At 47.9% G+C, this 71,303-nt stretch overlaps 1 protein-coding gene across 2 annotated transcripts; it reads left to right on the forward strand.

The window, feature by feature from the left end:
* Positions 1–35,178: 35,178 nt before the first annotated feature.
* Positions 35,179–57,693, forward strand: BAG3 (BAG cochaperone 3). 2 transcript variants are annotated; one of them, XM_021699498.1, is made up of 4 exons: positions 35,179–35,668; positions 50,973–51,302; positions 52,714–53,118; positions 56,325–57,693. In XM_021699498.1, exons 1-4 carry the CDS (start codon positions 35,489–35,491, stop codon positions 57,144–57,146), a joined length of 1,737 nt encoding a protein of 578 aa, XP_021555173.1. In that variant the 5' UTR covers positions 35,179–35,488; the 3' UTR covers positions 57,147–57,693. The 2 variants fall into 2 exon arrangements, with proteins under 2 accessions (XP_021555173.1, XP_021555174.1); XM_021699499.1 differs by having other exon boundaries at positions 56,328–57,693.
* The last annotated feature ends 13,610 nt before the right edge of the window (positions 57,694–71,303 follow it).

The raw sequence follows: 71,303 nt of genomic DNA on the forward strand, positions 1-71,303 counted from the left end.
TCAAGGATTGCCAGAGAAAAAGTGGATAACCTTGCGAATGGACGCCATTACAAATTTAATGTTTCTGATCTCCCCTGGGCCCTTAAATCCGCTCAGTGTTCCTTTGGTACCTCCATTTCTCCTCTGTCAAATATGTATAAAATAGCACCACAGGATTGCTGTAAAATGTCAATGGAATAATGCATGTAAAACATTTGGCCCAGGGTCTGAGACAGGGCGCTGAATAAAAAATAATTTTTATATACAAATTATTCCCAAGTCTTTCTCTCTCCATTTCCTGAGCTCTCTACTTGAATTCTGAATAATCTCTTCACCCCCCTCAAAATTCCGCTCTTGCATCTATCTTGATGAATGACATCATTCCTGCAAGCCAGAAACATCAACCATGTACTTTACCATCTCTCTTACTCCCTATATTCCTTTGATCCCAGAGTCCCTGTCCATTCCATTTCCCCTCTAACTTATCATTTAAATCTACCCCCCCACCTTTGGTCTATAATTTCCACTGATTATAGGAATACCTTGCCTTCCTGGTCCTTCATGCCATTACTCTCTCCCACTTCTAATACACTACCCATTTTGCCACTAGTCTTTCTTTTCCTTTTTTTTTTTTTTTAATGAGACTTCAAGTGTACAGAATTGGATTTATCACAATCCTTGGTTTTCTTTTTTTTTTTAATTTTTTTATTGTTATGTTAATCCCCATACATTACATCATTAGTTTTAGATGTAGTGTTCCATGATTCATTGTTTGTGCATAACACCCAGTGCTCCATGCAGAACATATCCTCCTCAGTACCCACCACCAGGCTAACCCATCCTCCCACCCCCCTCCCCTCTAGAACTCTCGGTTTGTTTTTCAGAGTCCATTGTCTCTCATGGTTCGTCTACCCCTCCGATTTCCCCCCTTCATTCTTCCCCTCCTGCTATCTTCTTCTTTTTTTTTTTCCTTAACATATATTGCATTATTTGTTTCAGAGGTACAGATCTGAGATTCAGCAGTCTTGCACAATTCACAGCGCTTACCAGAGCACATACCCTCCCCAGTGTGTATCACCCAGTCACCCCATCCCTCCCACCCCACCCCCCACTCCAGCAACCCTCAGTTTGTTTCCTGAGATTAAGAATTCCTCATGTCAGTGAGGTCATATGATACATGTCTTTCTCTGTTTGACTTATTTCGCTCAGCATAATACCCTCCAATTCCATCCACGTCGTTGCAAATGGCAAGATCTCATTCCTTTTGATGGCTGCATAATATTCCATTGTATATATATATATATACCACATCTTCTTTATCCATTCATCTGTCGATGGACATCTTGGCTCTTTCCACAGTTTGGCTATTGTGGAGATTGCTGCTATAAACATCGGGGTGCACGTACCCTTTCGGATCCCTACTTTTGTATCTTTGGGGTAAATACCCAGTAGTGCAATTGCTGGATCATATGGTAGCTCTATTTTCAACTTTTTGAGGAATCTCCATACTGTTTTCCAGAGTGGCTGCACCAGCTTGCATTCCCACCAACAGTATAGGAGGGTTCCCCTTTCTCCACATCCCCGCCAACATCTGTCATTTCCTGACTTGTTAATTTTAGCCATTCTGACTGGTGTGAGGTGGTATCTCATTGAGGTTTTGATTTGGATTTCCCTGATGCCGAGTGATATTGAGCACTTTTTCATGTGTCTGTTGGCCATTTGGATGTCTTCTTTGGAAAAATGTCTGTTCATGTCTTCTGCCCATTTCTTGATTGGATTCTTTGTTCTTTGGGGGTTGAGTTTGATAAGTTCTTTATAGATTTTGGATACTAGCCCTTTATCTGATATGTCATTTGCAAATATCTTCTCCCATTCCGTTGATTGTCTTTTGGTTTTGTTGACTGTTTCCTTTGCTTTGCAGAAGCTTTTTATCTTGATGAAGTCCCAATAGTTCATTTTTGCCCTTGCTTCCCTTGCCTTTGGCGATGTTTCTAGGAAGAAGTTGCTGCGGCTGAGGTCGAAGAGGTTGCTGCCTGTATTCTCCTTTAGGATTTTGATGGACTCTTGTCTCACATTGAGGTCTTTCAACCATTTGGAGTCTATTTTTGTGTGTGGTGTAAGGAAATGGTCCAGTTTCATTCTTCTGCATGTGGCTATCCAATTTTCCCAACACCATTTGTTGAAGAGATTGTCTTTTTTCCGTTGGACATTCTTTCCTGCTTTGTCGAAGATTAGTTGACCATAGAGTTGAGGGTCCATTTCTGGGCTCTCTATTCTGTTCCATTGATCTATGTGTCTGTTTTTGTGCCAGTACCATACTGTCTTGATGATGACAGCTTTGTAATAGAGCTGGGAGTCCGTAATTGTGATGCCACCAGCTTTGCTTTTCTTTTTCAACATTCTTCTGGCTATTCGGGGTCTTTTCTGGTTCCATACAAATTTTAGGATTATTTGTTCCATTTCTTTGAAAAAAGTGGATGGTATTTTGATGGGGATTGCATTGAATGTGTAGATTGCTCTAGGTAGCATTGACATCTTCACCATATTTGTTCTTCCAATCCATGAGCATGGAACGTTTTTCCATTTCTTTGTGTCTTCCTCAATTTCTTTCATGAGTATTTTATAGTTTTCTGAGTACAGATCCTTTGCCTCTTTGGTTAGATTTATGCCTAGGTATCTTATGGTTTTGGGTGCAATTGTAAATGGGATCGACTCCTTAATTTCTCTTTCTTCTGTCTTGTTGTTGGTGTATAGGAATGCCACTGACTTCTGTGCATTGATTTTATATCCTGCCACTTTACTGAATTCCTGTATGAGTTCTAGCAGTTTTGGGGTGGAGTCTTTGGGGTTTTCCACATAAAGTATCATATCATCTGCAAAGAGTGAGAGTTTGACTTCTTCTTTGCCGATTTGGATGCCTTTTATTTCCTTTTGTTGTCTGATTGCTGTGGCTAGGACTTCTAATACTATGTTGAATAGCAGTGGTGATAGTGGACATCCCTGCCACGTTCCTGACCTTAGGGGGAAAGCTCTCAGTTTTTCCCCATTGAGAATGATACTCGCTGTAGGTTTTTCATAGATGGCTTTTATGATATTGAGGTATGTACCCTCTATGCCTATACTCTGAAGAGTTTTGATCAAGAAAGGATGCTGTACTTTGTCAAATGCTTTTTCTGCATCTATTGAGAGGATCATATGATTCTTGTTCTTTCTTTTGTTAATGTATTGTATCACGTTGATTGATTTGCAGATGTTGAACCAACCTTGCAGCCCAGGTATAAATCCCATTTGGTCGTGGTGAATAATCCTTTTAATGTACTGTTGGATCCTATTGGCTAGTATTTTGGTGAGAATTTTTGCATCCATGTTCATCAGGGATATTGGTCTGTAGTTCTCCTTTTTAATGGGGTCTTTATCTGGTTTTGGGATCAAGGTAATGGTGGCCTCATAAAATGAGTTTGGAAGTTTTCCTTCCATTTCTATTTTTTGGAACAGTTTCAGAAGAATAGGTATTAATTCTTCTTGAAATGTTTGGTAGAATTCCCCTGGGAAGCCATCTGGCCCTGGGCTTTTGTTTTTTGGGAGATTTTTGATGACTGCTTCAATTTCCTTAGTGGTTATAGGTCTGTTCAGGTTTCCTATTTCTTCCTGGTTCAGTTTTGGTAGTTGATACATCTCTAGCAATGCATCCATTTCTTCCAGTTTATCTAATTTGCTGGCATAGAGTTGCTCATAATATGTTCTTATAATTGTTTGTATTTCTTTGGTGTTGGTTGTGATCTCTCCTCTTTCATTCATGATTTTGTCGATTTGGGTCATTTCTCTTTTCTTTTTGATAAGTCTGGCCAGGGGTTTATCAATCTTGTTAATACAATCCTTGGTTTTCAACACACTGTCATCATTGGTCCATGTGTGGCCCTTTTTAAATTTATTCATGTTTTAATGAAATAATGAACAACTGGGGCGCCTAGGTGGCTCAGTCAGCGAAGCGTCTGACTCTTGATTTCGACTCAGGTCGTGATCTCAGGGTCATGAGATCCACGTGGCATGGATCCTGCTTCAGATTCTCTCTCTCCCTCTCCCTCTGCCCCTCCCTCCACCCCTGCTTGCGTGCAGGCGTGCTCTCACTCTCTCTCTCTCTCTCTGTCTCTGAATAAAGAAATAATGAACAACCATGATCTCATCAGCTGGGAACCATTACACTGATAATAACATAAGCACTTATAGGGTTCTTTTATTTCTCATTCCTCTACCTTCTCCCCACAGACGTTAAGTCCTATCCTTAAGTTGGAGTTTACCATTATTTTACTTTCTAAATTAGAATTGTAATGCATGTGTATGTGTGTTTATATATCATTTGGTTTTCCTTCTTATAACTATGGACAAGTATGTAAGGCTATATGCACTCTTGCTTTTTTCACTCCTTCATAACTTTTTACCTTGGCTAAAATTTTAAAAAAGATCTGACAATTCCAAGTGGGCAGCTAGCTCGTATGTTGCTGGTGGAAATGCAAAATGGTATAACCACTTTGGAAAACAGTTTGGTAGTTACTTATACAATTAAACATATACTTACTCTATGATCTATCTATCCTACTCCAAGTTAGTTACCCAATTGAAAAGAAAACTTATCCACACAAAACCCGTACAGGAGTGTTTACAGCAGCTTTATTCACGTTCACCAAAAACGAGAAATATCTTGTAATAGTTAATTTTACGTGTCAATTTGACTAGACTATGGTAACCAGCTGTCTGGTCAAACATTAGCCCAGGTGTTGCTGTGGGGGTATTTGGCAGTTGTGATTAACATCTACGGTCAGTTGGCTTTAAGTAATGGTTACCCTCAGTAACATGGGTGAGCCTTATCAAATTAGTTGAAGGTCTTAAGAGCAAAAACTGGGGGCGCCTGGGTGGCTCAGTCGTTAAGCGTCTGCCTTCGGCTCAGGTCATGATCCTGGGGTCCTGGGATCGAGTCCCACATCGGGCTCCCTGCTCGGCAGGAAGCCTGCCTCTTCCTCTCCCACTCCCCCTGCTTGTGTTCCTGCTCTAGCTATCTCTCTCTCTGTCAAATAAATAAATAAAATCTTTAAAAAAAAAAAAAAAAAAAAAAAAAAAAAAAAAAGAGCAAAAACTGAGGTTTCCTAAAGAAGCGCTTCTGCCTTGAAGCTGTAACCTAGAACTCCTGCCTGAGTCCCCAGCCTGCTGGTCAACTCTACAGATTTTGGACTTCCCAGCATTCCTCCCCCTCTAATCACATGAGCTAATTCCTTAAAATGAATTCTTTCTCTTGATAGATAGATAAAGGTATTGATACAGGTGTTAGAGATATAGAAAGATATAGATGTATGTATGCTTGTATATGTGTATATGTGTATATATATATCCCACAGAACTTATTGCTCTGGAAAGCCCTGACAGATACGCATCCCAAATGTCCTTAAACTTCTGAATGGATACACAAAACTGGTACATCATCCATGCAAAGGAATAATGCTTAGCAAGGAAGAAGAATTAGCTAGGCAGGCAACAACAGGAACGAACCTCATGCATCACGCTAAACGAAATACACCGAGTTCAAAAGGCTACATCCTGTACGACTCCATTTGTATGAAATTCTGAAAAAGGCAAAGCTGTAGGAATGGAAAGTGGTTGCCAGAGGCCAAGAAGAGCTGGTGGAGGAGTTGACTACAAAAGGATGTAGGGAGATTTGGGGTGTGATTCATTTGTTCTATAGCTGGAGTTTGTGCCAATTACATGACTAAATTACACCTTCATAAAAATGTGCTAAAAATGAAACTTCTATGACCTTTCATGTAAAGAAAATTATTCTACTGAAAAGAAACTATATGGCAACACAAAATTGCCAACTTAAATATATTAAAGATCCATAGAGAGTGAGAATAATTCTGTAATAATCCTGCAATAATTCTGCTATCTTTTATTTACTAAGTTTTAAATTTTAATTCTAGTATAGTTAGCATACCGTGTTATATTAGCTGTGGGTGTACAAAAGTAGTCATCTTAAAAAATACTGTCATAAAAAAATGATATGTCCGCTAAACTTAAGATATGTACCCTACATAAAGTAAATATGCTTTGATTTTTAATTTAAATATTGTTATTTAAGAAATTTATACAAAAAAAACACCAATAAACTGAGACTGATAAAAACAATAAAAAACCCATGTCGTGTGGCTGCAGTTGATTTTTCACTGCTGTATAATATTCCCATGTGCGCTCATTGCAATTTATTCACTCTTCTTGTAATGTGCATTTTATGCTCTCATGTACGGTGTTGCTATGGATATTAAATAAAGAATGATTTAATAGAATATTTGTCCTTTTCCTGAAAATCTTTAGTTACTTCCATTGCCTACAGGATAAAACCTACGGGGATCTTTGGTGCTATATCAGTAGGATGTCCTGGGCTCTGGCTTCTGTCTGGGTTTAGCCAAAGGGGAGTACTGGCTAGGCTTGCCAGATAAAATACAGGACACCCCATTAAATTTGAATTTCAGATAAGCAACAATAATTTTTTTAGCAGAAGTATTTCTCATGTAATCTGGCAACCCTTGTACTGGCAGGAAAGGGAAAAGAGAAAAGATTGCAGCTATTCCCCAAACTTCCCACCTGCTGGGCCGCTGCAATGGGCTGGCTATGCCCCCAAATCGTAATTTGTCTGGCAGCCCTCAACACACAGCTCATCAGGTTCTAGGAATTGGTCCTTCCTCTTGTTCCATCAGGCCTAAAAGTGGTAGTTACTAGCTCCCAGCTATTATTAGTACCAGGATCCTGTACCAACTTCTTGTTGCTGTTACTAAGTCCTGCCCACACTTTTGTAAATAGATCCTGATTCAATTCTTTTCAACTCTCTACTTTGAGTGTGTGTCTGTGCCCTCTTGGATATAGATAAGCCTGTGCCTTGCTCTTTGAGACAAAATACACAGATCTTTCCCCTCTTTTTTGGCACTCCCACAGCAATTTAAGTATACCTTTATAAGTCCTGGAAGGAACCAAAGTATGGGACTCTCTCTCAGGCCCAACACGCCAGATCCAGTTAAGCCCCTCAGGTTTTTTCTGCTAGTTGGTCGCTATTCTCTCCTTTGGGGTGGGATCTCCTACCTTGCTTTCCTCTCTGCACCTTTGGTATGAGTTCTGTACTCTGAGCTCTCTGGGCCCCAGGTCTCTGAGACCTCAAGAAACCTTTTCTCTCTGAACAATCTTGCTATGGAAAGGTGTGGCTTTCAACGCCGCTGTCTTAGTTAAATGTTTGAAAAATCTGCTCAGAGGCCCTGTGAACTTCTATGACCTTCTAGGCCTTCTGTGCCAGACCCTGACACATTCTCCCCATGAGATGAGAAATGTTACTGTCTTAATGGATGAGGGCCACGGGGCAGTAAGACAATGTCGGGATGGAATAAAGCCTCAGTTACCTCCAAATGTTTTGCCATGGCGAGGTACCTAATAAGTGAGAGTTCAGTGCCATCGTGCTTGAGAAGGATTTAAAAAGAGTTAATAACAGGGCTGTCTGGTTGGCTCAGTCAGTGGAACGTGTGACTCTTGATCTCGGGGTTGTGGGTTTGAGCCCCATGTTGGGTGTAAAGATTACTTAAAATCTTAAAAAAAAAAGTCAATCATACAAATAGTTATCCTTTATTGAGCGTTTCACCTGGGCTGAGCACTGTGCACACACAACCAGTCTTCAACATGCCTGCAAGACAGTGAAGTGTTCCATCTGAGTTTCAGCTCCCACCGTCCTACCCTGCGGTCTGGGATGCCAGGCTGGGAGTCTGCAAGCTACATTTCTCCTTTGTCAGAAGGAGTTTGGAAGGTGAAGGAAGAGAGACTTGTTCCTTCCTAAATCTATTTGCTGACTCCCCTGGAGCAGCAGATGGTTCCAGTTTCCAACTTCTTTCCGCATTCCTGGCACAGCCAGGGGGCATGGGGGGGGCAGCATGGGGTGGGGGGACAGGGGGAGGCCTATGGGAAGACTGCAACATGAACGAGTCTAGGGAAGACCAGCGAAAGAACGGCCTAGCCAACCCCGAGAGCTTGTGAGAGCTTGTCTCTAAGCTTTGGGGAGGTTTGTTGAGCAGCAATAGGTGCCTGAAGCAGTTCTGGTAATCCCAGCCTCTTCCCTCCACCAAAGGGAAGGTGGTTGCTTCCTGTAGCTATTCTCTGTGACCTCAAAATACCCGTTTTGTTCTCTCAGCCCTCCAAGTCAGTTTCACAGTTTCCCCATGTTCTCTCTGTGAACTCAACTAGCGTAATTTCTGTTTTCCTGACTGAACCTCAACTGACACAACTGCTATTATATCCATTTTACAGATGAGAAAACTGAGGTTCGGAGAAATTAAGAACTATGCCAAAGGTCACTGCTAATAAGGGCCCCAGGCTGATTCCTATACTTCACAGGAGCATTATTAATCTACAGCAATAGATAATTGTACTGTATAATAAACAGATTGTTCTAGATTATTAGGATGACAATTATTTGAAGTTGATGTCACCGCAGGAAGGGCTCTGTTCAAGATCCAGAAGGCTCCAGCTCCTGAGCCAGCAGAGGGAGCTCCGTCCCTAAGGACCCAGCCAGAGGCTGGCTGACCAGAGGGGGAAAAAGATGACAATTCCCGTCATGGTCACAAGATTTGGAGCAGTACCTCACCGTAGGAGACTGTAGGCTCCTTGAGGGAAAGGGAAAACAAGCAATGTGACGGTCGTTAGACCCCAAGAACTGTCTCCATTTAAACTATTAAAATATGAAACTGGGGCTGCCCCATGGGAAGAAGAGTGTCCTCCTGGAGACGGAGTTCAGAGTCCCTTCCTGTCCTCCTCCCACCTGGTGCCCGATTCCACTCCAAGGTTAAAAGGAGCTTCTCTGGGGTCTGCCACGTTTGCCAGTGACAGAGGAACTGAGTGAAAGGGACCTTGTCCCCATCCCCGTGTGGCTCTTGCCTGAGTCCTTTCCTGTACAATTGTAACAGGAGGAGAAAAGGGCAGGGCTGCTCCCGCCTGGGAGAGCTTCTGGCTCCCAGACCTGCACCAACTCTGCTCCCCGGCTCCCAGACCTGCACCAGCTCCACACCTGCTCTAGGCGTCTACTCACTCCTGCTCTCTGGACACTCTCGCTGCTGCTGATGGGTCTCTGTGAAGCCCGCTCTTCCTCCCATCACAGTGGCAAAACCTGAAACTCAAGTCTGGGCTCCAGGGTGGTAGATACTAGACCTCAGAGCCTGTAAGCAGATCGCACAGACCAACCGAGGTGGGGGGAAGGCGGGGGCAGCAGGGGGCCAGCCCCGCTTACCTCCTTTCCCCGTACCTGGGCTTACAGCGAGCGGTCACGGATCCCTCGGCCTCCCAGCTGCCTGTCGTGGCCTCCGGTTTTGGAACTAGGTCTAGGTAGAAGTAATAAGCCAAAGATCGAATTTGGGCATTCTTGACCTCTCCTAGCCAAAATGCCGTTTTAAAACATGGTGTAATAGGTAACACATACTAAAGAAATTTATCCTCTCATAATTCTGGAGGCTAGAAGTCCGAGACCAAGGTATTGGCAGGATTGGTTTCTTCTGAACCTCTCTCATTGGCTTACAGATAGCTTCTCCCTGTGTTTCCACATAGTCTTTCCCTGTGTGTACCTGTGTGCTAATCTCCTCTCTCCTAAGGATTTCACGGCCCACCCTAATGACCTTATATAACTTAATCACTTCTTTAAAAATCCTCTCTTCAAAGCCAGTCGCATTCTAAGGTACTGGGGCTGAGGACTTCAACCATGTTCTTTGTGGGAGCGATGCAATTTAGCCCTTAACAATCGGAACGACAATATACACCACGTATGACAAATAAAAGGAAATCCACATCCCAACACAATGTAGTGAAATTGCTAACTGTCAAAGACAAGGAGAAGGTCTTAAAGGCAACCAGAGAGAAAAGCCACACCTCACTAAACTGTAGGATGGCTCCCCATCAGGCATCCCCAGATCCAGCTTCCAATCGAGCTCAGCCCCTGGCCTGTCTCTCAAGAGGTCTTGCCCTGAGGTTTGCCTTCTCTGAATTTATGCAGCATTCCAAGCCTGTAATGTGGCCTTTCTGTTCACCCGCAGCCGAGGGGGGCTGGCAAGGTCCCCAGACCTTAAATCTGTCTCCCACACACCCCCAAAATTAAGAAGCCATTTGGGTTACAGCACCGCTTTAAAATCAGACATGTGTAGGGGTAGCTAAAGTGGGCAAATGGGGTCTGGATAGTTGTCAGGGTGGGAGATGGGGTCAGTCGGTATTCCTCGCCGGAAAAAAGAAAGGTGGCGTAGACAGGATATAGTTCACGTTTTTGCCAAAGGTCCTGAAGGCAGGTGTCAGTGGTGTGGGCAAAATCTTCCCTGCCACCCCTGTCTCGAGTGCTCATGGTCACCAGTGCCTGAGGCCTGGCACCTTACAATTTAATTTGTCGTGGGGGGTTTTGGGGTCTACCTAGTGAGACAGCATTGGTCTTAACCCCGATTGTACCAAATATTTGTCTGGTGCTAGGCAAGATCTCGAGAGATGATTGGTGAGCCAACTGATGGGAACCCCTGGAGAATCTTTGTCTCCCAGAGCCTGCAGCGGACTCTGACCAGCTGGGGGCTGGGGATTTAGAACTGAGCTGTCCACCCACTGCTGTAGCCGCTGCCCCCACCACCGTCCCCTCCTGCGTAGCAAGTGGCCTCCCCTTCCTCCACTGACCTCCATTTCAGTGCATTCTCCACATCGCAGTCAAATGGTCTTTTTGAAAAGATAGGAATCAGCAATTTGCTGCTTTCACTTAATAATCTTGGGCATGCTTCAACATGTTTTGCTTGAAGTCTTCTGTGGCATAGCATTGGGAATGAAATCTAAACTCTGGGCTATGGTCTGTGAGATCCTGCAAGATAATGGGCTGCCCTGGTAGAGTTTCTTCTCTTTCTTATCCTCACTCTGATCCAACCATCTGGACTTTTCTCAGTTCATCAAACATAGCCAGCTCTTTCCCACCCCAGGGCCTTTGCCCTTATTCTTCCTCTTTCCCAGCTCTCCTGGGGCCAGGCCCTTGTCATCTATCAAATCCCAGCTCATATATCCGCTCCCTCACCTCTAATGGGAAGTGGATTCCCTTAGTTACTCTATTTCATCCCTGTTTATTTCCTTCTTGGTGCCAATCATAAGCTCTATTTGTTTTGTTTGCTTGCTTATTTATGTCGGTCTCTCTATCTAGCATCTACTAGGACAAGGACCCACCTCATCCTGGGGCCCATTGCATCTCTAGCCCCCAGCACAGTGCTGGTGCATTCAGTAGACTTCACACGCTGGGTGCTGTCCAGCTGGGGTGCTGGACCCTGTAGCAGAATTCTTACACTGCAAGGGAACCCAAAGCCCAACAGAATCACAAGAGCTGCACCTCTGGCCCAGTCCAGCTCAGTTCCCAACCATCCAGGCTACTCTCAAAATGTAAATTGACCCCAGGAGCCAAAAGTAGTTGAAATGCAGAGCTAGCCACAATTTACCTCCATAAATTCGACTCCCTGTTGCTCATGGTATTAACTCTGGTTTCAGGCACTTCCATTTCAATTAAGACTTGGCACACTTCAAAATACCTCTGAACAGCAGGACACTGATTGAATTTGAGGTGCCAGGAAGCCAAATGGAAAAATAATAGTAAAACCACTGGTCCTTTTACATTGTAGTTAAAAGCTTGAACAAACAACTATTACACCTCCTTTAATGTTGTATTCTGTTCCAAATTAATCTGGAATAAGTAACGTAACTTGCACTGCTTTTAACCTGCTTCTTTAGGCATGTCCAGTCTGGTCCACGGTGCTCTAAATTTGAGGCTCTATTTTGTCACTCAGCAGCACTGTTGATACGCAAAGTGGGTCAAGTTTATAAAACCTGTAAATGTTGAAAAGAAGGTTTAATTATTCAAATGGTTTTCTGCATGTATTTTCAAATAAAACTTCTAAACAAATACGTAATTCTATAATTGAAATGTTCCTCCTTCGGTCATATAAATAATGGTACACACATTCAGGGAAACACTGCCCGGTTGATTAAAAAGGATGTGGGAAATCTATACGCATTCATATGGAAGCATGCCCAAGATTATTAAGTGAAAGCAGCAAATTGCAGAACAATAAGTATAACATCTCTCTGTGTGCATGAGTATGTAAATATATTTTCTTGCAAGCATAGAATACTTCCAGAAGGAGATCCTAAGTCATCGCTGGAAGTAGAATGGTGATGGATAATAGTCACTAACATATGTCAGGTGAAGCTCGGAGCCAGCCATTGCACCAAGCGTTTTCCAAATGCCTACATTTAATCTCCACAATGACCCTGAAAAAGGGACTTACTATCATCCCTCATTTACAGATGAGGAACTGGGCCAGTGAAAATTCTCAGTCCCAACAAGTTCTATTACACCAGCATAATACATAAAATACCATAATAAATAAAAACCCAGATTGTGTCGCTTCTAGCTCGTGCCCTTTTTCTGGCACCCTTGTAGGGAGAAGTCTGCATATGACTTATGCTGGAGTCATAAGCAGAGTTCTGCAGAAGCAGGAGCCCAGGAATGAGGAAAGGCAGGGGGAGGCCCTTCTGATTCTGGATGAGCTGACCCCACTGCTCACCATGGTGACATTAAGGGAGGCCTCCAGACTGAAGGGTAGCACTGCCCCCAAAGTAGCCTAAACAATTCAAGATTAGCCACCAGCTGCAACCTTTTATCCAGCACCACCTGGATAAAACCCATTATTATTAAACACCCACTACGGTGCCTCCCACTAACACTTCATTCGACACCCACGACAACCCAGAGCTCCGTTATCCCCACTTTAACAGCAAAGAATCTGGCACTTCCTGAAATTCAGTAATTTAAGTCCCACAGGAAACTGCAAGGTTGGGACTTGAAGGTAGGTCTGTCTGACTCCCTGTCCCACACTGGGTTCCCATGGGGGAACTGATGGTGGCCAGGTCTCATATGTTCAGCTCTCCTTCCTAAGCACCTTCACCCAAATTGTGTAGGATACAAAAAAAATTGAAAAAGTGCAAGGCTCCTGCCTCATGAGCCAGTCTGTCTGCTCCTGAGTCCCCCACACTGGAGGAATGTGGCTAAAGTAGCATCAGCTCTCAGATCTCCCTACTGTCACCTGCCTGACAACCTCCCAAATTGCCCTGTTCTGCCACCCACCAAACCCTAATTCCAATACTCCGCCCCACCGCATTCTGAAGATGATGCTCAGAAACTCCAGTGTCTGGCCTCTACAAGATTCTCAAAGGGCCCATCATGCTCTGAATCTCACACTCTAGAAATCTGATATCTTGAAGACAAGATCCTGGGGCGGGTCCTAAAGGACTTTCTAAGTTAAAAATGATGGTGGTGGGCAAAGGGTAGACCTGGCCAGCCTCCTGCCACTTGAATACGGGGCTGCCTGGGGTCGCACGCACACACGCGCGCACACACACCCCGTTTCATTGTTTTATTTTTTTAAAAGATTTTATTTATTTGGCAGAGAGAGAGAGAGAGAGAGCACAAGCAGGGGGAGCGGCAGGCAGAGGGAGAAGCAGGCTCTCCAGTGAGCAAGGAGCCCGATGCAGGACTCAATCCCAGGACCCTGGGATCACAACTTGAGCGGAAGGCAGACGCTTAACGACTGAGCCACCCAGGCGTCCCCATACCCCCTGGTCGACCTGTGGGTCTTGGCTTGCTCTTCTACCTGCCTGAAAAGCCCTGGCCACCTGCCTTCACACGACTGACAGGACATTCAGCTTGGATAGCATATCCTCTACCTCAAGCTGGGCTAATGCTTCCCCAGTGCTTCCCCGACTGACATTGAAATGTGGCTCCCACTTTGGACTGCAAGTCTCAAGCTGGGGCCCAGGTTGCTCAGAGTCTTGCCTGATGCCCGGCATGCCACGGGTGCTCAGAGCAGGTATGGTGCTCTGTCCAGTGGTGGTGCTCCCAGCCTCCAGGTGGCCTCTCTGCGGTATCAAGGTTCCCGCTGGGCAGACTCATTACATAATGCCAGGGCTTGTAAGTTTGCCCCTTATCCGAGGTGCATCTGCAAGAAGCTGTAATTGAAATAGCTTCCAGGATGGAAAAATCACTTCTAGAATTTAATTTCCAAGCTTGCGGCCTGGATCGTTCAAGCTGATTACAGGAAATGGTTGGAGTGCTAATGTTCCTTGTGCTGAATCCAGATGGGTGTGTTTACTAGGCTGAGAAATGTTAATCCTGTCTTTGGCCCCAGAAATGTCTGGCATTCACTTTGGAGGAGAAGAGAAAAATAAGGTAGTACAGCCCACTAGCCTCCATTATATTTCTCATAAAGAATGTTTATTCAAGAGCACCTGGGTGGCTCAGTCGTTGAGTGTCTGCCTTGGGCTCAGGTCATGATCCCGGGGTCCTGGGATCGAGCCTCGCATCGGTCTCCCTGCTCAGCGGGGAGCCTGCTTCTCCCTCTCCCACTCCCCTCTGCTTGTGTTCCCTCTCTCACTGTGTCTCTCTGTCAAATAAATAAAATCTTAAAAAAAAAAAAAAAAGAATGTTTATTCAAAACAAAGCGAGGAGGGAGTGGTCTGCCAATTTGAACCTGTTGCTGCTGGGGGACCTTTGCTGTTCGGGGCTTAGTGTGTGGCTGGTACTGATTTTCAAAGGGCAGAAAAAGAATTTTGAATAGTTGGTCTTTAGCACCATCGAAAGGCTGGCCAATGTTGAGAGGGCTGAATGTTGACAGAAGGAGCGTGCCAGGAGAACGGAGCAGAGATCTGAATCTGCTCTCCACTGAGGGGTATCAGTAAAACTGTGCATGTGGTCAAAGGATGACATGACAAATACTAGCTCCACGTTGACTGAGCCCTGGGTTCTTTGCCAGGCATTATGCTAAAAACTTCACATTCTTTCTGTCATGTGACCCAACAACTCTTTGAGACAGATACCAATTTTACCCCCATTTACAGTTGAGGAAACCGAGTTTCAGAGGGTGATTTGTCCAAAGTGGTGCTTGGCAAACACTTTCACAACTTGAAACAATTTTTTTTTTAAAAGATTTTATTTATTAATTTGACAGAGAGATAGAGAGCACAAGTAGGCAGAGAGGCAGGCAAAGGGGGAGGGAGAAGCAGGCTCTCTGCTGAGCAGGGAGCCCGATGTGGGACTCGATCCCAGGACCCTGGGATCATGACCTGAGCCGAAGGCAGACGCTTAACCGACTGAGCCACCCAGGTGCCCCCAACTTGAAACAATTTTTAAAACCCCCTCTGACCGCAGCGCAGCTAGCCCCGCCTCAGGCTGGCCACCCTTCCCCTGTGTAGTGAGAGTTCAGCTTCCTCCAGCTGGAGGATTAGCAGGTGCTCCCCAGGCAATGGGGCAGCAGGTGCCCTGTTGGCCCCCAGCAAACATTCTTCCACACAGCGCTCAAGACAACGTAGATTCATTAACGAAATGAGTGACCAGCCACCTGCCTGCCCGGTCCAAGCCCTCTGAGATTCTGTCTTGGGTTATAAATGCAGCAAGCAACGAGGGAGAGGAGTAGAGCTTTTTGAAGCCCCGTGGGTCACCCTGGCCTGGAGGGATTTCTGGGCCTCCCAAGCACCTTCCCATGAAGTGCTAAGGAGACAGCAAGGAGGGGAGGAGTCCCTCTTTGTCAGTCGGGAATGCCTCCTGATGCTGGCGCCAGAGAGAGCGTTGAACCCCCCTGTGGCCCCTGAGCTCAGCCCTGTGACTCATCCCCACAGCCCCTGCCTTGCATAGGCTGCTTATTTATGTACACACTGTACTTAGTTAATGAACTATCTGAATGATATTTCTCTAGTCATTCAACCAGCCTCAGGGTGGTAATTGTATTTGAGGTTATTTAAAAACATTGTTGTATCCAAATAGAGTTTACATCAGCAGACAGCGTGATTAGTAATCCTGCTCTCCCTGGGGTATCTAAATGGTGCTATAAACTGACTGGTGAGTCGGGCAAACATGGCTGCACCAAGGAGTCCCTCTCCCCCACCCCAGCGGGGCTTGGCTGCCAGAAACTACCGACCGGCTGTCTGAGAGGGGAGGTAGCAAAAGCAACCTGTGGCCAGAATCCAATTACCCTTGTTTTAGAACAGACTGTTTTCAGAGATGTCTCCACTAATTTGATCCTCGTCTTTAGACATGAACCAACTCTTCCTTATCTTTACAAGAAAATATTCAGACACGGATCTTGGTCTGCCTTCCTTTACCACCTTCTTTGGAAATATGAGTGATACAGTTTAAAGCATGCACGTGGCTTGCTAAGCATCTCCAAGCCTCCATTTCTTGGTCTGTAAAATGGCGATCATCGCAGTCATGAGAGTTGACATTCTCGTGCTTATTGTGTGTCAGGCATGGGTCCCAGTGTTCTGCATGAAATTATTTCATGTGGTCCTCAGGATAACTCTGTGAGATATTATTGGGTACTGTAACTAGGTACTATTCTTATCCTCACTTTTCATGGCAGGAAACCGAGTCACAGAGAACTTTAACTTCTCTAAGATCACTTCCCTGCAACTAATGGAGCCAGGATTCAAATGCAGGAGACTTATTCTAGAACCTATGCGGTAACTACTCTGCTACTCTGCCTTTTTTTTTTTTAAACAAGACTGTGAGGATTCAGTGAGATTTGCTAAAGATGTACTGTGTGCCAAGTATACTATTCTAGGTATGAGATTTAAAGATAAACTCCTGCCCTCAGGGATCTCACATCCTAGTAGGGAAAGATTCTCCATGTAAAAGTTTAGTGCAACACCCAGGACAAAGCCAGTGCTCAGTTCCAGCTGTTAGGGCTTTAGAAGTTTCTGCGCATTTTAGTTATTTATGTACACATTGTAATGCTCCTATTAGATTATAAATTCCCTGAAGGCAAATTAATTTCTGCTTCTTTTCTATATATCTTCCAACTCCTACTCCTTACACATAGTAGGAAGTCAGCAAACGTTTATTGAATAAGCAGATCTATTGACCCTATACATACACGAAAGAATTGCAAAAAGTGCTTTCTCCACGTATTACTGCGAAAGTTCTCAATGTAAAGTCAATCTGTAAGCTGTAAGTACATCTGCGATGTAGTATTGCGTATCCATGTCAATTGCTAAGAGGTTCAAATGAGATGTGTATGAAAAGCTCTTTGAAAACTGTAACACACCAAAAATCGGTAATGTGTTATTGGTATATGTAATACAGAGAGGGAGAGAGAGAGAAAGAGAGAGAGACAGAGAGAGACAGAGACAGAGAGATACAGACTTCTAAGCTTCCAGTGGAGCAGATGCTAATCCCAGGGCATAAACTGCTCCTCATATGTGGATGGGAACCCACCAACCACACAAGGCAGCAGTGAGTAAATAGTTAAGTATTTGCACACAAGCCAACACAAGGACATTTTCTTGTAAAGAAACAACAAGGTATATTAGTTGTCTATGGTTGCATATTACCCCAAAATTTAATGCCTCAAAACAAGAGCAAACATTTATTATTTCACAGTTTCTGTGCATTAGGAATTTGGGAACAATTTAGCCGGATGGTTTTGGCTCAGTGTTTCATGCTGTCAAGATGTCAGCCAGGTCTGCAGTCATTGGAAGGCTTGGCTGGGGCGAGAGGAGCCACTTCCCAGGTGACTGACTCACAAGTCGGTGCCGGTCCTTGGTGGGCGGCCTCGGCTGCTCCCCATATGAGCCCCTCTATGAGGCTGTTCGAGTGCCTTTAAACACTGCAACTGGTTTCCCCCAGCGGGAGTGATTGAAGAGACCAAGGCAGAATCTACCATGTCTTTTATGTTCTGTCTTGGAAGTCACACACCCTCTCTTCTGTAGTATCCTACTGGTCATGTGAATCAGCCTCATGCAATGTGGGAGGGGACTATATATTGGGCGGACTAGGAAGCACTGACGAGGGGGCCATCTTGGAGGCCTGGGGCTCCGAAATCAAGAAGAGTGGCCACAGCTGGGACCCTTAGAGGTAAGAGCTGGAGGGCATCCTGGAGTCAAGCCAGTTTTGGGCACTTGAGTGGCAGACATCCCTGTCTTCTTGTTTTCCCTCCTTCATGTCACCCCGCTACACCCCTCCTGTATTCTGCCAGTTCTTTCCATGTTTCTCACTCTCCATTCCTAAAAGGAGAGCCTGATGGCTCCGTTTCTCTTTTTTGCTCATCATTGCGGGTTACCTGACAGCCTGAGAGGTAGCTTCTGGATATCCATCCTAGCCCAGACGTTTGGGGGAGTCAAGGTTCACATGGTCCAAAACATGGACACCTTAGCACAGTGGTCAGGAGAGTCGCACTAAGATGACCTAGTGGGGGGTTGGGGGGATGGGACAGAGGTCAGCAAGTATAGTCTGCTCAACATGGCTATTGCTCAGCAGGCACAGTGCCAGACAGAGGGGCCACAGCGGGGGAGAAGGAAGAAAAATGCGGACAAACAAGTTGATCCCTCACCTCTCTGTTTAAAGAGGAAAATGCCCATAGCCAAATAATTATAATATGTTTATAATAAGACTATACTAGAAGTTCCCTGGGGCAGGCAGGGGGAAGACTTCTTCTTCTTCTTCTTTTTTAAGATATTTATTTATTTTAGAGAGAAAGAAAAAAGCCCAAGTGGGGGTAGGGGCAGAGGAAGAGAATCCCAAGCAGACTCCCCTCGGAGCTCAGAGCCTGAGGTGGGGCTCGATCTCATGACCCTGAGATCATGACCTGAGCTGAAGCCAAGAGTCCGATGCTTAACCGACTGAGCCACCCCGGCGCCCCTTGGGGAAGACTTCTTGAAAAGACTCCTGCTAGGGTCATGAAGGATGAGATGGAGAGGATCCAGATGAAGAGAAGTGAGGACGGCATTTCCAGCAGGAAGGAACCGCAGAAATGATTTGGGCGAAGGTAGGACTCTGTAGTGGGACTAGAAGGCAGGGTGGATGGGAGAAAAGCTGGCAAGGTCAGTGACACTGGGATGGAATGAGGACTGCGGGTGGCTTGGAGCCCCGCCGCCCCCCCGCCCCCCGACAACAACCCTAGAGGGGAGGCCAGGTCCAAGGCCTCCTATGAAGATTTGTAGAAACATGTGAGCATCCTCCCCTTCAGGTTCTAGTTCACATAGGGCTGTGTAGGATTTGAGGCAAGTTGTAGTCTCCATTAAAAAAGACCCCCATGGGCGCGCCCGGGTGGCTCAGTTGTTCAGCGTCTGCTTTGGCTCGGGTATGGTCCCAGGGTCCTGGGATCGAGGCCCGCATCGGGCTCCCTGCTCAGCGGGAAGCCTGCTTCTCCCTCTCCCACTCCCCCTGCTTGTGTTCCCTCTCTAGCTATCTCTCTCTGTCAAATAAATAAATAAAATCCTTAAAAATAAATAAATAAATAAATAAATAAGACCCCCCCCCCATGCTTATGAAGAGCTAATGGCTTCTCCCCCTAATGATGAGTTCCTTTTAATAGCAATCCCTCCAAATAGAATTCCGCAGGCATCCAAATTAAGCAAGGCTTTATTCAGCATCAAGAAGGCCACATCTGCATAATGGAAACAACTTCATCAGAAGCCCGAGAAGTCTCCCGGTGGGCTCCTCATCAAATAACTCCTCATCCTCCTACAAACAACCTCCCAACCAATTCAGAAACTAATGTCTGGAGAAGAAACCCCGTGGGGCAGTTCAGACCCTGCCAATGTGCGGCTTACAGCAGACTCAGGATTCCTACACAAGTGAGTAACCCGCAGGTATGTGAGTTTCAGGTTTTACTATTTAAATGTCCTCGGGCCGATTTTATGTCACACAGACCACGTTTACAGTGTGACTTCAGAGGTAAAAGCGAGCTCATAGACTTTCACTCAGAGAAATGCCTGGCATTGGTGAAGCCGGACCTTGGGTCGGGGGACCATTCTGTTACAGAAGTTCCTGGAAACTACACGGCTTGTGGTTAAGCCCCTGCCCTCTGCAGCTAGCCTGCCTGGGTTTATATCCTAGCTCTGACACTTTCTACTGTGTGACCTTGGCTAAGTCACTTGAGCTCTCTGCACCTCTGTTTCTCACTTGTGAAATACGGATTGTCTTAGTCTGTTCAAGCTGCTGTAACAAAATAGCACACTGGGTGGCTTATTATAAACAAAAATTTATTGCTCATAGTTCCGGAGGCCAGAAGTCCAAGATCAAGGTGCCAACGTGGTCTCATTCTGGTGGAAGCCCTCTTCCCGGTTCACAGCCAGTGTCTTCTAGCTGGAAGAGGGCTGGGGATCTCTCTGGAGCCTCTTTTATAAGGCACCCTCATGAATTAATCACATCCCAAAGGCCCCATCTACTATTACCATCACCTTTGGGGGTTAGGATCTCAACATAGGAATTTTGGGGGGACATAAGCATTCAGACAGCCCGTAGCAGGGATGATAACACTAACACCTCCTTTTCAGGGTTCTTGTGAGGATTAAGTGAATTATCCTCATAGAAGTTTGGGAGCACCCGGCACATAGAAAGCTCCATGTGTTTGCCATTATTATTATTTTAGTGCAAATTAATTCACCTGCAACTCTTCTCGCATTAAGCTGTAGCTATAACAAAGTCATTTGCAGTTAGCTGTTCTAGCCATAATAAATGGCACCAGTCATCTAGCTATGATCATGGAAGAAAGCTTCCAATCACCAAGCTCTGCTGCTCATTACTCCTAAGTACACTTTGAGTCTATCCACTTTTCTCCAGTATAGATGGTAAACTGTACAGCAAGCTCCGGACCCAGAGTGCCCAGGTTGAAATCCTGGCTCTCTGCTCACCAACTGGGTGAACTTGGGCAAGTTTCTTAACCTCTCTGAGCCTTAGCGTTATCTATAAAATAATAATAATGATACCTACTTGACAGGGGTTTGCGAGGATTGAATGAGATCATGCAGGTGCCTGGCGCTTAATTATACATTCAACCAAACCTAATTTTCATTACCATTATCCCCATTCTATACCACTTCTCACTTAAAAGTCCATTAGCCTCTCCACTAGTCTCCCGGCCTCCAATCTTGCCTTCCTGCAAGGCATTCTCCACACAGCAGCCCAGTGATTTCCTAAAAACACCAATCTGATCATGTCACTGCTTTGCTAAAATCCTGCAGATGATTCCCATTGCCCGTGGAATAAGGTCGTGCAGCCTGAGAGAGGCCTCCCTGGCCCTTGATGACCTGGCCCAGCCTCCTTCATCAGCCAGAGCCCCGCTCCACCCTGCTGCTACCACACTGGTCTTGTGTCACATCCTGAAGTTTCCCCAGCGCCGGCCTTCACACACGGGGCTCCTCCACACCCTCTGGCAGCTCGGCTAACTCACTCCTGCTCATCCAAGCAGGGTCAGCTCCCGGGTGACTTCCTCAGAGACGCCTTCCCCAACTTCTGGACAAGGAGGGCTGTTCCTTCTTGGTGTTAACTCTTATGATAAAATTATTCGTATAGTTTTCATGCCTGTGTAGGAACTTGGTCTGGAGTCTGTGTGGTTCACGAAACATCCCCAGAGCTTGATGTAATGCCCTGCCTACAGTAGCCACTCAATAAATATTTAAAGAATTGTGAATGATTGGATAAATTAAACAGATGTGGCGGTCCCTCCTCAGGACCTAGTCCTCTTCTGCAGATGCCACTCGGCAGAGCCCTGCTGCACTTTGCCCTCTCCCTTGCTCTGTGGGGCAGGGGCAATGGGACATGCTGCGGAGAACCCAGCAGGCTGAGGACAGGCTGCAAATCAGAGCAGGAAGGCCCTTTTAGAGGCTGGTCATCCTCTGCGCGCCCCCCCCCCATCCCGTTAATACTTTTGGTGACCGGGAGCTCACTCCTAATTGTTAGCAACTTATTCCCCATTTCAACCTTAATTCTGTCTCCTGAAAAGTTCCCACCCATTCGTGAGATTTTTTTTTTTTTGAGAGAGAGAGAGCGCATGAGTGTGAGGAGGGGTGGGAGGGGCAGAGGGAGAGGGAGAGAGAGAATCCCAAACAGATTCCACGATGAGGGCAGAGCCTAATGTGGGATCCGATCCCATGACTCTGAGATCATGACCTGAGCCGAAATCAAGAGTTGGAAACTTAACTGACTGAGCCTCCCAGGTGCCCCCATTTGTGAGATTTTTATTTTCTTCTATGACTTCTGTATTTTCTGACTTTTATAGAGTGTATATAAATTGCTTTTGTAATTAGAGAGAAAACAATACATTTTTTAAATGTTTGAACACAAAACCTAGTTCTTCCCTATATAGAGAGAGATATCTATATATATCTCCTGCCCTTTGTATTAACAAGAAACCTACTCGCTGGCCTACTCTCCCACATTAGATTGGTGACTGAACCCAGCACACGCATAGTCTGGTTTCCCTTGCCCTAGGACCTGCCTGCTATTTGCTCCGTGGCTGCCATTAACTAGCGAATGCTTTTCTCAGCTTTCAAAGGCAACTTTGCCAGCCAAGAGCTATGGGCCTGCAATACTGTATGGACTCCCAGGGGCCACCAGGCCCTGGGAAGACCCAGGGTCTTCCTCACCAGTTCACGAGTCTATCTTGGCTTCTAATGGCCAATCAACTGTATGGAATAGCTTAATGGGTAATCCATAGGATTTGAATAAAATTAATCCAGGACAGAGAGGGATTCTGGCAAATCAAAACAGGTTTTTCCCAGGTGCAAGTGGGTTAACCTCTGGTCTATGCCCTATAAAAACAACCCTAAGAACGCAAAGAAAGGCCAGGTTAAGGCTTGTTGGGTGCAACGCTTCATTTACACAAGACTTTAAAATTTAAAACATGTTTCCAAACAAGGATATATAAATACATGTACTTAAAGATTACTCACATTAAAAAAAATTCAAACATTAAAGGGAATAGGGCTAATTATTCCTCTCTGTTTCCCGAGAATAGGACTTCTTTTTGTTAGTGAAAAGTGATAAAACTAAACCCGTTTGGCCTGTCAGGGCGAACAGCTGCTGCCCGGTACAAGAATGGGATCTTTAAACACAAATAACAACAGCTTCCCCCCCTAAAAAATTCATTAATCTAAGGAAGCCGGGCTTCCAGAGGGATCTAAGGAAAGAAATAAAAAGGGCCCTTCCAGTTTCATAACTCATTTTCTAGAAAATGGAGGTGGCTTCACAGAAATGCTCTCAGAGGTTTGTTCACCACAGCCTTGGAAAGGGAAAGAAAAACATGTGTTCAAGCACAGCATCAACAAAAGAGCTTGTGCCCAGCCGCCAAGAGGTGGCACAGAAACACCAAAGTCCGGAAAAGCTAGAAAACTTTCTCTGATCAGCCAGACACTCGGAGAAGGCAGGAAGACCTGTGTCTGATTACATTACCCTCATATTTCAGCCCCTAACACGTAATAGTAGGTGGTCAATTAATAGGACGGTCCTGGTTCAAGAGCAAGGAAAGATCTGATAAGGGGACCGTGATAATAAGGTGTCACATTTTACAGTAAGCGGTGTTATTTAATGTTATTTCCTCCACATCTCGTCTCTGTGCCCAAGACTACGGATGTCCCATTTTCTGGTGTGCGGCATTGTCTGAATTGTTTATGAGTATGTGTTTTGAAATGGAAAGAAACAAAATGATTTCTACATTGGGAAAAAAGTGATTCTTATAACCGTCGTTGCCAATTTCTTGACCCCTTTTGGAACAAGGTAGGAAATTAATTCTGCCATCGATTGTAATTCAATAGGAGTATAAAATGAATGCATTCATTCCACAGGTATTTCCTTGGCATTGGCTTGTGTTAACGGATTTAGGTGGGCATGGGGAAACACAAATTTATGGCCTAAGAGGGAGACAGCCATGAAACACACATCCCACTAACAAGAGCCCAGTTACCACTGTGACAGCCGCCATGGGGAAAGCCCCTGCTGCTGGGAGCACCTGAGTCTCCAGGACTGGCCCCCTGCTTGGGCCTAGGTCCACACATTTGTTCTTGCTATTTCCCCTCCTACAGGCCCTTCCTCCTTTTTCCACCTATTCAAACTTGACCTCGCTTTAGAATCCTGCTCACATCTCCAGTTCCTGCTCAAGGCCTCCCTGACTGCAGGGGCTCTCACTTCCTCCCTCCCTCCAGCAATTCTCCCAACCCATGCTAAATCACATACCTCCTTGAGGATAATGTAGCTCAGTACTTGCTGTATTAGTCACAGTTCTCCTGAGAAACAGACCAGCAATGTGTGTGTAGAAGTATGTGCGTATGAATATACATATGTGTGTATACATGCCTGGACACATATATATACATGTGCATGTGTGTTGAGAGATTTACTCTAAAGAATTGGTTCACATGACTGTGGAGGTGCGAGTCCAAAATCTACAGGGTACCCCAGCAGTCTGGGGATGCAGGGAAGAGTTGCAGGCCCAGTCCAAAGGCAACCTGCTGGCAGAATTCCTTGCTTGGGGGCCATCAGCCTTTGTTCTCTTAAGGCCTTCAACTGATTGGATGAGGCCCACCCACATTGTAGAGGGTAATCTGCTTTACTCAAGTTCACTGATTAAACCTTAATCTCATCCGGAAAAGATCTTTACAGAAACACCTAGAATAATATTTGACCAAATACCTGGGCACAATGGCCAAGGTGACACATAAAATTAGCCATCACAGTAGTGTTATTTCCCTAACTAGAGTCTACCCTCTTGGAAGGCACAGGTTAGCTCTTACCTGTCTGAATCCTCCCACAGGGCCTACTTCAGAGGTGATTGTCAGGGAGCGTTCCATAAATCCCCAAAGAGTGGAAGAACAGTGAGACTTGACAGACATTCTGGAAGCAACCTCATGCATCTTCTGAGAACAACAGAGGATGTGTAGCCAACATCTGCTTAATCCCCAGAGTGCAAACCACAGGGCCGTAGAGATCCCAAAGGCACAACCCTGATCCCTTCTCTGCCCTGAAAATGACTCTTCATACTCCATCACACTTTCCAAGACAATAATAGGTTTAGATAGAAATGTCCGTTCATTTGGGTTTGAACTCAGCACAGCCCTAGCTAGTGAAGGAAAGACAAAGGAAAAACACAAAAGCGTGTTGTGGCCTAGGGAGAAATTTCCGACCCTGGTCTCCGACTATCTTTTTATGATGTACGTACCTGTTTTAAGCTTCCTCTTTCTCCCAACCCTATTACTAAATCTCTGTAACAAGCTCCACCTCTTACCTGTTCCCCCCCACCCCAAACCAAGCTTAGATCACCACCCCCCTTGAGATTAAGCAGCTCAGAGGAGGGGCTACTGCTTTCCCAGTTCAGCTCAATTTTTTTTTAAAGATTTATTTATTATTTGAGAGAGAGCGCGTGTGCGCGTGCACGAGTGGGGAGAGAGGGAGAAGGAGACAAGCAGACTCCCTGCTGAGTGGGGAGCCCGACATGAGGCTCGATCTCACAACCCTGAGATCATGACCTGAGCCAAAACCAAGAGTAGGCCGTTCAACTGACTGAGCCACCCAAGCACCTCTCAAACTCAAATTTTTAATTCTAAACCCAGAATTTAATTTCCAGACTTCCCTTTGGTTCCCAAGCAGGCTGCTACTTAGACTGAAAGACGAGGGAGGCCTGAGCCAGACATTTCAAGCAACTGGGGAGGGGGTGTGTCCTCAAGCCATTTTTAAATGCCAGCCCCCATCTTCATGTACTTGCAATAATCTGGTGCCCATTTAAAATTCCTTCTGCATCTGTAAAAATCCTCCGCATTCCTCCTCAGTCCCACTAGAAAAATGGGCAAAAGGTAGGTACAGACTGTTCAAAGAAAAGAAATTCCCAATGTCTCTTAGACACAGGAGAAGATGCTCAATTATACTCACAATAATAGAAATGCAAATTAAAAGGACAAGGAGAATATAACAGACTGGCGAAGATCAGAATGTTAGGTAATGCAGTCTGGTAAGATTGTGGGGCTGGCGCAAAGCTAACCTTCTCTGACCTCCTTGGAGAGCAATTTGGCAAAACATCTCAAATTTTAAAATGCCCTGGTTTGATGACCAAGCACTTCCACATCCAGGTATTAATAGATTTGTACCTTCATGCAAAATGACGTGTGCCCAAGAATATACATTGTGGCATTGTTTGTAATAGAATACTGGGGGGACTATCTAAATGTCTATTAATAGGGGACCAGTTAAATAAATTGACCACTATACAGCCACTTAAAGGAATAGGAAGGTCCGTATTGACTGATATGGAAAATTTTGCAGGGTTAATATTAAGTGAAAAGAGTAACAGGGATGCCAGTGCATGGGGTGAGCTTGTGAGTGGGAACACATGTGCTCATATATGTTGGTAAATGCATGGAGGACCCCTGAAAGAATGTCCAGTAACATGGGAACACTGGTTGCTTCCAGAGCAGGGCGCTGGGAGGCATGGAAACATCAGAAGGAAGGAGGCCTATTTTTCACTGAGTACCTGTGATGGATTGAATTGTGACCCATAAAATTCCTATGCCAAAGTCCTAACCCTCAGTATCTCAAAATTTCCTTATTTGGAAATAGGAGCATTGCTGATGAAATTAGTTAAATTGAGGTCATATAGGAGTAGTGTGGGTCTGTAATCCAATACCACATGTATCTTTATACAAAGGGGAAATTTGGACACATACAGGTGCACAGGGAGGACACTGCAAGGGCAGAGATTGAAGTGATTCTCAGCAAACCACTAGAAGCCAGGAGAGAAGCATGGAACAGGTGTTTTCCTTGCAGTCCTTAGAAGGTACAAACCCTGCAGATACCCTGATCTTGGATTTCTGATTTCCACAACTATGAGACAACAGATTTCCATTGTTCTAAACTATCCCATTTATGGTATTTTGTTTCAAAGACGTAGCAAATGAATACAGTGTCCTTTGGTGCCTTTTATGTTCTGTACCATGCATGTATATTACCAATTTAAAAAACATTTTTTTTTCAACACAAATGTTTGTTCCTCCCTGAAACCTTCTCAGATTCATGGGGCTGGGTCAATTGCTCCATTGTTTGGGCTCCAAGGATATCTTATCTCTGCAACGTCATTTACCACGTTGTAATTAATTTAGCTGTTCACAGGGTTATCCCATCCACAAAAGGAGCCAAGCCTACCTTTTATTCATCATTATATTCTTAAATACTGGTCCTCAAATGTTTGCTGCAGTGGATGACTAAATAGATAACTAGACATTTTCCACTGCCTTCCTACAGTTCCATCACTATTTATTGATTTTTGGCTGGATAAGTTATCAATTCATTTATACGTTGTCAGGGGGACATGGCTGAAGCCTGACCCTAAAATTTGGAGGGTTTTGATTGGTGGAAGGAAAACACATCATTTAAAGACGCGTATAAGCTTCTGCACAGCAAAGGAAACAAGCAACAAAATTAAAAGACAACCTATGGAATGGGAGAAGATATTTGTAAATCACATATCCGATAAAAGGTTAGTATCGAAAATACATAAAGAACTTAACAGCAAAAAACAAAACAAAACAAAAAAACACAAAAAACCCGCCTAATTAGGGCCCGCCTAATCCAATATGACCAATAACCAAGTGATCCATTTTAAAAATGGGCAGAATACAAAAACAGATATTTCTCCAAAGAAGACATATAGATGGCCAACAGACACATGAAAAGATGCTCGACATTACTCATCATCAGGGAAATGCAAATCAAAACCACAATGAGATAGCACCTCACACCTGTCAGAATGACTAAAATCAAAAACATAAGAAACAACAAATGTTGGCAAGGATGTAGAGAAAAAGGAACCCTCATGCACTGTTGGAGGGAATGCAAACTGGTGCAGCCACTGTGGAAAACAGTATGGAGTTTCCTCAAAAAATTAAAAATAGGACTACAATATGATCCAGTAATTCTACTATGGGGTATTTATTCAAAGAATGTGAAAACACAAATTTGAAAAGACATATGCACCCCTATGTTTATTGCAGCATTATTTACAATAGCCAAATTGTGGAAGTGGACCAAGTGTCCATCGGTAGACGAATGGATGAAGAAAATGGGGTATATATACACGATGGAATATTAGTCAGCCATTCAGCCATAAAAAAGGATGAAATCTTGCCATTTACAATGACATGGATGGATCTAGAGGGTATAATGCTAAGTGAAATCAGTCAGTTAGAGAAAGACAAATACCATATGATTCATTCATATGTGGAATTTAAGAAACAAGCAAACAAAGCAAAAAAAGAGACAAACTAAAAATAGACTCAACTATAGAGAACAAACAGATGGTTACGGGGGGATGGGGGAAATAGATAAAGGGGATGAAGAGTACACTTATCATGATGAGCACTGAGTGATGTATAGAGTTGTTGAATCAACTGAAACTAATATAATGCTGCATGTTAACCATACTGGAATTAAAATTAAAAAATAAATACATAAGTAAATAAAAATAAAAACACATATAAGAGGTTCACTTCAAATGAGTTGGGAGTTCAATACTTTTCTGGGTAGATAGTTCCTCAAACAGGAAGAGGGTTGATTTTTGTCTGGTGGGGAGATGAACAGTTGAGAAAGGCCTCCTCCCTGCCCCGCTGTGCTTGATGAGGGACAAATAAAACAACTTGTTGCTCATGCTCCAAAGGATGCTTCTCGTTATGCCCCACAGAAGCTACCTCTGAGTTGGGTGACAGAGATTGATGGTATGGCCGCTGAATGTGATTCCTGGCACTGCCTTAACAAAGTACCTACCACAGAGTAGGTGGCTTAAAACAATAGAAATTTATTGTGTCACAGTTCCAGAGAATAGAAGTTGGAAATGGAGGTTTTGGCAGGGCTAGGCTCCCTCTGGAAGACTCGAAGGGAGGACCCTTCCTCTTCCATCTTCTGGTGTTTACTGGCAGCCCTTGGCTTATAGATACATCACTCCAATCTCTGCTCCATCCTCACAAAGCCTTCTCTCTGTGTGTGTCTCTGTGTCCAAATTTCCTCTTATAAGGATACTGGTCATTGGATTAGGGCCCGCCTAATCCAATATGACCTTGTTTTTATATATATATATATATATATATATATGTGTGTGTGTGTGTGTGTGTGTGTGTGTGTATAGATATAGCTTTATTTTTAATTTTTATTTTCTTGAAGATTTTATTTATTTATTTGAGAGAGAGAGAGTGAGTGAGAGAGAGCAAGAGCAGGGAGGAGGGGCAAAGGGAGAAGCGGAGGGAGAAGCAGAGTCCCCACTGAGCAGGGAGCCCGACGTGGGGCTCGATCCCAGGACCCCAGGATCATAACCTGAGCCAAAGGCAGATGCTTAACAGACTGAGCCACCCAGGCACCCCCAGTATGACCTCATCTTAACTTGGTTCCACATACAAAGTAAGGTCACATTCTGAGGTTCCTGGTGGATATGGATTTTTGGGGGGGGAACACTATCCAACCTAGTACAGCTATTCAGCTGGCTAGGAATCACTGAGAAGGGAGAAGCAGCAAAAGATGAAGGAGTGTTTAGCCTTACAATTAAGCACAGGCCTTGGAATCAGACAGACTTGGTTTCAAATCCTGGTTCTATCTGCTGGTCAGCCACATGAATTTGGGCCAGTTACTCAACATCTCTGAGTCTGTTTCCTCATCTGCACAATGGACTCAATGCCTCCTAGGTTTGCTGGGCAAAACAAGTAAGATCAGGTCCTGACCTGCTTAACACAGTGCCTGATATTTTATTTATTTTTTGTTTATTATTTTTTTAAAAAGATTTTTATTTATTTATTTGACAGAGAGAGACACAGCGAGGGAGGGAACCCCAGCAGGGGGAGTGGGAAAGGGAGAAGCAGGCTTCCCGCTGAGCAGGGAGCCTGATGCGGGGCTCGATCCCAGGACCCTGGGATCATGACCTGAGCTGAAGACAGACACTTAATGACTGAGCCACCCAGGCACCCCCAGTGCCTGATATTTTAAAAATTTAGTCTTTGGGGTGCCTGGCTGGCTCAGTCAGTGGAGCATGCAACTCTTGATCTTGGGGTTGTAAGCTCGAGCTCCACGTTGGATGTAGAGATTCCTTAAAAAATAAATTTTTTTAAAATTTAGCTTTTAATGCTAGAGTCCCCATTTCTACGGCTCCTGCAGCCCTTTCAGGGGGATATATAGATAAATAGCAAAACAGGATAGTTTATGATTAAAGGCCCAAATGCCTGGTACAGAATGTCCCCACCACAGGAGGTCAGAGAGCAGGGGGCAGCTGGACTTGAGCAGGCAACTTTTAACTCTTAATAACAAACAGATGCAAAGTTAGTGCTGAAATCTGAAATTCTACAGCTAAGCCATACAGTTGACTCTCGAGCAACATGGGAGTCAGGGGCACCAACCTCCCACGCACAGTTGAAAATCCATGCATAACTTTTAACTCCCCCAAAACTTAACTACTAATAGCCTACTGTTGACCAGAAGCCTTACAGACAACATACACAGTCTGTTAACACATATTCTGTATTACATGTATTGGATACGGTATTCTTACAAAAATAAAGTAAGTAGAGAAAAGAAAATGTGAAGAAAATCCTAAGAGAAAATATGTATACAGTACCGTACTGTGTCTACTGAAAAAAAAAACCATGTATAAATGGACCCACGCTGTTCAAACCCATGTTGTTCAAGCACCAACTGTCTTGGTGTTTTTCCCCTCCCCCTCCACCAGGGTATACTTCTAGAGCTTGTCATCGAGGTCTTCCTGGCACAACTAGACATCTCCTAGTCCCCTCCCTGCTCTAACACCTACCGCCGGGGGCTTCTCTCCCCCGATCCACTGGACACTGGGGTGACGCCATCCCTTCCAACCAGGTGGCCCCGGCTTTCCTTGTCGAGGCTGCCCAGAGTGGAAGGGTCATGTTGGGAGGGGTTGGCTCATAAAGCTGTGCATGACTGCATGGGTCGATCCCTGATAACATCCCAACGGCAAACAAAATGACTTGGGATGATCAACATTTTGCACCGATCAGGGAGAACTGGCTGTTCTCTTATGTCAGCTCATGTGTTCCATTAGAAGTGGATTAAATTATTCAGACACTGAAATCTTCTGGGTGACATTTGCATTTGGAACTCACCATTACAGCTGGGGCGTGAGTCCACAATCTGCCACCTGTGCTGTGAGTCAGCCAGGCACATCCCCAACAGCGGGGGGCCCGACAGGACCGGCCACAGCAGCCTGGGGTTTGCTCTTGTTTCCCCAGCCTTGCGAACAATTACGGCACAAAACTTCGTTTCTAAATTGTAGCTTTTTACACTTTTTCCTTGATGACTAGGGGGACGAAGCCATCGATTCACTTATTATATTTATTGAGTGCCTGGTGAATAGCACGTGTTCTAGAGTCAATTGCCTACATTCGAATCCCACCTGTGCACATCCTGAGCTTTGGGACACTGAGCAAGTTACGTAGCATCTCTAAACCTTAATTGCTTCATCTGTAAAGGGAGAGTCATCAAAATATCCTCCTATAGGGCTTCTGAGAGGATCGTTCTAGGTTTGGTTCCTCGAAGCGGATTGTGAGACAGAAGTCAGCAAGCAGGGCTTCTTGAGGAGTCCTCTTAAGAGCTTTTAAGAGCAACACCAGTGAAAGGGAGAGCAGGAAGCAGGAGTGGGCAGAGGGAGAAGCTGAGCTCTGAGGCAATCCCAAGGAAAGCAGCTTCCACCCCAGGGAGTGCTCTGCAGAGGGGAGAGCTCGTTAGCCCTACCCTGAGTTGGACCAAAAGACAGGGCCCTTGTGGCCCTCAGGAGATCAGCCCCTGGATGAAGGGTGCTCCTGCACGGTGATGTTGGACGAGGCAGTATTCCCCTGCTAAGCCAGTCCCCCAAGGACAAATGAGATTGATCTTCCTGTAGCGTTCCCAGCAACTGGGAGAATAAGTTCTTCATTCCTGAAAGGGGATCACAGCCTCCCCAACAAAGATGAGATAATCTGCACAAAGCCCATCACACAATAACTGGCCTTCAGTAAATACTTGGTTGATGGCAGCCAGTACAATTACTGTTGTTTTGTAGCTGTTATTTGCCAGGCACTCTGCCCGAGGCTGGGACACAGTAGCTATCAAGATTCTGCACCTGCCCTTAAGAAACTCAATCCGTAAGCTAACCAGACCATCAAACAAGCAATTGCAGGGCAGTGCAATTGGGATGGGGTGGCACAGGATTTGTATCAGAGCATGTAGAAGGGACACGGGACCCCAACGGGGAGGGTGAAGGAGCGTGAGGCCAAAGGGGGTCCCTGGAGATGAAGTGGAGTCAGCCAGACAAAGGGAGTTGCAGGTGCTGGAGGTGGGGAAGAAGGTGGAAGAAGCAGTGTGTGCAGACGAGAGAAGTGTGTGCATGATACAGCTCAGCAGGGTCAGCATGGAGTGTGCACCAGGAGAGGGGAGACAGGGTTTTGGGTCTACCAAGCCAAGGAGTGTGGACTTGAATATAGAGAGGACAAGGGGAGCCAAGAGATCATTCTAATCAGAGAAAGGGTATGGTCCATTCGTGCTTGAACAAGGTCACTCTGGCTGCCATGTGGGCAAGGGATTGGACATGGACAAAATTAGAGGCCATTGCCTGGGTCTAGATGAGAGGTTAGAGTGACCTGGGCCATGCTGGTGGTACTGAAGAAAAAATGCACACAGTCAAGGAATACTGAGGCAGCGGAATCCATAAGCTTGGTGATATGACTGGGTGGTAAGAGAGAAAGAGGAACCCAGGGTCATGCTTAAGCTTCTGATCTGGGCAAACTCCAGAAGGCCTGGTTTCTTAATCCATTCAGGCTGCTATCATAGAATACCAGGGACAGGGTGGCTTGTAAACAACAGAAATTTATTTTTCTCTGTTCTGGTGGCTGGGAAGTCCAAGATCAAGGCACCAGCAGAGTTGGTGTCTGGTGAGAGCCTGCTTCCTGGTTCACAGACAGCCACCTTCTTGTTGGGTCCTCTTGTGCTGACAGAAGAGGCAGGGAGCTCTCTGGGGTATCTTTTATAAGGGTACAAACCCCCGTACGCGAGGGTTCCACCCTCATGACCTAATCACTTCCCAAATGCCCACCTCCAAATAGTATCACATGGGGGAATAGGTTTCAACATATGATTGCGGGAGGACACAAACATTCAGTCCATAGCACCTGGGAAATTAATGTCCTAAGACCCAAAGGAAAAAAAAAACCCACCACAGACAGACAAGCTCCCTGTTATTTGGAATGACTCAAAGGAGCTTCTTTCAGCCAGCTCTCCATGACTTATGGCTCCATTTTAGACAAACCCCCTCGAAGCCCCTGATGGGGTACAAGTCTCAGAAACAGCTAAATTAATCCCAGAGAAAACTGCTTCCTCTCTCCTTCTGCCTAGAAAAAAAAAAAAAAAAAAAGCTAGTAAAGAATGTTCTTAGTGTTTGAACTATAGCTGTAGTGGAAAACAAATCGAGCAAAGGAAAGAGATAAAAATTCACTTTGGATTCAACCTTCAATAAACATCAATATTTATTGAATATGAACTCTGAGCCCAGCCCTGTGCTAAGAGCTTCAGATAGAAGAGTAAAATCGACACTGACCAGTGAACTTGAGGGTCCAGCTCCTTCAGTAGTAATATTTCTTATGGTAAATTGGGGCACTGGCATTTGGGTTTATACATCAGTCTCTTGTGTGTTTGGTGAGCTGAGTCAATCCCTGGGGCTTACCCACCTACGCGTTTTCATAAAACTGAGTTTTTGGATTTCAAAGCTGACAAGCAGACCCATGAAAATGGAAAACATTCCACTGGAAATGAATGATCAGGAGGCCATTCTTGCATTTGTTCGAAAAGGAGTAACTTGAGGCAGGAAGAGAGGTTCCAGGATAGTCTCTGAATTTGAGTTGAAAAATTAGGTCCAGTATTAACCCAAAGTGTTAAAAAACAAAACTCAACCGAGTAAATCGAAGATCTAATTGGCTTTATTAAAAGATTCGTGAATCAGGCAACATCCCATCTAGCAAATAGATGCTCTGAGGAGTTGTACAAAATGGAAGGTTTTTATAAGGAGGGTGGGGCAAGAAAGGAGCAGAAGGAGGAGGAGGAAGAGGAAGAAGAAGAAGAAGAGGAAGAGGAGGAGGAAGAAGAGGAGGGGGAGGAGGAGAAGAGGAGGAGGAGAAGGAGGAAGAAAAAAAGGATTGTTTCAGGCAAGATCATCCTCCCTTAGGAGAAAGGGCAGGGGTTCTTATTTTGCAGATAACCTCATCTTCCTTTGGGGGATAGAGAAGGCCCAAGTGACAGATTACCTCTTTGTGCTTATCAGAAAATTCCTGATTGACAGGTTTAGACATATTTCTGGGGGAGGCTGAAACTGAAATTAGATTAGGTATTAAACCCTGGTTTGGTGACTTGGCCTGGCCCAAGTAACACCATTTTGGACCCGTTGTTTTCTTTTTAATGAAAGCAACTTCCCAAAATATTTCTGGGGAAGGGAATGAGTCTGCCCGCCTAAGAATCTGAAATGGAACCTCCTCCAAATTCTCCCTCTGGGGGCACATGCTCTTCCTGGGAACTGCTTGGTTTAGGTTACAAGTACAACCACCACTGAATCAACCAAACAATTTTTCATGATTGGACTTGGTCCCTAACTCCTAAATGAAGGTCAAGATTTAAGATAGCAAGAAACAATCTCTACCATAAAAAAGATCCAAACCCAAAAGAAGGTGATTTGTCTTTAAAGTTGTTCACTGCAATGGTAGTTTGTATATTTGAGACGCATAAAACCACTGCTGATGCAATCTTTTTTTAGGCTTCAGAAGAAGGCAGGTGAGTTTCTATTTGCACTTGCATTTTCTCCCTGGCTTTGTTATGGTGTCAGATCCACATTCCGGAGCTCCTCGGGCCCTTGAAAAAAGTGATTAAAACGTACTTGAGGGGGGCCGGTGTCCCTGAGTATCAGTGTATACGGGAGCAAAGGGGGGAGGGGGGGCGAGACTCTAGTTTAAAAACCCACGACTTTAAAGGCTCACGATGACTTTGTTTTTATAGGAAGGAGCTGTAGCAGGCACCCCGCGCGCCGAGTCCCAGGCCAGGGAACACCCACTCGGCTCCAAGCAGACGGAGGGCGTCTGAAAACCGAAACCGGCCCAGCGCACACCGACGACGCCCCGGAGGCTGCCCGCCCCGCCGGCCAGTCTCGGCCCGGGAACACCCGCCGGGGCTGCGGGGCGACTGAGGAAGGAGCGGTGGGGGAGGGGCGGCCGGCCGAGGCCCCGCCCCCGCCCCGCCCCGCCCCGATTATAGCCGATGACTCAGGGCGGAGCTCCACATCCAACCCGCTCGCCGCCAACTTCTCTGGATGGGACCAGAAGTTTCTAGCCGGCCAGTTGCTACCTCCCTTTATCTCCTTCCCCGTTGGCAGCAAGGAGGCTATTTCCAGACACTTCCACCCCTCTCCGGCCACGTCACCCCCTCCTTTAATTCATAAAGGTGCCGGGCGCCGGTTTCCCGGACACGTCGGCGGCGCGCACGGCTCTCGATCCGGCCGCGGCCAGCGAGCGACTCGGCGCCTGGAGGCCCGGCACCCAGCGACCCGACACCCCGCGACCCGGCACCCCGGCGGCCGCCCCTCCGGGCCGACCCCGACCCAGCATGAGCGCTGCCACCCACTCGCCCATGGTGCAGATGGCGTCCGGCAACGGCGCCGGCGACCCCCTGCCCCTCGGCTGGGAAATCAAGATTGATCCGCAGACCGGCTGGCCCTTCTTCGTGGACCACAACAGCCGCACCACGACGTGGAACGACCCGCGCGTGCCCCCCGAGGGCCCCAAGGTGAGCCAGCCTGCGCCGCGCCCCGGCCGGCGTCCCCCCTCGACGGCGAGCGGCAGGGGCGGCTGCAGCGGGCGGGGCTGCGGGGACCCCGGGCGCACCTGCCGGCGGACGCCCGCGCCCGGGGTCCGCCCGCTGCGCCCAGACGAGCCCCCGCTCCGGTCCGTCCTTGGCCGGCGTCGAGGCGAGGGGGAGGCCCCGGAGGGGGGGGGGCACTGTCCTCCCCGGGCCGCGTTTGGTTCCTGGGGGTTGGCCCGGGAAGTGCGACCCGCGCGGTGGCGCCAGGTGCCGTCCCACCGGCCCATCCCCCCGTCCCATCCCCCCCGAGGGCCGAGGGCCGGGTGGCTGGGGCTGGCCCGGGCTCCGGAGGGGCGGCCGGCCTGGTCAGCTCCGGAGGCCCGGGCTAGGCCCCGCGGCCGCCCGCCGGGTCTGAAGTCCGGTTTCACTGCCGTCCGCGCTCGGGCGGACGCCGTAGGGGGCCACTCGCAAGCTTGGGGGTGGTCTAGAAGGAATTTTGCCTCCTGAAGTTTCCTCAACTTGGTCGAGGGGCACCTTGACTTTACTATCTCAGGCACAGTGACTCAGGGGACTGATGTAAATACACTTCTCCCCCTTTTTTGTATCTGCAATTAAAATTGTATTATTGTTTGAAACGGTTTTCAATAAGAATATATTCTAGTATGGTTTGTTGAAAACAAGATGTTCTTCTTCCAGGCAATTTCTAAACTAAAGATGTGAGACTGTCTCATGGTTGACCATTGCCTTAAGGCATTGCCTCACACTGGCTTGAAAGAGAATAGTTTGTTTTTGTTTTTTTTTAATGGCATACATTCCCTTGTTATGGTATTAAAATACCTAGGATTTGTTTCTAATACACAAATAACTAATACAGAAGTACTTTTGGGAATGCAGCAGAAGTACGCCTCATTTATGTATACGCAAAGATATATGCTCTTTAACCCTTAAGAGCATGAAAGTTTGGAAATAGAAATTTGGAATCAGTCTGTTAACTTAAAAGATTACAACTAAGTGTGCTACACTTCCAATTTTCTATAAATTTGAACTATTTCAAAATAAAAACTTGGCAAAAGAGAAATACATTTAAAGAAAGGGGCATGTTATGCTGTCTGGGCAAAATTAAAAAAAAAAAAAGCCATAAAGAGCTGGTCAGTTGTTTTGAAGATTTAAAAATTCACAAAATTAAAAATGCTTCATAAATCATTACTTTAGAAGAAATATTTTTATCATCCACTTTCATTTCTATGCATTTTTTAAATTAAAAATATTAATGAAAACCTGGTGCCCAACAGTGAGACATTGAACATTCAGCAACTTACATTTATAAGAAATTAATTGTATATTTTTATCTGAAAATTAGTACAAGAGTATGTAATTAGCCAGGATGGGCATAATTATATATACTTTTTTGTGTCTGTTCAGCCCATAATTGGGTGAAACTGAAGCACATTTCAAACCAGTCCTGTTACTGCAGTCTGCATGGATGTAGATCTTTGGTGTGGTGTAAAACTATCATTTCGAGGCCTCCTTCCTATAGAGACAGGGACTGTCGGAATCTGCTGGCACCCTTTGTTGTGACTGAAGGTCAAGTTTGAACATAGCCACTGTAAGTGAGCGTAAACCCAGATTGCCAACACTTTGTTTTTAGAATAAGACTCACCCAGCAAGTTGAGATGTTTGTGTACCCATCCAGTGGATTGGCTAGGCTGTGGTTTCATAAGCCTTTTTAAAGAGGAAAAAAACAGGTTGAGTTATTATTATTCTCAACAAATAGAGAAAACAGCCACTAAATCAGACGTCTGATGCCAGAAAAGTGGATTTGAAAATTAAGTCAAAATTTTGAAGTTGAAAGGCCCACGAAGCTCTTTTAGCTCAACCTCTTCCTTTTACTGAGAAAGAAACCCAGACAGGTCAAGTGTGTTTCCAAGGGTCACTCAGCTGGTACTAATAGGAAAGAGAACTACACCAGAAGGTCCTGATAAGAGGCAGGGTATCTGCTCAGAAGGTGGTGGAAGTGTCTAGAATTTTTGTGAAGCCTGCATGCAGGCTGGAATACTTGGTTGTCTTTGTGTCCCCCCGGCCACCAGTTGGCCACCAAGTACTGTGTGGCTGACCTCTGTGCTGTGATTACTTGGATGGTGAGGACTGGATATGGTAACTCAAGAAATGAGTTCTCTTTACCAGATTAACTACTGGAGATTAGTCAGCATGGCACCAGAATTTAAGGGGAGAATAAACATTCCATTCATTGGCTCTTTGGGCTTCACGGCTTTCATACCTGTGTTTTGAGATACACAGAACATCTGGGTGACTCATTCAGTTTCACTTCCATGAATGACATCTTCCTCCAGACTAAATAGAACGGAAAATCCTTTAATATTGTTTTATATTAGACATTGGCTCCTTAATGCGTAACGAGAAAGGGCCATGGCGTGAAACAGAGGGCAATTTTGGAGGAGCTGAGCTAAAAGGACCTTCTGAACATCCTTATCTTCAAGAGGCGATGCGATCCATCAATAAAGAGCCATTTGTTAAGCATGAAGAAACAGAGGAAGCCCTTTTTTGGGGGGCAGACCGCCTCTGGGTGTTTTCAGTCTAACCTTGTTGGTAAAGGAATGGCTTTCAAGGAAGGGAAGTGACTAGAACTTTGTGTTTCATTGAGTCTTGTGTTCTATCGTTTCCGAGTTGGTCCTCCCACAATGCCCTGAGATAGGTAGAGTGACTCTCTGTCCCCAGTTTTACAGAGGGGGCAAGTGAGAGCAAGTGTCTTGCCCTTCCGTTGAAGAGGCCGGGTGACTACAGGCTAAGACTTTGGGCTTTATCCAGCTCCTCTCCAAGCAACTGGACCTCCCCACCTGCAGGCTTCCTGGATGTCGATTTTCTGCGCACGTGGGCTTGCTACTAATCTCCTGGCAAGTTCATTCTGGTCCAGGCCCCTTCCCTGGCAGAGAGGTTGGCGCTCACTTTGGAGTCTGAGGATGTGCAGCCGCTCCTCCCGGTCCTGCCCTGACTAAACAAAAGACCAGGTGCTGTGTTGCTGTCTCTCAAAGCTTCCTGGGACCAGAGGGAGACCCTTCTCCCTCCACGAGCAGGGCTGTTCTAGCTTTGCAGATCTTAGAGGTCACCAGCGCAGATCCCCAAGGCCAGCAGTCTCCTGGGTAGCCTTTTTAAGAACACAGATCGTCAGCTGCGTCATCCCCTCCTACCTGCCCCCCCCCCCCCCCCGCCCCAGTGTTGAATCCAAATTTCTCAGGGTAGGGCCCAGACATCTAGACGTCAGAGAAGTTTCCCTGATGATCCTGATTTTGCCAGATTGGCATTTGGGAGCCACTGGTGGCCGGTGATCCCATTTTGTAGGGGGAGGGGAGCTGCAATTCAGTGTCCGCCTTCCTGCAAGTAGGCCCTGGAACGGCTCAAGCTGTGCCTGCTTAGCATCTAAGCTGCAAAGCCTTTGCTGGAGGCCCCATTGTCCTTCTTGGTGAAACTCCCCTGGTGCCTCGCTTGTGCCAGTGTGAATTTGGGGGTGGCAGTGCCCTGAGTCAGACTTAGGGCAGTGCCAAGACCCTCCCGTATCCCAGAAAGAAGTGAGCCAGAGCGTTTCCTTCCTGCTTTGCCCTCCCAGCAGAAGCTCACCATAATAATCTGACAGATTACACTCGGGCCCTGGGAGAGAGATGGAGAAACATCCTTTCAGAGGAAACTGGAAATGTTTTGAGTTACGATTGAAGTAGAGACCCATTTATTTTCTGCTCCAGCCTCCTGAATTTTCTTAAAGATGAGATCATTCTGCTCTTTGCAGATCGATTGCAAGCTCTTGGGCCTCTTAGCAGAATCAGAGCACAATCAGGAAATGAGTGGCCATTCTCTCCTTTGTATTTTCTAGCAAGTTGCATGATGGGGAAGCAAATTCCTTTGTGACTGATGAACAGGGATTTGTTGGTGGGGAGGATGAAGAGCATGGCCAGATGCCTTAGATGTCCAGCTCATCCAAGACCTTCATTTTACCCTCCAAAGAACAGGCTGTGTTTGGCTTATGCAAGAACTGAACATAATTCGTCCCCTGTTTTGTAGAGTAGACTTGCCCTTTACGAGGGTAAAGCTGGTACCCAGGAGCTGTGTCGGCATTTGACATTAGCCAGGGCCAAGGAGGGCTTAGCTGTTTGATGCTCTCGGGGCTGGTTGTGAGTTGAAAAGCTTCAGACCACCCGTGAGCATGAGACTTGATCAGGCGTGTCCTCCTGTCCCCATTTCTGGAATGACACACAGTTCCCTTGTATAAGGCACTCTGCATGTTTATTAGTTCCTCTTGACCTTTTTAAATGGTCTGGTGTTTATCGTCAAAAATAGGAGACCATGCATAATCCAATCCTGCTCTTCCTCATTCCCATTTTTGCTGCTTTAATGTTGCTCTTAAATATTTAAGACATCTTACACAGGAAAACTGGGAGCAGAAGACAAAGGCCTTGCTTATTAGGAACGTCTGAGGACCCACTGGTGCTGATGAACACTGAAGAAACCTCTGTCCGCCTGATTGTGGAATTCTCGAGCCCCTCCCAGCTCCCCATTGCTGGCTGATCGAGTTTTGACTTGGGCTCCTCTTCTGCCTCCAATCTCAGACTCACAGCTGGACTTTTGAAGCTAAACCCCAAATCCCATCCTTTGCAAATATGGACCTTGATCCTCACTGCTTGCTTGGCACTGTGGGATTGTGTGAGATGTCTGGTGTTATTAAGTCTTCACATATTTCTGTGAAGATTTCTTCAGGGGCCTTAGAAGCCAGGCAGCTTGCAAAAGCTTCATGAGAGAGAATTTCTTTAGGGTAGAATGAACCTTATATCTTTTTGTTTCTCTCTCTCTCTCTCTCTCTCTATATATATACACGCACATACATGCATACGCATATGTATATGCCAAATGCTGGTTGGGTGCTTTACAAACCTTATTGCTTTAAGTCCTCAAAACAGCTCTCTAAGATGGAAACTATTAGATGCATCTGAGGCCTGTCAGCTGTGACACTACGGAAGGACTGTTGTGGCCAGAGGTTTTACCCTCACCCGGAGGGGGGGGGAGGAGTGTCTGGAGGGGTGACAGCCTCACCCCCAGGAAGCCTGGCTGCTTCTCAGAACTCCTTTATGCTCAGAACTCCCCAGGCACGGCCCCAGTTGATTAGAGACCACTCCTTTCCTGAGCCTGGGTCTGAACTTAGGAGATGGGCCCAAGTCTTCATTCATTCATTCATTCCTTCTGAAATTTACTGAGCGCCTGCTCTCTGCAAGTCATGGTGTTCAGTGTCATATGGAGGACAGGTCTGTCTCCTTCCATGCCATTCTCCGTGCAGCATTTCTGACATGTACCCCTCTCCAGTTGGAAGCAGGCTATCCCTGCTCCAGACTCCACATTACTTTGATTGGAATCTTTCTTCCAAAAGGCAGCACTTCGGGGCGCCTGGGTGGCTCCGTCATTAAGCGTCTGCCTTTGGCTCAGGTCATGATCCCAGGTTCTGGGATCCAGCCGCATGGGGCTCCCTGCTCAGCGGGAGGCCAGCTTCTCCCTCTCCCACTCCCCCTGCTTGTGTTCCCTCTCTCGCTGTCTCTCTCTCTCTGTCAAATAAAATCTTAAAAAAAAAAAAAAAAAGGTGGCACTTCTCTGCTTTGCCGTGTCGCCGTGGGCTGAGAGTTCCAGGGGGCAGTGGGCTGGCTGTCATCTTTCAGGGTCTTAAGTTCAGACTCCTGTCTCAGTAAATGATTCTGTGTGGAGAAGGGTAAAACCTGGCCTGGGCTCCGGAGTGGACAGGCTGGTAAAAGGAAAGCCGCCTTTATTGAAGTGCAGGCTCATGCTTAGAGTTAGTGGAAGTTGCTGGATGCCTTCTGTTGGTTCCTAAGCACTGAAGTGTTGTCCTGGGCTCCCCAAGGTCCCCCGGGGACAGGTTCCTTTTTACTGCATTTCTAACTGGCCTTTTCTCCACAAAGAACTTCAGTATTGATTCCCTAAGTTCATCCGTATGAGCCTGGAGAAGTTCTTTTTTTGTCCCCACCGGCGACACAGCATCTTGGAGCAGATGAGCTGGAAGGGCTGGGAGCTCCCGGCAGCCAGGCGCCGCTAATGCCCAGCTGCACAGAGAGCAGCCTCCGCGCTGTCAAAGGATCTCTCTCTCTCTTTTTTCTCCATGTGGCGGGCAGTAAGACCAGACAGTGCACAGCGAGGCTTCTTATTCACTGTCAGTTCAGAAAAGCCCAGAATTCAGATTGCTCACTGCCTATGTCAAGAGCCCGTAAACAGAGTGGCTGCCCCAGAGCTCCGAGCACGGAGCAGTGTCCCCAGTGACTGAGGTGAGACTCGCCACTGAAAATTCCCCAGCATCCTGTTGGAAAACAGCCATTTCCTATTTTGAAATCACGTCCTCAGTGTTCATGAAGGTCCAGTTGTAGATTTTTCCCTCCCGTCATTTTAAAGATTCTTCTTGGACACTGGATGGATGAGTGAATAGTTAAGTCCAAACAGCAGGAGGCTAGGAAAGAATACATGTATGCAGAAGACAAGGCAGCCACATCACTTTCTGAATCTTCCAGATTCATCCAACAGACCCTGAGTGTCAGGCGGGGACTAGGTGCCCGGATAGAGCTGGGTTTTCTCCCTCCAGAGGCCCCATGCTGGGTGCATGGGGCTGTGGTGACTCAGAATTGAGCAGAGTGCCGGCACTCCGCACTCCCGCCTGCCCTGCCTCAGCCAGGCAGTGACTCAGCACGAAGCACTGGCTCCCTGGCCCAGAGCACACTTGAACTGAATGTTCCAGGTCTTGAGCCTCAGCCCAGCTCGGCCAGGCAAAACTAAATACTTTCTCCCCTGCTGCATTTTATCTTGGGAAGATGAAGGGTTTGAAGACATTAGCCACAATTATTATTACAGATTGTATAGGTATGGCAGGAATAGTGAAAGGGTTAACACATCCCTGGCCTTGATGTCAGACAAACCTGGCTTCTGGTGATCTCAGATAAATCACTCATCCTCTCTGAACCTCAGTCTCCCCTTCTGTAAAATGGGAACACCTCAGGATTGCGAGGATCGGAGGGATAGTGCATGGAAAGTGATGAGTCAGGGCCCGACTAGACACATGTGTTCAATCCATGGAAACGTCACAGCCTCCACTAAGAAGTAGGAGGGGAGTCACCACATGGCAGACACATCTGTCTGGACATGGCTCCCAGGTAGACCTCAAGTCTTTTTTCTCAGAAGAAAGGCCTCTTACCCCTTGTACTACCTTAGCTGGCTGTCTTTCGACTAGTGTCTGGATGCCCTCGGCACCCTTCCCCGGGGTTCCCATGCCCCACATAACGCGGGGACACAGCGGCGGGGGGGGGGTCAGATGAAGGCTGTCGGGCCTCCTGGAGCCTCAACCAAACCTGCAGCCCATAGCCTCAACCAGCTTCATCCCTGATTCATCCTTGACCCCCCAGCCAAGATAGGCCAGGACGCATTGTGTTTCCTGGCCTCTGCTGCATGGGGTGGTGTGTTAACCCTCAACCTTGACTCCTTTAGGGGAGTGTCTCCCTCCACATCTCTGTACAGACCCCAGGACAGTTGCCAGGCAGGAGCGAGGTACCCAGTCCATGTTGTGGGGAAACTGAGTCATGTTAACTAGGGGCTGGCCATTTGCACAGCTGTTCTGGACCCAGCTCTAAGGGGTGGAAATGTCACTGCAGGTGGAAGGAGAGGGGGGTTTGCTAATTGCCACCACCCTCTTGGGGGAGTATGGTTGTTGGAGGAATGCTTTGAGCAGCTGCTTAGGGTGGGGAGGAGAATCCCCAGGAATTCCCCTCAAAGCAGCTACCCTTGGTTAAAGGGGCCCTTGCCTTAGTGGCAGTTGGTGAATTGGGGATTTGGGGGGGGGTGATTTTATACAAAATGCATATCTAGTGAGTCCCTGCACCCTGATACCAGCAAACACTTGCATAGTTTGGTGTCTAGCAGATGGTAGAGTCAAGTGACTGGTCAGTGTTCCACCTTCGTATGAGACCAGTCCTTGAGAAACCCATGCAATGAACCATGAGGGAGTCTCTTTATGTAACTTCAGACAGTTTGCTTCCCGATATGGAAATTTCAGGTATTTTTCCATCTGTGATTCATGATTTCAGATCCTTAGAGCAGGTGTCCCTACTCCTTTTTTCTGAAGAGGAACTGGCTAGGGTTTTCATTTCCCTGAAGCCATGAGTTCAGGAGCTGGGCATTGGGTGACCGGGGTTCTCAGCCTGGTAACTGCCCGTGTTGAGGAGGTTTCCAGGGGGTGGGGGAAACGGGGATGCTGGAGGCTGATGCCGAAACACCAGCCGTGGCCCGTCGTGCCTGGCATGAAAGGTACCCACACAGCCTGCTGGGGGACACGCTGAGGTTGTTGGTGAGACGCCAGGGCAGGTTCTGCTCCCAGACACATCCTCCTGCCCCAGCCTGGCCTGGGTTTTCTCATTAGGTCTCGGGCAGGAGTGCAAGGAGCCACAGTCAGTGCAAGTTGAGTGTGGATTGGTCCACAGGGCAGGTCCTTTCAGAGTGGCTGGGCTGGGGCTTCTTGGAGGGGGACAGAGGTTTAGGGCTCGGCCCCTAGAATGTTGGGCCGTGTTTGCTTCCCGATTGTAAAGCATTAGGTACAGTTCCCAGCAGAGAAAATGGCATCCTTGCTAATTAGTGTCCTTAAGACTCTCGGATAAAGGGGCTTCTAACTCGAACAGGCTTGTTGCCGACTGGTGAGACCACTGAGGTTTTAGGCATTGTACACTATGGGCTCAACCAAGTGTTGCTCAGAAAAGCAGGGGTCTGTCAATAATCATTTGTGGAATGAAGGAACGTGATTGTGTAGGGCTTGGAGCAGGCTCAGCTTACATAGCCTTTCTTACGCCTTATTTCACTTAAATTTTGCAAAAATCCCTGGGGGGTGTGGGGATTTTTACAGCTGGAGAAACTGAGTCTTGGCAGCCGGGAGTCCTGTCCAAGGGCAAAGAGCTGGTGAGCAGCAGGCTGGGACTGGAGCTCAGGGTGACAGCTTGAAGCCCGGGGCTCACACTGGTTCATTCCTGCTTGTTTGGACAAAACTGCAAAGAGAAGAGGTGTTAAGTTTCATTCTATAGAAAGTTTTCTCCGGTAGGAACACATCAGGACACCTGTCTCAGTGATCCCAGGATAAAATATGTGTGCTTTGATAACAGGCAATCAGATCAAGCCTCCAGTCGCCCTGTCACTGGCCTGTGTCCAGAAATTATGGTCAGCACAGACTCTTGTCTTACCAGGAGCACCGCACACGGACTTCTGTGGAGGTGGATTTCGCTTGCTATTCAGAATTTACCTGATGCCCATTATATGCCCAAACTTGGGCGGAGGGAGAGACCCTTTATCACAATGCATAGAAACTGGAGGAATTTTGACTTTGGCTGAAGGGTATATCAAATTGGCAATAATACTTCATTCATTTCGATGGCCTGAGAGTACCAAACAGAAGGGCTTGGAAGGATGTTGAAGCTCAACTATTTGTGCTTTAGAAGGAAGTTTTTATTTTGTTTCCTGCCTGCTAGAAGTGAGCCAAGCTACTTAATTTTGATCCAGGCCCTAGATATATGGGGAGTTCAGGGTTCCTGTTTTCAAACTCCATCTGTTTTTCTTTGTTTTAGAAGCTTTGAAGTGTCGTTAGTACAAGTCAACACCTGACCGTTGTGAAGGCTTCTGGCCTCAAAACCCAGTTACTGGATCTGTGTCCTATCAGGGAGCCCAGGGCTGCGGAGGCAGAAGTGCTCCGGGGCAGCTCTGAAAGTTAACCTTTGTTACTCGTACCTTCATTCAGACCAGTGGTGGGAGCTAGGACTTGTAGGTGCTGAGAACACTTTGGAGAGTGATGTGCCATGGAGTTGAGGTTGGGGGTTGACGGGGGCTGTTTTCAGGGTTCAGAGGCCACTCAGTGAACTGGGAACCGATCATGGATAGGTCAAGGCAAACCCTGCTCCCCGGCTGTCCTCAAAGCCGCGGAGGCTGTGAAAGTGCAATGTCCAGCACAGTGGTTGGCATATGCCTGGTAGGTACCCAAGAGCTGTGTTCTTACCCTGCTTTTAAGGCACAAAGAGTCCTGGGATGCCAGGGTGGTGCAGTCGGTTAAGCACCCGATTCTTGGTTTCGGCTCAGGTGTGATCTCAGGATCTTGAGATCAAGCCCCATGTCTGATTCTGCGCTCAGTGGGGAGTCTGCTTGAGATTCTCTCTCTCCCCCTCTTCCTCTGCCCCTCCCCCCTTTGCTCTCCCTGTCACTGAAATAAATGTTTAACCAAAAAAAAAAAAAAGGAGGCACAAGGAGTCCTTCCAGGGGGTCAGTGGCCACCTCTTAACATTGGGACACCTTAAATCCCAGTGACTGCCATTCTGATTTAACTGAACACAGTTAAGAGTGGTCATTTTTAGATTTCTGTGACGTCAACTTTTCCTTGTTTTTGAGCTTTACGTAGATGTTTAGAGCTAGAGGGGACCTTGGAATAAGCACCATGAAGAACGCCAGAGCGGGAAGGAACCTCACGTGGATCAGTGTTTTTCAGTGCAGTCCTGGTCTAGGCTTCACCACATACCTACCGAATCACACTGCCTTGGGGTTGGACTTAGGGTCTACATTTTTAAGCATTTTCTGGGTGCTCCCGATGCCGCCTAGAGTCTGAGAACACTGCTTCATAGAGTCTCTGGGCCTCGCCTTCACTTTACAGCTGAGGAGAGTAAGGTCCAGAGAGGGGATGTGAGCTGCTTATATAACACACATATTTAGAGGCAAATCCAGGATTAGGACCGAGTGCTGTCTCTTTCCACATCTCCTAGCTGCCCCCTTAGTGCCCACATTGTTATTAAAAACCAGCAGCAAATCTCTGGTGCTCTTAAGCAAACAAGACTTGCGTAAGTCCACGGGCTCACCCAAGCTCAGAGTCTGACCCCAGGCTTCTCTAACAATACCTTGTCCTTAATAGGGCAGATCTTGGCTCATCTGGGGTAATTTTTCTCTGCTGTTTGGCCATCTCATGGAGTTGTGGAGTGCCCTGAGATGCGCCTCCACAGATTTTACTGCAGTGCAAAGCAAGGGAGAAGAATGAACCAGTTCCTTTTATAAATGCATGTAGTAAGATAAGCAAAGCCTTATTTCCTCATCGGATCTCGTATATATGGATTCCTGATGTTTTTGTCCAAAGATAAAGATGATGAGCTGAGCTGCACTGGAAAATAATTCCTGGAGTGCGGTCATTCCTCCTTAAGCAGCTGCGGGGCAGGCCCTGGTGAGGAGGGGAGGACCTGCTGTGGCCTGCCTGGTCACGTGATAGCAGCTCGTTCCTCCCTCCCCAGAAGCGCTACCCCAAGGGGGCAGTCCCTGGTCCCCACTGAGGTCAGAAGGGAGCAAGTCATGGGTCCTGTATCGAGGATGCTGGCCTAACCAATAGGCTCTTTCTAGATGTGCTGGAACTTCTTAGGGGACTGAGGAGGCATGTTCTCCTCATATTCCACAAGAAGCATAAACTATAACATTTCTCTCTTTTACTTTTTTCATTTTATTTATTTATTTTTTTAAAGTAGGTTTCACGCCCAGCTTAGAGCCCAGCAAGGGGCTTCAACTCATGGCCCTGAGATCAAGACCTGAGCTGAGATCAAGAGTTGGACGCTTCACCGACTGAGCCACCCACTTTTCTCATTTTAAAAAATGTCTTTTTTAAATTAGATTGTGATGTAAAGCACCGTGGAAGACAGAAAGGGCAATTTAACTTTTGAGGTGGTGCTCTTTAGTTAGTAAACACTGAAGCATCTGCTACTGACGGGACTCTAGCAGAGTAGACTTGGCAGAAGCGGGGAGGCGTCAGCGTTCATTCCTGTTACGGGTCTTCGTCTAGGTGGGAGCTTCGCTGCTGGTTTAAATTATTCATTCCTGTACAAGTGCTTAGTCTTCTACTCTGTAAAGCTGGTGTGCTTTTTCTACTTACCCAGCAGTGTTTTTCTAAACAAATGAGACTGGAATGGGAGCATTCTTCTAGATGTGAGACTCATGAAGAGACATGGGGTTTTTTAATTAAAAGGCATAAATGGGTCAACTCACACAGAACCCAGAGGGCAGAACGTCAGGGCCTCCAGGCCGCCCTTATTCCCCCAGCGGGCAGCACCATCTCTCTGTCAACCCCAGGCTCAGAACTCGGGTCTCGGTAGTGGCCCTTTACCCTCACTCCTGCTGTCCTGCCAGCCACGGAGGCCTTTCCATTCTTCCTCCTCCTGCTTGCCTCCCTGGGTCACCCTTCCTTTCCGCGCCCTCAGCCCCTGCTTTGCCCTTCCTTCCTTACTGTCACCCCGGACTCCTCCCCACGTTTCCTGACGTGTCCTGGTTTCTCCTTTCGGTTCCTCCTGTCTTGCTGAGGCATCTCTTGACAGCAGCCCTCAGGATAGTGGATCTCAGGCCGCTGGGCCTCCGGCCTTACCTTCTTCAGCTCAGCACTTACCTTCGCATGCTGTCCCCCTTCCCTCTGCTGCTCAGACTCCTCACCCCACCTCCAGTGACCACAGCTTTTTTCCAGCAACCACACGACCAAGACCAGACCCAGACACCCAGATGTAACGTCTTCCCAGATCCGGGTGGCGTATTGGCTCCCTGCCGTCACCTCCTCTGGGCAGGAGGAAGTGTCTTCCTCCCTCCCTCCTTCCTGCCCTCCAGCCCTTGTCTTCCCTTTTCTCTTGTCGTTGTACAAAATCTATTCAGTGAGATGTATAAAATACGCAGCTCTTGGCAGGCAGCTGCCGTGCCTTCTGGATCCAGGGGCTTCCTCCAGGAGGAGCCAAGCCTCAGCCAGGTCCATCTAAGGTTTCCAGGCCCTGGAAGGGGCTGAGTTGGAGGCACAGCTAACAGCCGGCTTTGCGGGGGGTGGTGCGGTTGGCAGCCCTCACCTGTTAAAATCGGAGAGTGTAGGTGGAATGCAGCAGGGGCTGGGCAGTTGGAGGTTCCAGGGAAGTGTATGCTTTGATGGGGTTGTACTCAGGTATCTACCTGTTTACTGCCATGCAGAAAAAGAACATTTCCATCCTCACAGAAAGTTCAGCTCTCAGAAGGTTCAACACCCTCCCAGGGACTCTGATTTCCTGCGGGGCAGCCCCTACTCTGAATCTTCTTTCAGTTAGCTTTGTCTTTCAGATTTGATTCCTCTGACACTTTGAGGTCTGCGCAGCATGATTGTGCGCCTTTTGGGGGAGGGAATTCACATGGCTTGCTGCCTTCTGGGCATCCTTCTTGCATGTGCTCTCATAAAACCTCCCAGCCGTCCTGCGAGATGGGTGTTGCTAGCTCCATTTTCTGGATAAGGGAATTAAAGCTCACAGTTTAAGAGAATTATCTCAGATCACAGAACTGTTACTAATAGAGGTCAGAATCAACTGACATCCTATCTAGGACAGCCCCATCCTAGCTAGAAGAGCCCATGCATTTCCCCCATTTGCAGAGCCTCCATGCTTTCCAGGGGGGGTTTGCTTCCTGTGTGTTTCCTGCTGTCTCAAACTGTCTTGTAAGCCCCTAGTCGGCAGGGATCGTGCCTTGCTGGTCTGGTAAGCCCGCAGTGCCCAGCGTCAGAGTAGCTAGATGGTCACCAGGCGGTAGTCAGTGGATGAGGGCTTCCTAGCTGCCCTGCCCGAGGATTGTGCGGATAGCTGAGGCTTTTGTCCGTGGCTGGGAGGGACCAGTGAGCCCCCAGGCAGGCAGCAGAGAAGAGGCCCAGGACTTGTCCGGGCCCCTGCTTCAGGCTGGAAGGAGGGGTGCCCCGGCGAGGGGCTCACACGCCGAGATGGCGGATTAGGAGTTGGCACCACATAGCGCTGGGTGTCCTCAGTGCCTTCTGGTGCCCGTCTCACGGCAGGAACCCACGGCCTGCTCTTGGGTGACCTGAGAGCTAAGCAGGCTAAAATAATGCCGCCACCCCGAGCACGTGGGGATTCTAATCTGAGAGTGCCTGTCTGCTGGTGTCCCCAAGGACACAGCGACACCCTTGCCTCTCCCCTGTGCGGGAGGCCCGGGGCAGGGGCTTAGCAGGAGGGAAGCAGTTGACGGGGTCTGAAAGAGCTAAATTGCAGGGTCCCCCACCACCGCTGGCCGTTGCACCCCAACACAGAAACAAGGCACAGTTATAATGGTCGATCACTCAAAATGCAAAGGAGCTTTGCTTACTTGTGACTGGTTTTGTGGCAGTGAGAAGTACACCCCGCAAGCTCCTAGAGTCTCAGTCTTTGGCATTTGTTTGCAGTTCGGAGAGATGCCTCCTGAAGGAAGGATCGTTCTCCTCCTTCATCGGTGACCTAGCCAGATGTGTGTAAGTGGCACAGTTCCATAGCATCCTCCTCTGTAAAGGACCCTCGAGGTGGCCTCAGGGGATAGTCAAGACTGGAAGCCTTGGGGGTCCCTGACTTTGGTTGCACAGCCCGTGGTGAGAAGTGACTTTGCCCCGTGAGTGACTGACTGGCCTTGTTGTCTGAAACAAGATCTTTCTCTGTGGTACATCTGGAACTTGGCCTCCTCAAGGGTCCCGAAATAGCCAGGCGGCTGCAGGGACAACTTCATGAGAGGACAGGAGAGGGGCCCCAGCCACTCCTCGCCAGAGCAGCCTTTGCCGCCGTCATCGGGCCAGCAGAAGTTTGTTCTCCTGCTGTGCTGCCCCTGTGTGCCTTCTCATCTCCCTCTCTTGCACCTTGTTCCGAACGTGTCCCCGGGTGGGCCGCCTCGCCCCACCGCCGCCTGTCCGCGAGGGCGTCCAAGCGGTGTCCTGTGTCTGGGTCCAGCACAACCCTGTGTCCTTAAGAAACGCTAGGACTTTTGAGGAAGCGGGGAAGCTGGCTATAATTTAGTGAGTTGGACTTGACTCATCCTCGCACCTTCTGATCTGGGTCTCTGATTTGGGGGACAGTCAGTGGCTCTCCTACATACTGCTGCTGGTTGTCACCCATAAAAGAAACCTGTCTGACCAGTTTGGGAAATTGGGACCTCTCTGTGCTCAGCGGATACCGTGGCTCACCTGCTTTCTCTCGATGCCCCTAACTCGTAAACTTCTGGCCATACAGCGGCCTTGTAGGGGAGGGGCTCTCCGGCAGACGCAGAGGGTGCCTGTGAGCCGCCTCACCCTCTGTGCTCGGCCAGCTTGGCTGATGCCGGAGGTGGGGGAGGTGCCCAGAATCACTCCGGAAGGTGGCACTTAGCCCCATGTTTTTGCTTCTTTGGGGTGTTTTCTTCCCAGTTCCTAACCAGACTCTTTCTCCTTTTTGTGTCATAGGAAGCACCGTCCTCTGCAAATGGCCCTTCCCAGGAGGGCCCCAGGGTGCTGCCTCCTCGGGAAGGCCACGCCGTGTACCCCCAGCTCCGACCAGGCTACATTGCCATTCCTGTCCTCCACGAAGGCGCCGAGGGCCGGCAGCCGCGCCCATCCTTTGTCTGTCCCCAGCCAGGAACACAGCGATTCCGAACCGAGGCGGCCACAGAGGCTCCTCAGAGGTCCCAGTCACCCCTGCGGGGTGTGGCGGAAGCCACCCAGCCAGATAAACAGTGTGGACAGGCGGTGGCAGCAGCTGCGGGGGCCCAGCCCCCAGGCTCCCACAGACCTGAGGTAAGGAGAGCGAGCCCGTTTAACATGCAGGGCATCTGGGCCTGGCCTGCAACAGCAAAGGTCGCCCAGCAAAGACAGCATGACAGCTCCACAGTGTCCCCCAGCATTTCACAGGTGTGTGACCCCACAGGCAGGGGTCATGGCTTATTTTTGTGGTTAAGGAATTGGGGTTCAGAAGGGTAAACAGCTTGGTCCAAATGTATAAAGGTGGAAGTATGGCATTTCTGGGACCGGAAGCCTGGCCTTCTGGCTCCTAATCTGGTGCTCCTTAACTCCTGCCAGGCTTTCTGTGACCAAAACACAGGGATAGCGATGTGTTATTTCATTTAGTTCAGTACTTATGGATAGGTGTTAACCGCTTGGAGCTGTTTTGATACAGCGTCCCATGGCTTAAAAGGAAACCCAGAGGGGCGCCTGGGTGGCTCAGTCGGTTAATAAGCATCTGCCTTCGGTTCAGGTCATGATCCCAGGATCCTGGGATCAAGCCCCACGTCAGGCTCCCTGCTCAGCGGGAGCCTGCTTCTCCTTCTCCTCTCCGCTTGTGCTCTCTCTCTCGCTATCTCCATCACTATCTGTATGTCTCTCTCAAATAAATAAATAAAAAATAAATCTTAAAAAAAAAAAAAAAGGAAACCCAAAATAAAGAGTCGGGAGGTCAGCTGCTCGATGATAAGGTTTTATTTAAGCCTGAAGTCCGTGCTTCAGTGCACTAATATCTAAAGAGTTCTTAATCCAGTTCTTAGCTGGGATTTGAGGGCCAGCGGACCCCAGTAGGATTCCTGAGCAGTAAGCCCTTCTGGTTTTCCCGTGTGCAGATTGTCCAGAGTTGTGAGTGCTGATTCTCACTCCGCGTCTGTGCCCAGAGTTAGCCTTGCCTCCTGTGCCTCTGTTCTTTTCCTTTCTTGGAGGAGGGCCTGAATTTGTAATATTTTGTTGTAAGAATGTCACTTTGGAGTGACACATTAATCAGAGAAATCTGAAGCAAATTTGAGCTAACAGGGCCCTTTGAAGCCAGCTGGGGAAACACCCAGCTGATTTTCTAGGTAGTCCAGGGGCTGGCCTGCCTCGGGCACGCGGGATGTGCTGCTCTCCGTGCCCAGCTGCAGCCTCTGCAGATTGCAAGGAAAGGGTTAGAGAGAGAGCTGACACTGGTAACAACAGAAGCAGCGCACTGAGCACTTCTCTCTCGCTCTAGTTAATTAATTAACTTTAAAAAGACTGTTGAGCTGGGAAGAATTGGAATGGCAGCCTCTTGGCTCGAGAGCCCCGAGTCCTAGCAGTACATTTTGGAGATGGAAAGGTTTACAGGTAGACGGTCCTAACGTGTTACCCTGAGCAGGCACATAAAGGAAGCATAGCTGGGGCAGCAGGGCAGACGGTCACTCACGCCTCCACTCGTTGTGTTTTGCAGCGATCCCAGTCTCCAGCTGCTTCGGACTGCTCGTCCTCGTCCTCCTCGGCCAGCCTGCCCTCCTCCTCCGGCAGGAGCAGCCTGGGCACTCACCAGCTCCCTCGGGGCTATATCCCCATCCCTGTGATACACGAGCAGAATGTCACCCGGCCGGCCGCCCAGCCTTCCTTCCACCACGCCCAGAAGACCCACTACCCAGCTCAGCAGGCCGAATACCAGACCTACCAGCCGATGTACCACCGGGCCCCGGGGGACGACTGGGAGCCCCGGCCCATGCCGGCAGCATCCCCATTCCGGTCACCCGTCCGGGGTGCATCCAGCCGGGAGGGCTCTCCAGCCAGGAGCAGCACACCAGGGCACTCCCCGTTGCCCCACCGAGTGCACACCGTGGTCGACAGGCCTCAGGTACGGAGTTGGTGTCCACAGACTGGCCCCCGCAGCATCTCTCCAGGGGCTCAGGAGCAATGTGCAGGTGCCCTGGTTCCTCCGTGGGTCCTAACTAGCTCACACACATGTTACTGGGGGAAAGCGAGATCCTGGCATTGGCCGGCCACCAGCAGAAATGCAGGACAGGTGCTGGGAACGCTCAGTACTTTCTGCAGCTTTGCTCGTTTGTCATTGCAGCTGCCTTCGGGGTGGAACCCCCGCCACCCCACCCCCGGGGGGGAAATAGCTGGGCAGTGTGTGTAATGTCACTCACACACCTGGGACCCGGGTGTCTTAGCACCCACCACAGTTTTTCAGGGCCCTTCAGACCCCTTCCACACCCCAGCCACAGCCTCGTCTCCAGTGTTCGAGGCAGCTTGTCGCCTTCTCACAGATACCCCTTCTCCACTCTGCAAGCCCTTTCTGTTCTTCCCACCTCTGTGCCTTTGCTCTTGCTGACCCAGCTCCCTGAAATGCCATCACAATCCAGCTTCTCCCCATCCTCCAAGGGACCAGCCAGTCTAGCCTCTTCCGTGAAGCCGCCGCCTCTTCCTCACGGCATCTCATCACAGTCCCTTATGGCTTGGTATGGGTTACTCGGTGCATTCCAGAAGTGTTCTTCTTACCTGTTCAGCTCTGAGCTGGACGACAGGGACCTGTCTTACACCTCTCTACTTTGGGGTAAAGGACCACATTGCCTGACTGACTGATGATGAGCCGGCTGGCTGGCTGACTGGGAAACCTTCCAGCCTGGTGAAGTCGCAGGCACAGATCTGTTCATCCTTCCGGGGCAATCGTAGGGCACATCCTGGAGGAGGAGGAGGTCATTAGTTTTCGTAGCTTGTAGCTTAGCAGAGCCTTGAGCAGTCCTGGGCCCCCCAACTTGAGCAGCCGAATTGGTTCTCTGCCACAGTTTTTAGAAGGAAAGCCCCTCGTAGACAAATGCAGGGTGTCTTACCATAAATGGTGATAGCACCCTCTTATGGTTCTTTTTTTAGCTTCTTTATTTGGAAATATTTCAGCCTTACAGAGGAGTTACAAGAATCCTACAAAGAAACCCAGTATATCCTTCATCCAAATTCACTGTTAACATTTTGCCGTATTTGCTTTGCCATTTCTTATTTCCATACGTATCGTCCATGTGCTTTCTTTGTTGGCGATCTAATTGTAGATATTGTGCCCCTTTACCCATAAATAATTCAGGAAAAATTTTCCTGAGAAAGACCTCATTCATAACCACAGTACAATGATCAGAATCAGGAAACTTAACATCCTTAAAACATTGTTATCTGATACACAGTCCACTTTCAAATCTCCTTGATAGTGGTTTCCCCGTTCCAGGATCTAATCTAGGATCCTGAGCACCACATTTAGATATCATTTCTCTTCAGTCTCCTTCAGTCTGGAACAGTTCTTCGGACTTCCTTTGCTTTCATGACCTTGACATTTTCAGACTACAAGCTGTAGAGCAACTCCTCTTAAGAGTTTCTAAAGTAATTTTTCTTACCCAGAGATTGTTTTAAGACCCAAAGAGGGGTGTGTGGCTGGTTCCTGAGTGGTAAGAGCCACAGTTGAGGCCGTCTGCACTGGCAAAAGAGGTCTGGTGGAAAAGGGGGTTGTTGGCACTCAGATGGCTAAGTAGCCACCAGATCCTAACTGCACCTCTCTGTGTATTGTAACATTATTCACAACAGGCAAGATACAGAAGCTGCCCAAGTGTCCATCGATAGATGAATGGATAAAGCAGATGTGGTATACATATATGCCGGAGTATTACTCAGCCATGAAAAAGAATGAAATCTTGCCATTGGCAACAACACAGATAGACCTAGAGGGTATCAGGTGAAGTGAAATAACTTGGAGAAAGAGAAATGCCATATCCTTTCACTCATATGTGGAATCAAAAAACAAAAGAGCAAACAGAAAACCAAGCAGACTCATATAAGCAGCGGACAAACTGTTGGTTGCCAGCAGGGAGGTACATGGGGGGGGGATGGGCAAAATAGGTGAAGGGGATTAGGAGGTACAAACTTCCAGTTACAGAATCACGGGGATGGAAAGTACAGTGTAGGGAATATAGTCAATAATACCGTGAGAACAGACGGTGACCGTACTTCCTCGGGTGAGCACTGCGGAGCGTGTGCAACCGTCGAGTCACCGCGTTGTGCTCCTGAAACTAGAGCGTCGTCTGTCAACTCTACTTCAGTCATAAAAAGGGGGGTGAGAGGTTCACTAAGTTGCTAGGAGAGCCAAGATATTTGTTTTAAGCACAGCTCATTCTAAAAACTATCGCTCGGAGTTACGTTAAAAAGCACCTCAGGGGCACCTGGGTGGCTCAGTTGGTTAAGTGACTGCCTTCGGCTCAGGTCATGATCTCAGGGTCCTGGGATCGAGCCCCGCATCTGGCTCCCTGCTCGGCGGTAAGCCTGCTTTTCCCTCTCCCACTCCCCCTGCTTGTGTTCCCTCTCTCGCTGTCTCTCTCTCTCTGTCAAACAAATAAATTAAAAAATAAATAAATAAACACCTCATCCTGGGCAGCCAGGAGTCAGTGTGGAGACGCGCAGCCGAGTGTTGGCACAGATGTGCCCCGCAAAATTCTCCCAGAGTTAACTATTTTGGGCATCCTGCTTATTCTCAGAAAAATACATCAGTCTGGGCAGAAACCACGAGGCTGTCATAGATTTAAAAAAAAAAAAGATGACAACTTTTCTGAAACAGGACATGGGACTTTCCCTCCCAGAACAGAGACCGTCCCCACGGCGTCAGGGAGGGTCGTGTGGCGGTTACTCCTCCATGGCTGCCTCACTGAAATTCTGAGTCACGCAGGACTTTGCTTGGAGCTAAACTAGCTCGGCAGTCAGCGAGGTTGTTGGTGAGCGAGTTTTCATTTTTGAAAACTATATTGGTTTTCTTTTTGTTGCCCTAAGAATACTATCTACAGAAAAATTCAGTGAGCGGTAACAGATGCACAGTCTGGGGTGATGAGTGGAAATGAGTGGTTCGGTCCCATACACGAACAGCATGTTTTTATTCTGTAACAGTATGTGGTTGGCTTCGAAAATCTCTTTTATACTGTTAAAGCCATTCCCCAGTTTTCTTTATAGTCAATAGTACTAGCTACAAACAACTGCCTGAGACTCTCAGCCAGTTATTAAAAATATCTTTGTGTCCTTGCCTGTTCTCAGCAGCCCATGACTCATCGAGAATCTTCACCTGTTCCCCAACCTGAAAACAAACCCGAAAGCAAGCCAGGCCCAGTTGGACCAGATCTCCTTCCTGGACACATCCCGATTCAGGTGATCCGCAAGGAGGCAGATTCACCACCTGTCTCCCAGAAGCCCCCACCCACCTCTGAGAGGGTGGAAGTCAAGGTTCCGGCGGCTCCGGTTCCTTGTCCTCCCAGCCCCGCCCCTCCTGCTGTCCCCTCGTCCCCCAAGAATGTGGCTGCTGAAGAAGGGGCAGCCCCCGGCCCTGCCCCCACGGAAGCCACACCTCCCAAACCAGGGGAAGCTGAGGTGCCCCCCAAACACCCAGGCGTGCTGAAGGTAGAGGCCATCTTACAGAACGTGCAAGGGCTGGAGCAGGCCGTGGACAACTTTGAAGGCAAGAAGACGGACAAAAAGTACCTGATGATAGAAGAGTATTTGACCAAAGAGCTGCTGGCCCTGGATTCGGTAGACCCCGAAGGACGAGCCGACGTCCGTCAGGCCAGGAGAGATGGTGTCAGGAAGGTTCAGACCATCCTGGAAAAACTTGAACAAAAAGCAATAGATGTCCCGGGTCAAGTCCAGGTTTATGAACTCCAGCCTAGCTCCCTCGAAACCGATCGGCCACTGCAGGAGATCATGGAGATGGGTGCCATGGCAACAGACAAGAATAAGAAAAGTGCGGGAAATGGAGAAGATCCCCAGACTGAAAGCCCACAGCCAGAAGCCAAAGAAGCAGCAGCTGCAAACCCGGGCAGCCCCAGCATGACAGACACAGCTGGGAACCTAGCCGCCCCGTAGTCTCCGCCATGCGCCGCAGACCCGGGCCCTGGGAACTGCCGGTGTGCGGTAGGGAATTTTAAGTTGCATGCATTTCAGGGACTTTAAATCAGTTTGTTTTTACTATTCGTAGGCGCTTCATACACAGTAACTTGGGTGGAGGCCAAACACTAATTAAAGGGCTAAAAGGAGAATGATGCTTTTCTTCTGTATTCTTATTCTGTACAAATAAAGAAGTTGCTTGTTTCAGAAATTTAACCCCATTGCTTGTTGTTGGGGCCCTTTCTGTGCTTGGAAACCACGTGTCAGCCATGGTTGTAAGCTGTCTTCATGGAGCTCTGGACCGAAGGAGGTTTTTGGCTGGTCGATGGGGTGTTGATTTCCCATCGCACAAATATGGAATCCATTTTTCAGAAATGTTGCCCTTTTAATGGGATGATTCTCTTCATCTCATAGCTAAAATAGCTAATTTTAGATAGAATAAAATGTGCAAGGAGCCCTAGGAATATCTGTATGTTGGATGACTTTAATGTTACCTTTAGAAAAAGGAAAATAAAGTAATACTATAACTCAAGATGGTTTTATGTGATTTCTAAAGTTTTGAGGAGCGGCAGCATCAAGACTGGGTCTCCCTGGCTTCGGTAACTGTCCGTAGCATACGCATTTTCAGGCTGGCTCTGGGATCCACGACCTCTGTCCGGCCCGGCTCATGAGAGAATGAGTGTCCATCACATTTCATCCTCAGATTGCAGCTGGTAACTGGGAATACTCGAGGCTGTGCACCCGGGTGATGGGAATGTTCCCCTTCCGATTGGCCCAGCTCAGGGGCCACTCTGGGAGCATCTCTGCTCACCTGGCCTCAGGCCACCCTCAGGCCTCAGCAAGGGGCTGGGAGGATTCAAATGGACCCTCGTGTTGCCCGAGGCTGACCAAAGTGTTCTGTGCAGTCCAGGTCACTGGGGTTGGGAATGTGTTCTGTGAGAGTTTTAGGGTCATCTTTATCTGACATTTCTCTGAGTCATCAAACCAGGCTGGGTTTATCTTCCCAGATTGGGTTCCTAGAAGCCATAAGGGTTAGGATCAGATGTACTTAGAAGCCAGTGGATGGAAGAAGATCCTTCTTTGTATGCCAGTGTTTTTTAAAAGCTTGGGAAGGACCACAGCCTCTGAATGTGCTGGACTTTGGTGTTTTAATTGCTTGTAAATCAAAAATGGAAGAGAAGGACAGTCCTGAGAACTTGGAACCCCCAGAGAGCATGCTGACGTAGAGCCCCCCTGCCGAATTCTTCAGGACTGTACTGAGTTTAATATTGGTGCGTGACTATGCCATACAAAAATACACGCTCCTGGAGTTGCCACTCTTAGCCTGATGAGAAAGGTTGAAGTCATTCCGATGGGAATCCGCCAGCATCGTTCCTGGGTGAACTCATGTGGGGAGTACAAGCTGACTGCTGATGACACACCATTGATTCTAGAAACCTGACTGTGTAAGTAGGGATAAAGGCCTCTACTGGACTTTTTTAAATGAACCAAAGATAAAGAATGTGACCACTTCTTTTTGTGACTTGGGCGTCTATGCTCAGCGGACCTTGACATGAAGATTCCTTGGGTGGTTATGAATTGGACTGATGTTATTTTTATCACTAAACATCAATAGATAGCCCTTTACTATAGTTAGATTTTTAATCATTCAAATCAGATGGTACCTGGCTATCCGGGTGGGAATTATCTGGCCTGTGTTGGTGGTCCCTGGGTCTTGCATGGGGGCAGCAGGCTGGCTATGGGGCTGGCTGCAAGGTTCTTACTAACATAACTGTCCTGGTCTCTGTAGGAGTCGGGGCACAGATATCCACTGAGGATCTGTGGGGGGTTTCTGCCTGTGTAATCATCCAGGTGCCCTTCAGAGAACATCATAGTGGAGAACACAGGCTTGAATCAGAACTCGTGGGTTCGGTTACAGCTTCTTGTAATAGCCTTTTCCTTCCTTGTTTCCTCAGTTGTAAAACAGGGGAAGGTGATTAAATGAATTGAGACACGTGGAGCAGTGGAAGTTGTACCTGGCACGTAACAAACATTAGCTATTCTCAACATGCTCATGAAGTGGGTGAGGCAACAGGAAGTGACTTGCCCACAGAACTGGGAGCAGAGACAGGATTTGAATCCAACCCCAAGAGCCATAAAGGTCATGTTAGTCTCACCACAGTGCGCCATCTTCTTTTTTTTAAAGATTTATTTCTTTCAGGGGAACCTAGGTGGCTCAGTTGGTTAAGCGCCTGCCTTTGGCTCAGGTCATGGTCCCGGGGTCCTGGGATTGAGCCCCGCATCGGGCTCCCTGCTTGGCAGAGAGCCTGCTTCTCTCTCTCCCTCCGCCCTGCTGCTACCCCTGCCTGTGCTCTCTCAAATAAATCTTTAAAAAAATTTTTTTAGGGCGCCTGGGTGGCTCAGTTGGTTAAGCGACTGCCTTCGGCTCAGGTCATGATCCTGGAGTCCCGGGATCGAGTCCCGCATCGGGCTCCCTGCTCAGCGGGGGGTCTGCTTCTCCCTCTGCCCTCTTCCCTCTCGTGCTCTCTCTCTCTCTCATTCTCTCTCTCTCAAATAAATAAAATCTTTAAAAAAAAAATTTTTTTTAATTTATTTCAGAGGTCCCTGGGCTTGGATTCCAGAACTTTCTAGAGCAGCTCCCACTTCCTTTCACTAAGGGTCTGCACCGCTCCAGCACATTCTCACCTTTGAGTGTGCCCTCGCCACTCTCCCCTCTTGTCCAGATCTTGCTCACCCTTGAGCCCGCCATTTTGTGAAACCTTCCCTCCTGGGACAGTACCTTCCTTCTCAGACTTTCTCTCCCCCAAACTCCGTGCCTTCTGTTTGCCAGGGCCCAATTGTCTTCCACCTGTTTGAACATCTCCAGTCATTTCCTGAGCAAGACTGTAAATTCCCCGAGGCAGTCCATTTTGAAACTTCCTAATGCCACCGTTGTTGTGCAGACCTGGGCACAGGTACCCTGGATGACCAGGAGACCCTTAAAGTCCCTTTGACTTAAGATCTTATGTGTCCAAGGCTCAACTGACATTTATTCCAAAATAAGCATCAATAATAGTTGATGGGCGTTTAGGGTCCCCAGCTGTGTTGAGTGTGGGTAAGTCGTTTCCTTTCTCTGGGCCTTCCCTGCCCTCCATGGAAGGTGGGCACGGACGAGGGCCCTTCTTGGTGGTCTGGATGATTCTGGTGAGTCCACGCTTCTTATGGGGTTGAGTCTCTGTGCAGCATGGAGCTCCACTGTGGGCTGTGCATTCCTGCAGCTCCTGTGTGAGTGGCCAGTTTGCACACTGTTCTGTAACATTATACAAATGTAATCATATGCCAGGGAACAGGATCCAGAGTCGCAGTTATTTTGGGATGTGCAGGAGCCTGTGGGAAAATGCTGGAACATATCTGAGTCACTCAGGCAAATACCTTTCTTTCCGTGTTCCAGCATGTTTTGAGCTTCTAGGCGGCACAGATCCGCGGTGCTGCGCCCTCCTCTAGGCTCTGAAAAGTGAGTGCGGAGGGCGGAGCGGCAGGGCTGGATTAAGCCCTTGGAGGCCTTCAGGGTGGGAAAAATTCGTGGTGACGCCCCCAGAAGGGGTTCAAAATAAAAAGCAGTAATAAGCCCCAAGTAAGTGTAAGGATGATCTGAATGTGCCATGTTACACTGTTGCTTTTTAAAAACTGGAAATAAAATTCCTCCAGTTGTGTGTGTGTGCACGCACTTGGGTGTGTTCTTGCTTTCCTGGGACTCAGGCTGCCTGTTGTCCAGCGCCACCCACTAGGAACCAGTGGAGATCAGAAAGAGCCGCCTCGGTCCCCGGGGAGGGCGCCGAGCAGGGCGAGCGGGGACCAGGGGCAGAGCACAGAGTGCTAACCATCCTGCTTTCAGGGAGAGGGTGGGGAGGCAGCCGCAGGACCTGCGGACGGGTCCTCTCCAGACACGGGAGCCCAGAACAGGGGGGCCAGAACTGCAGGTGCACCTGGAAGCCAGCCTGAAGGCGGCGCAAGGAGATGCAGAGGGGATTGGAAAAAGCATCCCAGGTAAGAAAGAAGGGGCCTTTGTCCAGAGCAGGGCTCTTCCTGACCCTGCCTGCTCCAGCCAGAGCTCTGCCCTGATGTCCTTGCTTGCCCATGTGGAGGCTGGGCTTTCTCCACATTCCCCCTCGCCGAGCAAGAAGGTCTTCTCTTGTCCCAACAGGAGTCCTACCTTCAGTCTCTCCCTGGTTTTCTTCTGCTTCCTCTCTCTTTCTCTCAGAACAGGGCTCCTTCCTCTGCCTTAGCCTGCAAAAAGCACAAGCCAGAAGGAAGCCTTGCCTCCTTGCTCCTCAGATTACCCCCTTTATTATGAAATATCGTGAAAGAACCAAAGTCACCACCGGGTCTCCCATGCACTGCTCTCCCAGCTGCATCCCCCCCAGCACCCAGCACCCTGTGGGCGCAGTGTTGCGGTCATTGGTGCCACACCTGCCTGTGCTTCTCCCCATCAGAACTGCCAGACCCCCCTTCCTTCCCTGCCCACTCCCCCTCTTCCCTGCCCACTGCTAAACAGCGAGGTCTCCTTCCTCGACCTCCTGCTCTTATCGCTGGGTGGTGGTTAGCTGTGTGTCAATTTGGCGAGGTGACAGTACCCAGATGCTTAATCCAACGTCTAAGAGTTGCTGTGGAGGTATATTGTAGATGTGGTTAATTTCTACAGTCATTTGACTTGACATAAAGGAGATTACCCTCGAAAATGGGGGGTGCCTCGTGCAATCAGTTGAAGGCTTTTAGCGCAACAACTGTTTTCCTGGAAACGAAAAACTCTGCCTCAAAACTATCATCACCTCCCACCTGAGTTTCCAACCTGCCTGCCTGACCTACAGATTTCAAACTTGCCTGTCCCCATCATCGTGTGAGCCAATTCTTTAAAATAAATCTAAAGTGCGCGCGTGCACACACACACACACACACACAGAGTTTCTCTAGACAACCCTGACTCACATACACTGTTTATGCTCTCTGCTGTCGCTGGGTCACTGGCTGCCAGTTTCCACACCGCGGTCACTTCTGGGTCTATGTTACTGATACCCTCTTTATCCTGAACACCAGACTTCATGCACAGTTGCCTACGGTCCCTCAGCACCACATCAGCTCTGTCACAACACCGGCCTTCCTCGGGGTGCAATCTCAGAGGTCACCACCAGGGGGAGGAGTGACAGCCAGCCGTCCCAGTGGCCGGCTAGGGCCTGGGGGGGCAGACGCAGGCTGCTGCTCAGCCCGGGCGAGCAGCTGCCACGGAGGGACGGGGCTCTAGCGTTGTCACAGTTTTCCAGTGTTCAAGAAAGTCCGGAAATCTGTTCATGTGAGAGCTCTCCATTTTTAAATGTTTTTTAAAAACCCAGCCGGCCCAACAAACCCCAACTGTAGGCCAGATTTGGCCTTTGGGCAGCCAATTAGCTGCCCAAAAGCTCCAAGTCCCACTGTGCTGCATATACTTAATTCTGTCCCCAGTCCCTTCTGGGCCCCCCCTTTGCTGTGAGTTGAGAGTGTGAGGACTGTGGCCTGGGTTCCTTTGACCCCACTTGGGGTGAAGCAAGTCAACAGGAGAAGGGGGGGCAGACCGAGGGAACTTGGCTGCCTGCTCCCATTCTCTCTGTCTTGCCGAAATCCTTTTTCATTCCCCTGCCCATCCAAGGCTTTCATCCTGTCACTCACAGACCGCCAACAGCACCTCACTGGGTCCAGTTCAGAGCTGGCCTGCCTTCAAGGTGCCCCAACCCCTGGCCCCTCCGTTCTAGAGAAGTCAGCAGATGCCTCCAGGCCCCCTGGGTAAACAAAACTCCCAACTCTTCCCAGTCACCCCTGCGCTCTTACTGGCCTACACGGTCACGGGCGTTTTGAGGGTGGTGGTTGTGAGTCAGCACAGATGTCAGACTGAGTTCCCGTCCCAGCCTCCTCACTCGATACCTCTGTGAACTTTGGCAGCCTCTTCACCTTTTTGAGCCTCAGTTTCTCCCTTAGTTAAATGGTGACCACGTGAGTGTCACACTCCACTTGGGTAACGCATTTCATCTTGAGGACAACAGCTTACCCAAGACGGGCAGTGACGGGAGGACGGTTCCCCCCCGTTCTGCCCTCCATACTACCCAATGTCAAGGGGACAGGGGCCAAGGAACAGGTCCATGGTGTTGGTCCTTCTGCTCTGCAACCTCAAGATGGTATCTGGGCAGAGTCCGGGGGAGGGGCAATGGCACCCCCGGCCAGTTTCTTCCCTCCCTCCCTATCTCTATAACCTCCCTGTTCGAGTCTGGACGACATCTCTGCAGTACATTCCAGGCAGGGAATTTATGGTTGCAAGAAATAGGGAACAGAGACGCTCCCCCCTGCTGCCCCAGGCCAAAAAAAAGGACCTCAAGCAACAGGGTTTACTGCCAAGATCTCTGAGCCCTAAACCAGGGCGGGCCTCGAGGGGAACAGGCGCTGAAGGAAAGCACAGAGCCAAGCGCCCAGGGTCTGGCATTGAACTAAACTGCCCGCAATCCCGGAAGCACTCTGTTCTCCTCCCCCCACCAACGATTAGGACATTGGAATCAGGACGTGATGCCGTCCGGGGAGCACTCACATTGGTAACCACTGGCCATTCCAGAGATGGGCCTTCCGGGAGAATGGCCTCAGCAAAGGGCGACCCGGAAGCAGCATGTTCCCAGCAGCTGGAACTTACTACGGGCAAACACGAAGGAGTAGAGACGCAGGGGCTGTGGGAGGCACACGGGCTGTCAATGCTCCTGGCAGTTGGTCCCTAACGTGGCCATCACCCCTCGGCGCCCCTCAACAGTGTGTACATGGTCAGGACCGAGGGGGACATTCCAACTCCAAAACTGAGACATAGGAAGGATGCCCCTTGATACAGCTCTAAGTAAAATGCAAGCAGATCCCATCCTAGGCGGCGGGGTGTTGAGCTGACAGAGCCCACGTGAGGGCCAGCTCCTGACCCGGAGCCTTGAAGGTGGACATGCTCAGCCGCGCCAGGCCCCACAGGCCTGCCTTCCTGCCAGTCCTCCATGGATGCAGGAAGGGTGGGACAGATTAGACAAGCTTCCAGCAACAAGGACCAGGTTGAGCATCAGTCATGTGGCAGTTCGCAGTGGGCAAGCTCCAGGAATGCGGCCCCTTATGAGTGACAGATCCTTGAAACTGCTTAGCTTCAAATGACCAGTGCAGTGTGGGAATAATACGAAGAGGGGAGTTAACTCTCAAGTTCGCAGGCTCTGTTGGAGCTGATTTCTTGCATTCTGGAGGACACGGATGTGCTTCTGTCAGCTTCTAGCTGTATGAGGCAGAGAGTTCTGGAAGGTTATAGAAGAGTCTTCAGAGACGGCAGCGACTGCATTGGTAGCAGGGACATCTCCTAGCTTTAGAAGGCCTTCCTCTCTCCCCTACTTCCCCTTCAATCCCTCCCCAGGACCCAGCTTCTACAGAATCTGAACTTGAGCCTACACGGGCTCTCCATGGCCACACGGTCTCTCTTTATAGCTGAACCTTTTAGCTTCCTCTCCCACTGTTCACGGATTCCTCCTCTACATGTCTTCTTTTGTGTTTTTAATTTCAGGCTTATTGAGGTATGACTCCCATACCACACAATTAACCCATTTAACCTATATGACTTAATGTTTTTTAGTATATTCACAGAGTGGTGCAGCCATCACCACAATCAACTTTAGAGCATTTTCATCATCCCCAAAAGAAAACCCCCATACTCATGAGCATTTACTCCCTGGTTCCCCCTAACCCTCCCCACACCCCCAGTCCCTGGCAACCATTATGTACTTTTGTCTCTATAGATCTGCCTGTCCCAGTCATTTCATCTAGTTTAATCATATAACACGTTGTCTTCTGTGACCAGCTTCTTTCACTTAGTGTTACATTTTCCAGGTTCATCCCTGTTGAGGCAGGTGTCGTGCTTTCTTCTTTTTATTGCCGAAAGGCATCCATTGTGTGGATAGACCACATTTTACTTATCCACTCATCAGTTGATGGACATTTGGGTCATTTCCACTTCATGGCATTTATAAATGATGTTGCCGTGAACACTCATGTACAAGTTTTTGTGTGGACATGTTTTTTGTTTCACTCGGGCATATACCTAGGACTGGAATGCCTGGGTCACAGGGTGACTCAATGTTTAACTTTTTGAGGAACTTCCAGACTGTTTTCCAGAGTGGCGGCACCATTTTACATGCCTACCAGCGGTGTGAGAAGGTTCAAATTTCTTGACATCTCATTCTCTCCATATCTTAGTTAAAATGTTCAAGCGCATAGACCTGACAGCTCAATGCTTATAAGCACCAGGTGATGCAGTTCACTGACTAGCTCATGGATTGTCTGCCGCGGGTCAGGTGCTCACCCCTGGTCAAATCAGCTAGGGCCAGAGTGATGAAGCACAGTCACGGGCTTCAACACACGCCTACCGAATGCCCGTCCCTTCGGCAGAGTCTCTGGGGAAGAGAAGAGGTCTACGTGACATGATTTCCTGAAGACAGAGCACCTGAAGACAATACCAGCTTCATCCCAGGGCCATATGGGTGAAGAGGCAGTGGGCAGAAAAAGAAACAGGTATGGCTTTTCTTGGGTCTTGAAATGAGGCAACTTAGTTACCCCTTGTAACTAGCTTGATCTGCTTCAGCCAACACTTCACAGCTACAAGAGTTAGGTCTAATTTTTCCAATTAGTTGCTTGAGCACCTGCAGGAGTTCCTAGGAGCAGGAAGCCCAGTGTCTTCATTGTAAGGCTTCTCCCTTCCAGAGTTGTCCAAGAACCTCAGGGGTGCGCTCAGATCGGTGGGGGTCGGTCCTGCTGTAGGTGCAGGCAGGGAGAGAGAACAGCTGTGATTTGTTCACCAGCTAGTGACTGCTTCAGAGGCATGCTCAGTTTTGCTGTTGAAAGGGGGCCCTTCCTTGCTGGGTAGGCCATTGCTCCTTTGGCAGAGACCTGGCCTGGATCCCTAAGGCCTCCACCCAGGGCCGCATTCCACAGTCCGAGTTCAAAGATTTCTTGGATTATACGGATACACCCAGCAGGTGGATCCAGAGCTTCCTCCTCAACCATACCCTGTGCAGGAACTGGCATGGGATCCTCATTAAGTCTCAGGATGGGGCAACAACATTGGTAGCAGGGAAGGCTTCTGCTCCTCTGGCTTGAGGCCCGGGAGCAATGGATGTGGACCTTTCCAATTCATTGAATTGCAAACTCACATACCTGTTCATAGAAACCGATAAACAGTTTAGTTAGCATAAAGAATATGGCTGTTCAGAGGGGTTCTAGGATGATGTGCAAAAGATGTTCTGCTAACAGAGGAGCCTGTGAATCTGGGGCACTTGTCAAGTGGCAAAACCAGGAGGGGCCCTGAGAAGCCCTCCACTGGGCTGCACATTCCCTCTAGGTGTGATGCTGAGGAGGGGCTTGTCACCATAACAAGACTTTTCCGAATACCTTCACCTGAACAAGAGTGTTAGCCAACTTTAACAGAACCCAGCCAATACTGTCAACCATTGTTTTACCTGTGGGCATCTGGGCCTCCAAGTATGTCCTTTCATGAACCCTCACCAAGCTCCCTCCCACCTCCCACCCTCACACCCCGAAACCCCTGTTCTCCCCATTTCTGATTTCTCTCACAGAGTTTCCCTCGGGAGCTGCTGTATCCCTTTCTGTTAGTGACCCTGTGTCTCTCCCAACAGCTTTTCCCATCTTTGAATCTCAGAGAGAAAGGGCTGCGATCTGGAGATTTTTGCCTCCAGAAGGCTCCTTGACTATTAAGACACGTTTCCACTCCCTGGCAACCAGATTTGCTCATCAAGAGGTACTAAGGGCGGGCGCGGGCTTTCTCCACTCTTTCAAAAAGATTTATGCCACTTTCCACTCAGGGCAACGAGGGCCTCCCTGCCCTACATTTTCATAATTAAAAGAATCCACACAAAGATTCTTACCCGAATAATGCCAAGTTCTGAGGTGGCTCTGGGTAAAAAAAAAAAAAAGTTCTGAGGTGACTGGGTAAAAAAAAAAAAGTTCTGAGGTGACTCTGACATAGAAGCAGCTGGCATGATTTAGAAATTTCTCCCAACAGGCGTCCAATTATATTAACATTTTTGGAGGTAATTTTGACACATTAATGGGTCATAAAGTCCTTTCAAACAAAAAAGATCATTATCCTAAATACATTTTTAAACCCTCAGGATTTAAAAATGTTAAAAATATTGTAACCCTTCCGTTTTGATTTTTTGTTCACTACATTCACCCTAATGATCAAGATATCAGAAAATACATAGTTTAAAAATAAAATGACATTTTGTGATTATTTCATGAAGTTCTAAGGATACATTTTCTTAGACTGGCACAAAAGAGAGAGAGGAAGAGAGAGAGGAGGAGGTAGGTTGGAAGGGGGGAAGTGGGTCCCAAGAATAACTTATTATTAATTAGTACAAAATGTGTGGCTGAAATGGTTGATTTTGGATAAATATGATTTTTTGTGATACATTACAATGTGAAACTCAGAATCTTTCTTTAGAGCTAAGGCTTTACCAAAGCTATTGAAAGGGGTGAAATCACCCCGGGGGGTAGGGGTGGGAGATGAATCTAGAGTACAGGTTAAGACTGGCTTGGCCTCTGGCCTCGGTGGACTGTGGCTGTTAAATTGGTCCCTTTGAAGATCCTGGCTCTTCATCCCAGCATCCCCAGTAACTCACTGTGTGTTTCAGCAAGCCACTTCCCCTTGGACTCAGGACACTGCTTCAGTTCTGTGATTCTTACATAGAATTCAACCACAGAAATTATTAAAATCTGAGGCGATGTAGCCCCTATTGACCAGTAGGGGGCAACTGATGACTGTGCCTTCCATTTTTACCCCAACCCAAAAGAATACTTTACCACTTTCTCCGGAAATCATTCCTATGATTAGGGGCTCCATTTCGGAATGAATTATCCCTTTCATTGTTTTCTTCTTATTATTATTTATTATAATACAAATGATACATCAACAGAGACTTAGGTCGTATTTGGAAACCAAGTAAGAGAAGCAAGTGCAGAGATGTAGTGCTGGTCTAAAGATTAGAACACAGATGCGCACTCATTTACTTTTCCATGCCATGGATGAATGAAACCACCCCCATTTTCTAAAATCGGGGAGATTTGTGAATCAGAAATAATTGAATTCACAATTTGATTAACATTCCATTCTAATAATAGAAACTGACAACACCCATCTGAGATCTGGCCCAGTCACATTTTGGTTGGTTTTCTAGCAACGTAAGCCAGAGTGTGAGGGAAAAGGCAAATGTTCTCAAGCACTTTAATGCCAGGTTTATTCTTTCATAAGGAGAGAGGGATCAAAATAATGTTGATAGGAAACAATTGGATTTCCTTGTATGAGACTGGACCATTTTACCCTTGTATGAGAATGGAAACATCAACAATGAGGCATGTTTGTTTCTTAGATAACTTGTGAGGAAATCATCCCCCCCCCCCCCGACACCACCACCACCACCTTGTCTCCCATAGCCCTTGCTGGTGGCAGTAATTATGGGAAATCAGAGCACCCATCATCATTCCCCCTCTTGGAACCAGAGCTGCCTCCCTCTCTGCAGTATGAGCAAAGTATGGACAGAGAAGAGACGGAACATGATGGTAGAGTCTAAAGCCTGCATTTGAAAAATGCAAGAAAAGAGTGAGAGGCAACTTCTTTCTGTGGAGAGAGGTGGTGCCACTGAGGTAGATTGGCAGTTCAACCCTCCTATCAAGAAAGGCTAGAAAAGCTGCACTAAACATATAATAAGATGTATGTTTGAAAGTGAGCTACCAAGGGATGAGGATTTGAGGGCCAAGATCCTGGAGAGAAGGGTTAGCAGCGAGATCAGCTTTGAGGCATTTGCCCATTCTCAAGAGGCAAAGACGCTTCCAATGTTTTATGCTAAAGAGACAAAAATTGGAGTTCACGGCCACCAAGGAGGCGGAACCTAAGTAAACCCCTCAGGCTTTCAGCTGGGACTTCCCAAGAGACAGGTAACAATAGAAAAACCCTCACAAGGATTGAAGCCCAGTTTCTAATCAGCTTGATTTTTCGTTGGATTAAGCTTAACCACAGTGCTCTTGTCATTTTGTGCCAGCTAAGTCTCGGTGTGGGGAAGGTCCCGTGCATTGTAGAACCTTTAGCAGCCTCCCTGGCCTCCACCCACTAGCTGCCAGTAGCATCCCCCCACCCACCAAGTTCACACAGCCCAAAGTGTCTCCAGACATTGCCAAATGCCCCCTGGTGGGCAAAATTGCTTCTGTTTTAAAACCAGAGTTGAAGGCTATCTGCCCAGACCCTAAATGCCTGCCAGAAGCAAAAATAAATCTCACCATCACCTACAGCCTCAATTTATATACATGGTTTTTCGTACACGACATCCAGCACCTAATAAATCATTCTAAAGAGTTGATAAAGTTGACAGACATAAAAAGACAAAGCCACAATCATAGTGGGAGATTTTAGGACACATTTCTCAGGAATTGATGGGATAAGTAGAAAAAAAAAAAAATCAACCAGATTGGACAACAGCCTTACTCCTGTGAAGAGGGGAGGGTTTCTGAGAGGGCATCAGGTCTAGTTGCATGAAAGAGGGGGTTCCGGAAGAAGGAGGCTATGATGTTGTGATTTATAATAAATACATATTTGGTCTTCGACTCTGTTCCTGGCACAGTTAGTTCTTAAACACTTGGGATTTTCTAAGTGGCGAGAGCTATAAAGGTGTCTTTTGTTATGTGAACGAGGTGATTTTTGGAAAGTCACCTAAGGATGGGGACTGGTCACTAGAGGAACACCCTAATCAGGGAGGTGGAGCTTTCAGACCCACTCCCAGACCTCTGGGGAGGGGAGAGGGGCTGGAGACTGCATTCAGGTCACCAGTGACCAGTGATTTAACCGATCATGCCTGCATAAGGAAGCCTCGATAACAACCCAAAAGGAGGGAGTCTGGGGAGCTTCCCAGTTGGTGAACATGTGGAGATTTGGGGAGAGTGTTCCACTTGGAGAGTGCACAGAAGAAGAGTGCCCTTTCCCCATACCTTGTATCTCTTCCATCTGGCTGTTTCTGAGTTATATCCTTTTATAATAAGCCACTAATCTAGGAAGTAAAATGTTAAGTCTCTGAGCTCTGTGAGCCACTATAGCAAATTAATTGAACCCAAGGAGGGGTCATGGGAACCTCCAATCTGTAGCCAAAAGCACAGCTGATAGTCTGCACTTGTGCTTGGTATCTGAAGTGGGGGGTTGGTGAGGGCTGTCTCGGAGGACTGAACCCTTGACCTGTGGAATCCGACGCCCTCTCCAGGTCTGTGGCATCCGAATTGAGCTGAACCGTGTAGGACACCCAGTTGCTGAGGGAGAATGGCTTGGTGGGTGGTATGGAAAAAACCCACACATCAGAACTGGGCAAGGAGTGTCTATGTGGGTCCCCTCCTTCCAGAGGCCTAATGTTCTAAGACCTTTCTTCTATGGTGGTCAAGGTTCCTGCACACGCGCCGATGTTTCTTTTAGTTCTTCCTCTGAAGACGACGCGTGGCTGCTCTGAGAGCCTCCGTCGTAGCTCAGTCCTGTTTGAGTCAGCAAAGGCTAGGAGGCAAGCAAAAGGGCAGGCAAAAAGCACTTTCGGATCAACTGGGAGGTGTCTCCAATCGCGTGGCAGCTGAATTCTCCTCTCCCAACCCGGCCATTGAGGTACCACAGGGCATCACCAGACTTGGAGAGTCCTATTACCTGAGGGCAGTCTGAATTGGGAGGAAGTAGGACTGAATCTCTGATTTCCGTCTTCACTCTCTCCTCAATATTTTGGCAAGAAGCACTCCAGCACACAGAAGAGGGGCCGGTATTAGTGATACCTGCCATGTGGCAGACATTATTCTAATTGCTGCTAAGACACAGAGAGTGTAAGCCTGGGATAAGAGATGGATAAGGCGTATCCTTTGCCTTCAGGGAGCTCGTCTCAGCCCAGCAGGGGTGAGGGGGTGATTGGCAATAGAACAAGTGAAGCAGGAGTTTGGATGCAGGGTGCCGGGGCAATGTATGGCAGAACATAATGTGCTGATAAGATGCAGATGTAATCGGGACTCCTATGAGTGATTCGTAGAGAGAGAGGACAGTAG

The sequence above is a fragment of the Neomonachus schauinslandi genome, chromosome 6, assembly GCF_002201575.2.
Source record: "Neomonachus schauinslandi chromosome 6, ASM220157v2, whole genome shotgun sequence".
NCBI classification, from domain to species: domain Eukaryota; kingdom Metazoa; phylum Chordata; class Mammalia; order Carnivora; family Phocidae; genus Neomonachus; species Neomonachus schauinslandi.

Excerpts from the sequence above, each read along its gene's own strand:
- BAG3 (XM_021699498.1), top strand. The coding sequence starts at position 35,489 with ATGAGCGCTGCCACCCACTCGCCCATGGTGCAGATGGCGTCCGGCAAC. Across the intron at positions 51,303-52,713 it reads CAGGCTCCCACAGACCTGAG|CGATCCCAGTCTCCAGCTGC; the intron begins GTAAGGAGAGCG and ends TGTGTTTTGCAG. Across the intron at positions 53,119-56,324 it reads CCGTGGTCGACAGGCCTCAG|CAGCCCATGACTCATCGAGA; the intron begins GTACGGAGTTGG and ends GCCTGTTCTCAG.